Source organism: Sorex araneus, chromosome 4 (assembly GCF_027595985.1).
Source record: "Sorex araneus isolate mSorAra2 chromosome 4, mSorAra2.pri, whole genome shotgun sequence".
Classification (NCBI taxonomy): Eukaryota; Metazoa; Chordata; class Mammalia; order Eulipotyphla; family Soricidae; genus Sorex; species Sorex araneus.
Window position 1 is genome coordinate 185899179 of NC_073305.1, and position 56321 is coordinate 185955499.

The 56321-nt window shown below is 52.4% G+C and overlaps 1 protein-coding gene and 1 long non-coding RNA gene across 2 annotated transcripts; both read left to right on the forward strand.

Annotated features, from left to right (window-relative positions):
- Window positions 1–15197: 15197 nt before the first annotated feature.
- LOC129404265 (uncharacterized) lies at window positions 15198–46161 on the forward strand. The gene is made up of 3 exons (XR_008629803.1): window positions 15198–15287; window positions 39053–39429; window positions 45737–46161. It is a non-coding gene; the product is annotated as an uncharacterized LOC129404265 (long non-coding RNA).
- MAS1 (MAS1 proto-oncogene, G protein-coupled receptor) lies at window positions 23684–26102 on the forward strand. The gene has a single exon (XM_004600770.2). It carries the CDS (start codon window positions 23684–23686, stop codon window positions 24656–24658), a length of 975 nt encoding a protein of 324 aa, XP_004600827.1. The 3' UTR covers window positions 24659–26102.
- Window positions 46162–56321: the final 10160 nt, after the last annotated feature.

The following is a 56321-nucleotide window of genomic DNA, read 5'->3' on the forward strand; positions in this document are numbered from 1 at the left end:
GCTTACTGACTTACAATACGGTTTACAATCCTAGAAAACCTCAGGCTTGTTGTCACACCTCTGGGTGTGTGTGTGGTTGAACCCATTTCCACCCCACAATTCCAGAGCCACCCTCTGTCCCCCACCAAGGGCCCCTCTGACCATTCCTCCCCCTGCCCCCTCCCCCCCCCCAGAACCACCGTGGGTTTCCAGAGTCCTGGGAGCTGGCCGGGTTGGGTGGTGCCAGCTGGGTCAGTTCTGTGATTCATATTCCGCACGGGAGTGAAGCCAACGGTGATGCCATTCACTCCATTCACTTCCGGCTCGGACTAACCCCGCGGCCCGGCAGCCCCCGACGCACCGTCTGAGGTGGTGCCAACAGCCTTCCTCACGCGTCTGTAGGCCCGGGCCACTGGGCGAGGGCGTGGCGGCTGTCCCCCAGGTCTGGCATTGTGACAGAGTAACACGGGGGCGGAGACACACCTTCCCGATTGCCCCTTGTGAGGGCTGGAGTGCAGGCCCCCGGTCACGTGTCCAAGCCCCGGCCCCCGGCCCTGAGAATATGACTGTAGTCGAGGCCTCCAACGAGGCGACTCTTCAGTTGATCTATTTTGGAGGAGGGCGAGGGCCACACCCGGCGCTGCTCAGGGGGTCCTAGGTGGTCCCGGGGATCCAACGAAGACTGGCTGTGCGCATGCTCAGACTCCCTCCCACCTAGACGGAGGCGGCATGTGCGGAGGGGGCCCTAATCCTATGAAACTAGTGTCCTCGGAAGCGCCCAGGACGTGGCACCCTGCGGGGAGGCCTGCTCCGAGCACCTGAGGGCGAGTAGGGAGATTCTGTTCTTTCTCCCACCTGCCCTTGGTGGGCCGAAGGTCGTGAGACATCAGGAGAACAGCCCGGGGCTGGGAGCTGCTTGGGGGGCTACCCCCGAGTCACACGGTCCCCAGCAACACCAGGAGTGACCCACCCCCCAAGCAACTCTCTAGGAGTACCCTGCACAGCACCGGGTGTGGCACCCCCCAAACCAACGGAAGCAACAGCGAAAAGAAGCTGTCCACCTTGGTCCGAGGGTCCGGGGAGGAGAAGGACGGAGGAGGAACGGGATCAAGGAAGGGAACAGAGGCCTGGGAGGAGGCAGGGGGTCGGGCAAGGGGACCGGGGCCATCGTGCTGTAAAGAGCCGCCACGTCCAGCCACAGAGCCAGACTTCAACAACCAAACCCAAAGACGTGCCCGGCCAGGTGGCAGGGACGGGGTTTTGGGACGCCAGTGAGGGGAGCTGGGCAGGGGTGGCAGGACGGGCGCTGGGACACGGCCTGTCTGAAATCCCGCTAGGAATAGCTTTGTAAATCATGGTGCTTTCATAACATTTGAAACCAGAGGGAGGGAAAGCTACCACGACTCACAGCAAAAGCTCCTGGCGCACCGCGGGAGGCGGGGCAGGCCGGGCAGGAGGCCCTGGCCGCCTTCCCGGGAGGTCCGGGCCCCTGGCTCTCCTTGGGGAGTCTGGCCGGGGGGTGGGGATGGGCAGAGGGGACAGAGCGTGCCCGGGGGGGCTCGGCCCTGTTTGGAGATGCGGTTGGGAGGGCACATGTGCTTGAGGGACAGGGCTGAGAGGCTTTGGCCAAGACACGGGGGCGGGGGGTGGGCAGGAGGGGCAGGAGCTCGTCCGGGTGCCAGGGGCATGGGAAAACGCCTTTCTGCAGAGCCGGGGCCCAGCGCGCCAGCTCGGCTCCTCCAGGGAAAGCCGGGCAGGGCCCAGCAGTCCTGTGTCGTTCCGTCTCCCCTGCAGTTTTGGGGTGCAGCGGTGGGGGCGGGTCTGCTCAGGGTGGAAACCGAGAACTGAGCGAGGCCCCGGGGCCCTGGCAGGGGAGAGAAGACGGCTGTCTGCATGGCCTCAGCCCGGCCGGGCCCCCAGGACGACACCGAGCCTGGGGGGCATCCGAGACCCCCACAAGCACGCCCCCTGTGGTGGTCGCTCCCCACGAAGCCCCTCTCGCCCCCTCTTCTCAGGGTGGCCTCGTGCCCCCTCCCAGACCCCAGGCTTGCCCACAAGCGTGTTTGGGGGGATCTGTGGGTTCCAGATCCTGGAGCCGCTGCCCCGGCCACCAGGCCTTGGGCACCTCGGTTTCCTCACGTGGAGCCGTGGTGGACGCTGGTCAGCGGGTCAGGGACGGGGCTCGGCAGCAGAGCTCCAGCAGCACATTTGAAAGGGCCTGGGTTCGAGCCCCAGGACCACAATTAAAGTGTGTGGGCCCTTCCCCCGGCATGCGGCAAAAGCCAAGTAATGCAGCCCTCGGTCCCGGGGCAGGAGTGCCGCCAGCCCGCAGCCCCCTGACGCCGGGACAACCCCAGTTCCCAAGCCACTTTATTTATTATTATTATTATTATTATTATTTTTTGCTTTTTGGGTCACACCCGGCGATGCACAGGGGTCACTCCTGGCTCTGCACTCAGGAATTACTCCTGGCCATGCTCAGGGGACCATATGGGATGCTGGGATTTGAACCTGGGTCGGCCACGTGCAAGGCAAACGCCCTACCCGCTGTGCTATCACTCCAGCCCCCCAAGCCACTTTATCTCTGTGCCAGTGTCAGCGGTCAAGCTGGGGCCCTGCCTGTGGAGCGAGCACCTCGCTCCTTGGGGCTCTGCCCTGTGCCAACGTGAGTTGTTTTCTCTCTTCTTTTTTTTAAAACATTTTATTTTTTATTGAGATATCAAGATCTGGGGCTGGAGTGACAGCACAGCGGGGAGGGCACTTGCCTTGGTCACATCAACCTGGGTCTGATCCCCCGGCATCCCGTATGCTCCCCTGAGCACCACCAGGAGTGACCCCTGAGCATCGCCAAGTGTGGCCCCCAAATAAACAAACAAAAAGATTCCATGACTTACAAGGCGGTTCATAGTAGAGCTGTGTCAGGCACACAGTGTTCTGACACCACTCCCATCACCAACGTCCCCTTCCCTCTGCCATGACCCCGGAGTCCCTCCAATGCCCCAGCCTGCCCCTCTGACACTCATGTAACAAATTTATTTTATATTGGGGCTGGAGCGATAGCATAGCGGGTAGGGCATTTGCCTTGCACGCGGCCAACCAGGGTTCGAATCCCAGCATCCCATATGGTCCCCTGAGCACCACCAGGAGTAATTCCTGAGTGCAAAGCCAGGAGTAACCCCTGTGCATCGCCGGGTGTGACCCAAAAAAAGCAAAAAAAAAAACAACCAACCAAAAAACAAATTTATTTTATATTACTTACTCTAACAAAAACTAAAGGAAAGGAATTATTAGAAAGTAAATCAAAAGTCAAACTGGAGCCATAGCACAGCGGGTAGGGCGTTTTCCTTGCACACAGCGACCTAGGTTTTATTCCTCCGCCCCTCTCGGAGAGACCCGCAAGCTACTGAGAGTGTCCTGCCCACACGGCAGAGCCTGGCAAGCTACCGTGGCATATTCGACATGCCAAAAACAGTAATAACAAGTCTCACAATGGAAACGTTATTGGTGCCCGCTTGAGCAAATTGATGAACAATGGGACAACAGTGCTACAATGCTAAATCAAAAGTCAGTTTGTGAGGACTGATTGCTGTATGATTTTAACCTATAAAATAAATCAAGAAATCCAAGTCATGTAATACAGTATGGTAAACTACCTATTCTTACATGACTAAGTCCTCAACTCTGGCACCTAAAATATATTGCATTAAATTTTACTTTGTACTTTGATCTTATTATAGTAATTGTCATATCTTCCCTGTCATAAATAAAATATTAAAAAATTTCTGTGCTAATATATTTTAGTTTTTATAAAGTAGGCAAAACCTACAATGTAAAATTAAGTAACAGAGAAGAGAATTAAGACAATTTAAATGAAAAATATGAATAGACTTATTAAAAAAAGAGTGTTTTAGTGGGGGGGGGTGATGGAAGGAAACTTGGGGACACTGGTGCTGGGAAATGTACACTGGCGGAGGGATGGTGTGGAATATTGTGGGACTGAAATCTATCATGAACAGCTTTGTAAGGGTCTATCTCATAGTGATTCAATTAAAAAAATTCTAAAAGAGTGTTTTATCTTAAGAAAAGGAATATTTGTTTTATAACAGAAAAATATTATATAATAGATACTCCTTATATATCAGCATTAAGTAAAAGATTATAAGAAAAAATCTCTGGATGTAAAAAAACTGATCAGACATAGAATTATGTATATAAATGAGATGTTATCATATTATTGAAAATCTACAAAACTCCTTAGCAAGCTAGGAATAAACATGCCTTTCTAATCTATCAGAGGGCAGTCACAGGCACCATCCCTGAGTACCTTAATGACACACGACAGGAAGTTTCTCTTTTAACAACTCTTGCAAAACTGGTTTCAAGGCTATGAATTCCCTAAGCTGCTGCCTGATCTGGAAGCTCTCTATCACAAAATTATGAAATCACGAAATCCCATCGTTTCTCGATCGGGCTCAGTAACTTCTCTATTCGTCCTATCCCTGAGATTTTGGAAGCTCTCTCCATTCGGCCTTCTAAGTGGTGCCGCATTGGAGGCTCTTTCAGGGTCAGGGGAATGAGATCCGGCTTGTTACTGGCTTTAGCATATGGATACACCATGGGAAGCTTGCAAGGCTATCCCATGTGGGCAGGAAACTTTCAGTAGCTTGCTACTTTCTCCCAGAGGGAGAAGTAGGTTCTAAGATATCGAGTGGCCGCAAAGTGGCCACGCGCTTCTGTGAGCTTGCTTTTAAGTCTCTGGATGTTGGCCGTTGATGGAATTACACACACCTGGGTTCCTCTGCCGGTACCTTCATGCATGAGGCCTGTCTGAATGTGTGGAGAGGGGCCTTGAGCATGGCTGTGGCTAGATTCTGGTGGTCTTCGGCCGCTGGGAGCTCTGCTAGGGGCAGGGAGGGAAGCTGGAGCCCATCCCCTCCCAGGGGCCCCAGGGAAGACAGCCAGGCGTGCGGGCAAGAGACTCTCTGCTAGAAGCTCTCTATAGTTCCTTCAAATCTGCAGGATCCTCTAGCTGGACTAGTGTCACTTGCATGAGTGTCTGATCCTGCCATACTCTTCTGGCTAATAGAGTCTCGGTTGATAGACCAGCTGTACATCTTACGGACTTTCCTTTGTATGTCAGTTCCTTTTTGGGTATTTCCACTTTCAATATTATGTCTCTATCTTTGGATTTTATCAATTTGAATATAAGGTATATTGGAGTTTTCCTAGTTGAGTCTATTTTCACTGGAACCCTTTGGCCCTCTTGAATCTCCCTAACCCTCAACTCTGGGAAATTCTTTTTTTTTTTTTTTTTGCCTTTTGGGTCACACCTGGCAATACTCAGGGGTCATTCCTGGCTCTGCACTCAGGAATTACCCCTGGTGGTGCTCAGGGGGCCATATGGGATGCCGGGAATCAAACCCGGATCAGCTGTGTGCAAGGCAAACGCCCTCCCCGCTGTGCTATCGCTCCAGCCCCAACTCTGGGAAATTCTTGTCGGTGATTTCTTTAACTGTTGTTTCTCACATTTGTCTTCCTGTTCTTCGGGGACTCCAATGATTGCTGTAATTGTTTCTCTTGAGCTTCCATAGCTCTCTGTTATGCTGTTCATTTTTTCCAGACGATTTTCCCCACTTTCTGTTGTTTCCTAGTGGATTCCTTCTTCTCATCTTAGAGCTCCTTACTCTTTCACTCAGCTTCTGTTATTCTGCTGTTCAGAGTTTCTACTAACTTTTATTTGTTTATTTTATTATTTTTTGTTTTTTGGGTCATTCTTCAAGCAAATTGAAGATCAACGGGATGACAAGTGATACAAGTGATTTTGAGTCACACCCGGCGATGCTCAGGGGTTAAATTCTGGCTTCGCACTCAGGAATCACTCCTGGTGGTGCTTGGGAGACCATATGGGATGCCGGGGATTGAACCCAGGTTGGCAGCATGCAAGGCAAACGCCCTATCTGCTGTGATATGGCTTTGGCCCGCTGACTTTTTTTTTTTTATAACATCTACTGTGTTATTCATCTCTGCCATTTTAAAAAAAATATGATTGTTTATTTATTTATTTATTTATTTATTTTTGCTTTTTGGGTCACACCCGGCAATGCACAGGGGTTACTCCTGGCTCTACCCTCAAGAATTACTCCTGGCAGTGTGCAGGAGACTCCAGCCCCATCTCTGCCATTTCTAATGGTAGTTTTCCCATTTAAACTCTATACATTGTGGGGCTGGAACGATAGCACAGCGGGTAGGGCGTTTGCCTTGCACGCGGCTGACCCGGGTTTGAATCCCAGCATCCCATATGGTCCCCTGAGCACCGCCAGGAGTAATTCCTGAATGAAGAGCCAGGAGTAACCCCTGTGCATTGCTGGATGTGACCAAAAAACAAAAATAAATAAATAAATAAATAAATAAAATAAACTCTATACATTGTCTGTGCTTTGCTGACTATCTGTGCCGTCTTTTCCTTGAGTTCCTTAAACATCCTCGTCTGAGGGTTGACCAAACTGATTGCTGTTGTTTGTATCTCTGGTGATACTATTTTCACTCACTGAACTTGGTCTTCCCTGTTGGTTTTCTGCTGTGCTGGGGGTGAGTCTCTATCATTAGGGCCCCCAGTGATGCCGAGGGACTGGGCTGGGGGTCACTGTCTCTCTTCTCAGTCCATAACTGTGAGCCGTGTGTAGTTTGCCAAGTAGATCTGCTGCTTTGAGAGCTGTGGTATGGAGGCCGCTGGGAGCAAGCGGGAGGGAGGTCCTCTGCTCCCGGCCAGAGAGGACCTAGGGATGTCAGCGGGAGGCGGCCCTCAGGAGCTCCCTGGGATGCCTTTAACAACCAGACCAAGGGGATGCTAACACAGCTCCCGGCCTGGGACGTGTGGGGTGCTCCTCCCTGGGGGAAGGAGGGGGGTTGGCCATTGCCCTCCTGGCCGTGAGTCCTGTGGACAGTGTGGGGCTCGGGAGGCCCCCTGCAGCCCACCCCTCAGCACGAAAGCTTGTCTGGCCTCCATGGACCCCAGAGCGTCAGCTGACAGCACCCCAGTAACGAGCCTGCAGCCTCCTCTGCCCCGGACCAGATGAGGGCCGAGGTGCAGCTTGTTCCCCCTTGGCCCAGCTCCAGAGGTGGCCCCCAGGGAAGGAGGCAGGCTCCTCCCCACAGCAGCAGCAAGAAGCAGTGAGAAATGCCCCAACTGTTTCCCCAGGGTTCGAGCCAGCTCCCCTCCCGCGGCCCCACTCCCTCCCACCACCCCCTCCCAAGCTGCCTCCTTCATAGGCGCAGTTGTCAGCTTGTTCGATCGCCTGCGTTCAGTGCTCTTGGCTCTGGGGCTGGAAATTGAGCCCCCCCACCACCCAGGGGCCCGAGGCCCCACCACCACCTGCCCCCTGTTATGTCCCACCCACTTCGTGCTGTCCTCCTCGATTTCTTTCCCTCTCCGTCCTTGTCTTCTGTTCTTGGGCCTGGGGTGCCCGCGTCATTCCCCCTTTAATATCTCGCATTCCCCTCGCCAGTCACTCCGCAGAGCACAGAGAGTGAGAGCATCTGTGCTTGTGCTTCTGGCTTCCTTCACCCATGGACACGGTAGGCCCAGCATTCACCGTGAGGAGCTTCACCAATCACGATGCCTTAATACAAAAACAAACCAAGGGAGGAAGTGCTGAAGCGACCAGTGTGCCCACATGCCCCAGCGCCAGCACCCCGAGTTCCACCCCTGGCTCTGCCAGGCCATCGCCAGGGCACCCATGTGAAATGTGAAAGACTTTGCATTTGCCTGTGTGCAGTGGAGCATGGTGGCTCGTGGCGTGTGCAGTGGGCTGTGACCCTGTGAGGTGGGTGCTCGGGGCATGGTTCAGCGTCAGCACGTGGCAGGGGCCCCTGTGACCTGCCCGGGAGCCCAGCCCCCCTGCCTGGGAAGAACTCTTGCATGGGCCCCGTGTCCAGTCTGGGCCTGAGGGGCCACAAACTGGTCCTCCTGAGGGTGACCATTCCAGGACGCCTCTCTGGCCCCCCTGGGCGTCACTCCCAGCCCAGCTCTGAGCGCGTGGTGACCTGCTAAGCCAACGCAGCGCTGCGGGGCAGAGCGGGCAGGCCGCTCCCCGCCACACTTCCCTTGGGGCCTGGGCAGTGCCGGGAGCAGGGTGGGCCCCCGGCAGGGGGTCAGTGAGGGCTACACAGAAACATTTCCTTCCAATGCTAACAGTGTCGAGAAACAAGTGTGAATGTGGCCAGGGAGAGAAAACCACGGGCTGGCTCGTGCCTTGCATGCTGCGGACCCGGGTTCAGTCTCCGGCATCCAAGAGGGTCTTCTGAACCCCAACCCCAGCGAGCCCTGACCCATGTCCCACCACTGCCGCCGGGTGAGCTCATCTCTTAGTGCAGCTCCGGAAACTCATGATTAAATCTCGAAAGAGACGAACTAGCCGCAGACACTTCTCAGACACTCTGGTCTCCTGGCTGAGACCTCCAGGGTGACCTTGGGAAGGGGGTGGACCAAGTCCCTGCCCTGCCAAGGCCCCAGGAGCCGCCCCCCGACAGCCGCCGTCATGCCAGTGGCCGGACACCACCACCTCACGGCTGGGCCCCACAGAGCTGCCAAACTGCTGAAAATTTCAGGCGCTCCAGGTATTTTTGGATTGAAACTCTGGGCCTTCTCGAAGTGGGGGGAGGTCACCCCCACTTCGGGGGGAGCTCCGTGGACTCCTTGAAACCCTGTCAGTCACACCCGCGTTCCACAGCCACTACCACATAAGCCACTGCCTGGATACGTATTCTGGATTTTCTGGAGCATGTGGCCATGTTCGTGACCACGTGACATCTCCAAGCTCCACCACACTGACATCCCGGTAGCAGCACACCAGATAGGATGGGAGTGTAACATAGAAACCAACTAAGCTCCACGAACAAAATATTAGCACCGAAGGCTCAACTAGCAACAGCAGCTCAGCAAACCCTCAGACAGGGACCTAATGTTACCATGGTGAGATAGATCAATTTTCACAAATTTTCTTTTATTGAAGTATTTTTTTTTTTACTTTTTGGGTCACACCCGGCGATGCTCAGGGGTTACTCTTGGCTCTGCACTCAGGAATTACTCCTGGTGGTGCTCAGGGGACCATATGGGATGCTGGGGATCGAACCCGGGTCGACCGCGTGCAAGGCAAATGCTCTACCTGCTGTGCTATCGCTCCAGCCCCTGTTGAAGTAATTTTTGATAATTTCATTAGCCATTTAGTGGTAATGAGCAATATCGAATATATTATTTTGGGCCTGCTGGGGGACAATCTTGAGGGGTGATTGGGAAAATGGGGACAAGAGCAGAGAGAAGGTGACAGTGGTGGTGGGATTGGGGCTGGACTATTGAATGTCTGTAACAAGTCATCATCAACAGCTTTGTAAGCCACAAATAAAGGATAAATAAAGTGGGGGGAAAAGGAGCGATCCCTGAGCACAGAGTCAGGAGTTAGCTCCTTCCCTATAAATGTGAACACCCAACTTGCAATGTGATGGACTTGTTTCACTCTTTCTCTACCTCTCTCGTTCTGAGTCTTTTTCTGTCTCTCTCTCTTTGTCTCTGTCTCATCTCTGTCTCTCTGTTTCGCTGTCTCGCTCTCTCTGTCTCTCACTCTGTCTCTCTCTGTTTGCTCAGGGTTTACTCCTGGCTTTGTGCTCAGGGATCACTCCCACCGGAATTGGGAGACCATATGGGGTGCTGGGGATTGAACCAGGGCCAGCTGCACACGAGGCAAGTCTCTCCCCAGTGTTCTTTCTGTTGGGCTGCACTCAGTGAGTCAGCGGTCACTGCAGTGACCAGGAGCCGTGTCTGGGGGAGACACTGATGCATAAACCAGGACATGGAGCCTGTTTGCTCTCATCCTGGATGCACCCTCCCAGCTGCAGGAGCCCAGAGTGTCCGAGGCCAGATCACTCAGGGCCCTGTCCCAGTGGGTGACGGTCACCTGGATGTGACTTGTTCCCTCAGCGTCCCTCAGGTACCGATGCTCTGCCTGACTCCACAGTTACTGGCAGAAAAAGGACAATCTCACAGATACTCAATTAAAAAAAGAAAAGTCGTGTGGAGTTCATGCCCAATCCAACCAGCGTAATCAATGCTTGAATAAATAGCAGTACTCCTACCTTAAATTAAAAAAAAGCAAAGAACAAGGACCGAGACTTGAGATTTCTGTGCTCCAAGCTGGCAACCCGGGGTGTGTTTGCCACTGCAGGTACCACTGGGCCTAGGGGGGAAGGAAAGAGCCCCGCTGCACACTGGCAGCTTTTCCTCGCCAGCAACGTGTCGGCTTCTGTGTGTGAGGCAGAGAGCTCGGGCAGGCCGGCAGGTAGGGCGGGGAGGGGGCGAGCATCCAGCCGCACAGACACGGGCGGCGGCAGGGCCTGACAGTGAGCAGACCTGGGACTGCAGAGGAGAATCCAGACAGCGTGCGGAGGGGGGCACGGGGGCAGCGCAGGGCCCAGGAGCATATTTAGAGCGCCGAGGGGAACGGGCAGACGCCACGTCCCGAGGCAACGCTCCAAAAATACTTTTTCTCACAACTGGAGTTTTTCACGATGTTTGGACAAGGGCACGCTCGGAATGACAGGCTAGGTAAGGAATCTGCATCTGCAGGGCCCGCCAGGCGCGGGGCGGCGCTGGGGTCTGGACGCGCACCCCACCCCGGGGGGCCCCGGGCCTGCTCACCGCGGGGTGCTGTCCGCCAGCCGCCTCCGGCCTCGCCCCAGGCCTGTGTGTGCGTGAGCTCCGGGGCACTCCGAGAGGTCCTGGAGGACTGTCCACTCTGGCAGCTCCAGTGCGGGGGTGGGGGCTGGGTGGGGTCCGGGGGATTCAGGACGGGCTGGGGGTGGGAGCCGAGCAACCCACAGCTGGATCTGATCTGCAGCCGAGCTCGCCTGGCCTCCTTTCCCACGAGGGTTGGGGGAGGCTTTCTCACCCGGGGCGGGGGGGAGGGGGCATGCTGCAGATGCCGCCCCCACCCCCGTGTTCTCACCGTACCCCAACACACTGGCTTGTCTAATGGAGGAGAACCAACCAGGTGGGTTCCCCGGCTCTTCAAGAGCTAGTTGAGGGGCCGGAGCCATAGTTCAGCGGGGAGGGCGCTTGCCTTGCACACGGCCCACCCCGGGGTTCAATCCCCGGCATCCCATGTGGTCCCCCGAGCACCACCAGGAGTGATTCCTGAGTGCAGAGCCAGGAGGAACCCCTGAGCAATGTTGGGTGTGAACCCAAAAAGAAAAACAAAAGGCCAGTCGGGCGGCAGGGGGGGAGGGTGGACAGAGCAGGGCTCTGGGGCCACTCCTGGCTCTGAGTTCTGGGGACCGCGCAGGGCTGGGGGTCAGGGTCAGCCCGATGCAAGGCACGTGTCTTACCTGGGTGCGGTCTCTCCTGTTCCCAGTGGTGATGTTTAAGAAGTGGGCACTGGGGCCAGGGAGATGGCTCAGTGAGTGGGGTATGAGGCGCTGGCCGAGCCTCGGCTGACGAGGGCGTGATCCCTGGCACCGCAAATGGTCCCCCAACCCTGCCGGGCGGGATCTCTGAGCACAGAGGCAGGAATCAGTCCTGGGCACCACCAGGTGTGATCCCTGCCCCAAACAAATAATAATAATAATAATAATAATAATAATAATAATAATAATAATAATAATTGGCCTTCCAGGGCTGGGGCCTGGGGCTCAGCCAGCACCTGCCTTCCAGGCCAGAGGCTGTGAGTCCCATTCCGGCTCGGCCCACGTGACCCCGGCACCCCCCGGTCCTGCACCCCTGCAGACAGAGCGGTGGCAGCAAGGGGCAGACAGGACGGGGTGTGTGGAGGGACGGGGCTGGATCTGCCAGGAGAGCTCGGTTCACAGGGCCTCTTTGGGCTTCTTTTGTTCTCATCTTGGCTTAGGGGCCACTCCAGGGAGTGCTGAGGGGAACTCTGGCTCTGTGCTCAGGGGCCGCTCCTGGCAGTGCTCCCGGGACCACGGAGGGGACTGGACTCGGGTCAGGCGCGTGCCAGTCCAGGGTCCTGCCTGCTGTACTGCTGCTGAGGGCGCTAGTTCCCTGCTCCCCACACTGACGCGCGGGAGAGTGCCCTGCACCCCTGCCCGGTGGGGCAAGAGTGTCCAAACACACTGCGCCCTGTCCTGCTAGGTGGGAGGGGGGTGCCTGGGGCGGCCTGAGCTCGCTCCCCTGGGTCAGGGATGGCACCACCTGCTCAGACGCCCAGACCCTACTTTGCAAAGAAAGATGCTCGGAACTTCTGCCTCTGGGCCCCCCCCGGCGGCATCCCAGTGCCCCCCACCCCCGACACTCTATGACACGGGCTCAGGCGTTGGAGCTCCAGCTCCACCGTGTCCTCCGGCGAAATAGACGGGCGCCCCCGTCTGTCGTGGCTCCTCACTGTCGTGGCCGTGTCTCACCTTGGCTTGGCCCCCGCTGGGCTCTGAGGTCAGCCTTGCAGTCCCGGAGGGTCCAGTCGGCTGGCAGCTCAGAGCGGGGCCGCGGGAACAGGCGCTGCCCAGGAGCTGTCAGTGGTGCTGGGGGGCCCCAGGGGGTCCCAGGTGACCCCTTGTGGGCCACATCCAGGCCTGTGCCTAACCGTGGTGCTCTTTCCCGGCTTAGTTCCTTCCTGTTTCATTTTTTTTTTTTCTGTTTGGGGGCTACTACACAGTGCTAAGGGTTTACTCTTGGCTTAGAATTCACCCTAGCGGGTGCTGGGCATCAAGTCTGAGTCAGCCCCAAGCAAGCCACGTTCTCTGCCCACAGTGCTCTCTCGCCTGCCCCAAATATTTAGCGATATTTTTGTTTTTGATTTTGGGCCCCACCCGGTGGTGCTCAGAACTTCATCTGGCTCTGTACTAGGGATCATCCTGGCAGGACTCGGGACATCATGTGGGTGCTGGGGGTCAAACTGAGGCAAACCATGTGCAAGGCAGGTGCCCTACTCACTGTCCTGTCTCTCCAGTCCCCTAGTTCCTTCCTTTTTAATAGCATAGTAGTATTTCATTGTGATTTTAGCCATACCACCCCCGCGCCCAGCTTCTTTATCCAGTCCCCTGGAAAAGGGCATTTGGGCCGATGGGTCGGAGAGATAGTGAAAACCAGAAGCTTGATCCCCGGTTCCATATAAAATTCCCTGAGCACTGCCAGGAGAGAGTCCCTGAGCACAGAGCCAGGAGTAATCACTGTCAGGTGTGGCCCCCAAACCCAACCATACACAAAAAGTGGGCACCTGGGTAGAGTCCCTGATTGGCGTGGCGTGAGCCACATTCCGTGACTCGGGGAACTCTGCCACAAGTGCTCGGGGATTGCTGTGGCAGTGGTGCATCAGGGACCATTGCTGCTGATACTCGTTCTCCAGTGCTCCTCGCACTCACCTTCCCTCTCCTGGGGAGATGATTTTCACCACGACAAGCCGAGCACAGAAATGGGTCCCCGAGGCGGCTTGACCCAGGTGCGGCTTCATCCTCGTGAGCACTTTGCTGATTCTCTGTCAGACCATTTCCCTGCTGTGGGCAGCGGCTCTGTGTCCACCTGCGGGCGAGCAGAGCCGCTGAGTCACCAGACAATCAGCACCTTCCTCCCCCCCGTCCCGGGGCCCCCTCCCCGACTCCACCATCTGTTTCCTGCGGCTCTGGCGGCCCCTTCCTCCCCAGCCCCTGCTCCCCTGCAGTTCCAGAGGGGGCGGCCTGGTGTCCCCCCCACCCCCCCCCCCGCTTCTCTGCCCTCTCGAGTGCTGGGGGAGCTTGTGGGGAGGCCCGTCCGTTGTGTTGACTTAAATAATGACGTTCGCGTCCTCCCTGCCGGTGGCTATTCTGCTCGGGGACGGGGCGAAGCGTCCATAAAATCGCTGAGTCCCTAGGTTCCTGACGGCCAGCCAAGTGGCAGCGTGGACCCAGCGTCCTCCGGGGTCTGCGTCCCCCCCCCCCGGAATCCCTCCCTCCGCCTGCGTCGCCGTGTCCCCCTTCCCAGGGGGCCGGCGGGCGTGAGTCTGGTCCCTGCCCACGGAGGGCTCTCTCCCGCCTAGGCGCGGTCTCGGGGGTCCCGGCTCTCTCGCCCTGCTCCTGCTCCCAGAACCGGCACCTCCTTCAGGACCCTGAGCGTCTCCTCCGCGCCACCTCAGAGCCAGGTAACCGCCCGGCACCCGCCCACCTGCAGCTGGGCACCGGCCAGCCGCCACCCCGCCCCGTCTGCGTGGGGTCGGGAGGTGCTTCTGGAGAGGCCCCCGTGCCCCCGTCTCCCCACCTGGAGGTAGTCAGGGCTCCGCAGGGGTCCCCCGGGACGGCCCGCCCAGCCTGTGGCCTCCCACTTCTGCAAAGAGCCCCAGAACACTGCATATATGGGCGCGGGCCCGCTTTCCCACAGAACCCGACCCTGCCTTCTCGCCCACGGGGGCCGGCTCCATCCCAGGAGCCCGGCCCTGCCCTGACCTAGTCGTCAGGGAGGAAAAAACGTCTGAAAACAAGAAAAGCGGCTGTGGAGGGGGTGGGCGGCACCGGCCAGAATTCCTGAGCTCAGCTGTTCACCTTCCCAGCAGGGCCTGGGAGACGGGGCACGACGGGCTGGGGCGGGGGGGAGGGGAGACAGCCCCCCCCCCGTCGTGCAGCTGGGGCACTGGCCTTGCATGCGGCTGACCAGGGTTCAATCCCTGGCATCCTCTAGGGTTCCCCGAGCCCTGCCAGGAGTCAGTCGTGAGCACAGAGCCAGGAGTCAGCCCTGAGCACTGCCAGGTGTGGCCCCTCAGCCCCCCTCAAAAGAAAATCTACATCCAAGAGAAACAGCTTCCCCCAGGCACAGTGGGCACCCACTAAGACGCCCCCCTGGTCGTGGACCACCTTTCTGTGCCCCTGCTCCTGCCCCCGGCCTCCCCCCTGGCCCCACGGCCCCTCAGTGGCACGAGCAGTAGGAAGGGGTGGAAGGGCAGGAGCCCTGGCCGCAATGTTTACTCGCTGCAGCTCTGACCACAGGACTGAGTAAACTGAGGCAGGCAGAGGGGCCAAGCGCTGGGGCTTCTGCCCTCTCCTGTGCCAAGATCTCCGGCATGCTCGTCCTGGGCCTGTGCTGTGGATCAGGGGTGCCAGCCCCCTCGAGCCCTCCCCGGGCTCTCCCCACCACCCTCAGCGGGGAGATCCGGGGGTGGGGGCGGCTCCTGGCGCTGTCGGGAGGGAAGCCGCGCGGGACCATCTGCTGTCTCTGCAGAGACTTCCTGCGGGCAGAGCAGAGCGGCTCCGTTCCCTGGAGAAGCGGGTGTGCAGCCCCGGGGAGCCCTGCCCCTGCCCCGCCGGCCGCCCTGACCCCGAGTTTCAGGGTCCAGCTAAGAGTAAGCACTGCCCCCGCCTGGCTCCCTTGTGTGGGGGCGTGTTGATGTGTGCGGGGGGGGCCGGTTGGGGTGGGGGGGACCCCCGGGCCTCCTGGCTCCTGCCTTCAGTTTGGAAACGTGCTGGGGGGTCCCGGGGGAGGGGAGGGGTGGCGCGGTGAGGGCGCTTCTGCGTGCGCCTGCTTTTCTCCTTGACTCCGGTTCCTGTGTCTGGCGTGGACGGGGTGGACGGGCCTCGTGGGAAGCGGGGGGGCTGGGAAACCGCCGGCGGGACGTGGGGCGTGGCCCTGCGCCGGGCCCTGGAGGTGACGCTGGGGGGCGTGGGGTCTGCGGCGCCCGTCTCCCGTTGCATGCTGAGCAGTGAAGGGTGTGGGGGGCCAGGGCAGGCTGGCCCAGACCCCCGCAGAGGCCCCCCGCGTCCCCCCAAGCCGAGCCGTCGTGCCCCCCTCTGGCAGGGCAGAGGCCACCAGCCTCCAGCCTCGGTGCCAGAGCGCCCTCCTCCTAGGCACCCCACGGCCCCCCCGAGACGGTTCTAACGGCCCCGCTGTGCGGCCGCATCCCTGGTCTCCCTGTGGATGGCAGTGTCAGCAGGCCCGGCCAAGCGGGGGCCGCAGCACAGATGTCCCTGGGCAGCGTTCCCGCTCCCCGCTCCCCTGCCATGGAGACCTCAGCTCTCCGCTGGGGCCTGTTTGCCCAGGGCACACGGCAGCCGGGAATGTGCCCCGGTCCCTGGCCCCGTGCCTGCCTGGGCCCCACCATCCTCAAGGTTGCCGAGGAACGGGAAAGGGGCTCCATGCACCCCCCTCAGCTCCCCCTCCCTCCCTCCCTCCTTCCTCCATCCCTCCCTCCCTTCCCTCCCTCTCTCCTTCCTTCCCCCTCTCTCCTTCCTTCCTTCCTTCCCTCCCTCCCTCCCTCCCTCCCGCCCTCCCTCCCTCCCGCCCTCCCGCCCTTCCTTCCTTCCTTCCTTCCTTCCTTCCTTCCTTCCTTCCTTCCTTCCTTCCTTCCTTCCTTCCTTCCTTCCTTCTTCTGGCTCAGACTCTCGGCCTCACTGTGCCATTCCCAAGAGACTCATCCAGGCCAAGAGCCTTCCATCCGCAGCTTTCTCTCTCCAGTCTTCTGGAAGGAGGCCAAATGCCAGCTGATGGGCAGACCCCAAGCTGCAGGAAGCTGGCCTTCTCAGGGTCATCAGCAAAGCAAGCTGCCCGGCTGCCCACCAGTGGTCACTCTCAGACAGCTCCTGTGCTCCCCCATTCTCCAGGGGGCAGCCCTGATGGTTGGTGGGCCTGGCGGGGCACGTGGTCAGGGCAGGGGCAGCGCCCAACCAGCTGGGCGCAGGTGAGGGGCCACTTACCCAGGCAGCAGACAGGGCGGGGAGCGGCAGGCAGAGATGTGGTCCCGGCAGCGGGCCAGCAAATAAGAGAGGCCCATGGACTGCAGAGCAAGTTGGTCCCCAATGAAGGGGGGTTCGGCTATAGACTGGAACAAGCGCATCAGAGCCAGTAGCCTGACATCATCCTGCATGGGACAGGCTGGCGAGGCCACCCAGTGTCTGTCTGTCCTTCTCCCGCCAGCTGACACACCGTTCTCCAGTTCTGTCCATGTTACAGAGAACTGCAGGGCTTCATCTTCCCTGTGGCTGTCTCGTGGTCCACTGTGGGGTGCCCATCTTCCTCGTCCACTCGTCTGCCACAGACGCCAGGGCTATCTGCAGTCCTGGCCACGTGCTCAGCGCTGCTATGGTCATGGGTGTGTGTCCAGCTTCCAGATGGCTGTTTTTGCATCTTGTGGGCCGATACTCAGCAGTGCTAGTGTCTGAGGAAGCGCCTTGCTGTTTCCCTTGGGGTCCGAGCTGACAGTGTCCCCACCAGCCATGCTCGAGAGTCCCTTCCTCCCCAAACCCCCAGCAAGTGTTGCTCCTCTTGTATCTGACTCTGTCACCACTGGTGTGAGATGACATCTCACCATCATCTTAACTTGAATTTCTAATAGTCACTGACAACGAGCACTTTGTCATATGGACGGGCCACCCATCTGTCTTCTTCAGGGAGGTGTCCATTTTCTCTCCCTGTTTCTTTTTTTTTAATTGAATGACTGTGAGATACCCACCACCCCCAACTCCACCCACCCCAGCCTACTTCTATGGCAGGCATCTCTCTTCTCTCTGTGTCTCTGTCTCTATCTCTCTCCCCTCCCCATCTCTCCCCTTTGGGGCATTGTGGTTTGCAATACAGATGCTGACATTGTTATCATGTATATCCCTTTATCTACCTTCAACACTCATTTTGGTCCAGAGTGATCATTTCCAACTCTGACTGTCATATGGGGTCTTCTCTAGGTTAATTACCTTTCACTTTGCACACACTTATACCAAGCTTCCAAACATTGACCCGTCCTCCTGGCTCCTGTCTTCTCTGCCTTGAGTAGTAGTCTCATATTACAGTTTTTATATCACACAAATGAGTGCAGTTATCCTATATTTCTCCCTCTCCTGACACGTTTCGCTCAGGATTCCATGTCCATCCATATATAGGAAAATTTCATGTCTCTGTTTTTCCTAACAGCTGCATAGTATTCCATTGTGTAGATGTGCCATAGTTTCTTTACCCAGTCATCTGTTCTCAGGCACTCAGGTTGTTTTCAGATTCTGGCTACTGTGAATAGTGCTACAATGAGCATAGAAGTGTAGATGGTGTTTCTGTGGTGTATTTTTGGGTCCTCAAGGTTTATTCCCAGAAGTAGCATTCCTGGGTCAAATGGGAGCTCAATTTCTAGGTTTTTGAAGAATGTCCAAAACAAGGTTTGTTTTCTTTATTGTTCTTCACAAAGGCTGGACTAGTCAGCGTTCCCATCAGCAATGAATAAGAGTCCCGTTCTCCCCGAATCTGCACTAGCACTGGTTGTTCTTGTTCACTCGGATGTGTGTCAGACTCTGTGTGTGTCTCTCTCTCCATTTTTTTAATGGATTATTTGATTTATTGACATTCATCTTTGTGAGTTTTTGCATCTATTGGATGTTAGCCCTTTATCCGATGTATTGGCCTTTCACACCTTTCACAGCCTTCCCAAAGCCCATCTCTGGAAACTTGTAGAAAAGTTCATCTCTTATAATCAGAGGGTCTGTGCTGGTCGCTGCTGGCCAGGTAAAGACCATGATAAGATATCCCTATGGTTCTCTTTGTTTTTTGGAGGGGAGGAATCATATCTGGTGTTGCTCAGGGATTACTCCTGGCTCCGCATTCAGGAATCACTCCTGGTGGTGCTCAGGGGACCATACGGGATGCCGGGGATAGAACCTGTGTTGGCCGCGTGCAAGGCAAACGCCCTCCCCTTGTCCTTTCACTCCAGCCCCTCCATGGTTCTCCTAGAGACAGGTACGCATGAACGGGCATCAGGTATATGACCTTGACCAAGAGCTGGTGTGGGCTGGGGAGCTGGGCCAGCCCGTTCAGGCTCCAGGCTGGTCTGTGCCGCTGTTCAGTGACCGAGAAGTCTCAGGCCCATTGAGAGCGAGCTAAACGGGGTGGGGGGGGGGAGAGGAGAGGGAGGGATGAGGCTGACCCCAGTTCAATCCCTCGTACTGCATATGAACCCTTGACCTCTGTCAAGAATGATCCCTAAGCACAGAGCCAGGAGTAAGGCGTGAGTGCAGTTGGGTGTGACTCCAAAACAAAAATAAAGATGAAAAATCCCGGGAGGGTTGCAGAGTCAGGAAGTTCCCCCAGCCCCTGGCCACCTTGGTGAGCTGAGAGCACTTCAGACCTCTGACAGTGAGGGCAGACTGTGGGTAAGACCGCAGGGCTTCTGCTTCAGTCTCCCTTAAAACACCCCAACCTGGAGCCAGAGCGATAGCACAGCGGGTAGGGCGTTTGCCTTGCACGCGGCCGACCCGGGTTCGATCCCCGGCATCCCATATGGTCCCCCAAGCACCGCCAGGAGTAATTCCTGAGTGCAAAGCCAGGAGTAACCCCTGAGCAGCGCTGGGTGTGACCCAAAAAGCAAAAAAAAAAAAAAAGCGCACCCCAACCTCCAGGGAAAGGGAGCTAGTCAAACACAGGACAGTGTGTTATATTTAGGAAGAAATCTTGCAACTTGATAAAAGAAGCACTGAACATGAAAACAATTGCCGCCTCAAGGAACACACAGCAGCATTGCCCCTTGGGGAAGGAGAGCTAAGCTCATTACCAGTCAGAAAATGCACATGAAAGCCAGGCTCCTTTTTAAATTCCCCTCTAAATTTGGAAAATTTTTTTAATGGAGCGATTGTGCGGGAGGGGAAGCTTTCATGTAGTGTTAATGTCAGTGTAGCTGGTACAGTTCGGAGGAAGACAGTTGGGTAAAATCTTAAAATTGTTTGTACTCTCATCTGGCAATCTGCTTTGAGAAATACATCCCAGGGAAATAAAGATGTGCACAAAATTCACATAGAGGAAAATTCAGTACAGAGCTTTGTTTTGTTTTTAAACAATCTTGAAAATTTAGAAGCAACAGGTGCTGTTCAATGTTAGGGAATCACTAATGATAAATTGTAGACCCTCCAAATAAAGTTATTTATAGTGACAGATTAAAGGTTTAGTGGGTGAGGGGATGGGATGAGCCTCAAGAGTGGAACATGCTTCTTACGTGCAGGAGGGCAGAATTCAATCTCTGGCACTGTGGGGGGAAAGACATCCTCAATGTTAGCTGAGACACTGCAAAAAGAGTCAAAGGAGGGCTGGAGCAATAGCACAGCGGGTAGGGCGTTTGCCTTGCACGCGGCCGACCCGGGTTCGATCCCCAGCATCCCATATGGTTCCCTGAGCACCGCCAGGAATAACTCCTGAGTGCAAAGCCAGGAGTAACCCCTGTGCATCGCCAGGTGAGACCCAAAAAGAAAAAAAAAATGTCAAAGGAAATAATGCATAATGTGACACCACATTAATTCTTTTAGCAAAATGTTATTGGCTTTCCATAAACTTGCAACATTATAGAAATCTTAGTTGGTTTTTTTTTTTTTGGTGGGGGGGCTGGGGGGCTGCACCATACTCACGGTGCTTGGGGCTTATTCCTGAATTTGTTCTCTGGGATCAGTCTTGTAGGGTTCAGGGACCATATAGGTGCCAGGAATTGAACCTGGGTCAACCACCTGTAAGGCAGAAGTCATACCCACTGCACTGTCTCTCCGGTCTTAAGATAGAGTTTTGCTGTATCTTAGGTGAATGCTTTGGTGAATTGGACGAATGCTTCTCAGAAAGGTTTGCTGTGTTTTAAATCTGGTTAATTTTGAGTAGTGATTTTATGTGAGACTTTTTCCACCACTGAATTTCCTTCATCATTTTCAATGGACACATACTGTCTTACAATTTTAAGAAAGGCAACAGCGGGGCTGGAGTAATAGCACAGCGGGTAGGGCGTTTGCCTTGCACACGGCCGACCCAAGTTCGATTCCCAGCATCCCACATGGTCCCCTGAGCACCGCCAGGAGTTATTTCTGAGTGCAGAGCCAGGAGTTAACCCCTGTGCATTGCCGGGTGTGACCCCCCCAAAAAAAAAGCAAAAAAAAGAAAAAGAAAGGCAACAGGACTAGAGTGATAGTACAGCAGGTAGAGCTCTTCTTTTGCGTGCCACTGCTCTGGGTTCGGTCCTGGGCATACCGCATATGTTCCCTCGAGCCCCACCAGGAGTGACCCCAGAGCGCAGAGCTAGGAGTGTGCCCTGAGCACCGCTGAGTGGGGTCCAAATTAAAAAAAAATTAAATTAAAAAGTTTTGGGTAAGGCACTTATCTTGTGCTCAGAAGACCTGGGTTTGATCCCTGGCACCACTTAGGGTTCCCTGAGTCCCACCAGGAATGATCCCTGAGCACCAAAGGGTATGTCCCCCCACAAAAATTGCTTCTGATTTGTGAAGATGAAGCAGAAAATAAACAAGCCCACCGACGTGAGCCCTTGCCCTAGTACAGAGTGCCGAGGGCCCGTATTCCAGGGCTGGCCTTCACCTTGGTTCTTGACACAGGGTCCAGGCACTGGGGTCTGGGAGGGGAGTGAGGAGAGCTTCGGGCCCATCTCTCCAACTCCCCTCCGAAGGCTGGAAAATGACCGGGTGGGGTTGCAGGGGCTTCTGGTCGCTGTTTTTTTTTTTTTTTTTTTTTGTGTGTGTGTGTGTGTTATTGTTGTTTTGCTTTTTGGGTCACACCCGGCGATGCACAGGGGTTATTCCTGGCTCTGCACTCAGGAATTACACCTGGCGGTGCTCGGGGGACCGTATGGCATGCTGGGAATCGAACCCAGGTTGACTGCGTGCAAGGCAACCGCCCTCCCCGCTGTGCTATTGCTCCAGGCCCTCCGGTTGCTGTTGTTTCTTGTTTTTGTTTCAGAGTCACACTGGGTGATGCTCAGAGGCTGTTCTTGACTCTGTGCTCAGGAGTGATCCCTGGGGTGTGCCCAGGGGACCAAATGTGGGGCCAGGATTTGAACTGGGGTCAGCCACATGGGAGACAAACACCTCACTTCCTGTTCTGTCTTCCCAGCCCCCAGTCATTCTTTTGGAAGCGGGAGCCTGGCTCAGCTTTTACTTTGAAGTTGGGGGCCCTGGATCCCTGCTTGGTGCCCCCCACGCCTCATTGCTCCTGCGCCCACCAACATTCTCTCTAACCGGGTGCCAATGTTCTGCTGCTCTTCCGCCCCGTTAAAAAAAAATGACAGCATGGATTTAATCATCAGATTCTAATGCCATTAGCCTGGTCCCTCAGACCAGGAAATGGAGGTGCAGAAAACAGGAGCATACTCCTGGTCCCATTCAGAATCCTGGCAGATGGAGCTCCTTGGTGCTAAGTGACAAGCCCATAATGATACAGATTTCAGTCCTAGTGGGAATCAAAAAAGCTCTTAAATCCATTTTCTCTCATGGCAAAACATCTAATTTTATTAGCATGACAGCATAGTTCAGGCTCTTACCCACAATTTCTAGACTTGAATTTCTAACTCAAGTTTCCACTATTCATACTCTTTTTTTTTTTTGTAATTTCAGAGAATATATTTTGTTAAATAGATGAATTCTGCTTTCGGGCTGAGTAATTTTTAACAAACAGGACACAAACAGAGGTACGTTAGTGGGTTCCTGCAAACTATTGTAAGGACATAGTTTACAAATCTTGACCAGGCAAAAGTTTAAAAGTATTGAGTGAAAATTAAAAAAAAAATTAGATATTAAGACTTTGTGACTCACGTAGTCATCCATAGTTGGGATTCAGGGATATGATGTTCCGAGACCGATCCCACCACCAGCATCAACTGCCACCAGTGTTCCCAGGTTCCCCCCAAACCCCAGACTGCCCCCGTGGAAGCCATATTTTTAAGTTTGGTCATTGCAACTTAGACCTCATGCTTGCAGTATTGTTGACTCTGTGGTTTATATGTGGTTTATATATGTACCTGTACACATCTGCCACAGGTGTCCATGTATCAGCCTGTATGGCATCTGCAGGCCATCACTGAGCCCCAGGCACTGGGCTCACCATTCCCTCCCGCCGGACTCTTCGCACTCTCCCTGCTGTTTCTTTTCTCCTTTTTTTTCTAAATTTCATTTTATTTTTAGAAATCTGTTCACAATAATTCATTACATTTAATATTCAAACACCAATCCCACCACCATTGCACCTTCTCACCACCATATTTCCAATGTATCCACCCCAAATCCCAAATCGTGCCCCCCAAAGCTTGCTCCATCAGTGGTGTAGAGCGTGAGAGGTCGCACGGCTGAGAATGTGACTGTGGTCATTTCAGAAGTCTAAAATTTAGAATACAATTATAGAGCAGATTCACTCATGGGCAAGGCCTACGTCCCTCTGTCCTGGGAGCTTTATTTCCGAGTCTCTGGATCATGGCTGTTGGTGAGATTATATGGCGCCAGGGCAGTTTGTGGGTGTGACAGCCAAGCTACTGGTAAACTTGGGAGATGGCGGGGGGGGGGGGGGTGTGCGGGGAGAGGCCCCAGTCCTGCTTCAAGCAAGCTTGGAGATTTCAGTCCCGGGTCCTGTATACCGGGGATTTTCTGCCGGTTCCCTCAGGGGTCAGGTTCATCTGAGCCTGTGGAAAGTGGCTGTGAGCGTGGCGGCAGTTGGGTTCTGGAGGCTTTTAGCCGCTGGGGCTCTCGCTCTCTGAGTTGCTGTGCGCACGCCCTCCTGAGCCTTCTCTCCATGCTGTGGAGCCATGATGCCGTCAGTGCTTGTCGTCTGGCTTACTTCACTCCAGGGGACCATCCCAGTTCCAGCCGAGTTGCATGATTCCAGTCTTCCTTGCAGCTGCATACTATTCCCTTATACATACACACCACACCGTCATGACCCAATTTTCATAATTTTTTTATCCCCGTATTTGCAGGAAGTCCCCCCCCCCCCCGCAGAGCCCCAGGCCGAGGCTGCCTCATGGAGGACGCAAATGTGACGTCATACCCTGGAGGGGAGCCCCTCAATGCTTCCAGCGGCAGGAATGGGTCCCAGGGCGGCCTCCACTGGGAAATCCCGATTGTGCACGGAGTGATCCTCGGCGTCTCCCCATTGGGATTTGTGGAAAACGGGGTCCTCCTCTGGTTCCTCTGCTTCCGGATGAGAAGGAACCCCTTCACGGTCTACATCACGCACCTGTCCGTTGTGGACATCTCCCTGCTCTTCTGCATCTTTGTTCTGTCGGTGGACTACATTTTGGATTTTGAGCTCACTCCCAGCTATTACTACACGACCATCACCTTGTCGGTCACTTTCCTTTTTGGTTACAACTCTGGCCTCTACCTGCTGACGGCCATCAGCGTGGAGAGGTGCCTTTCGGTCCTATACCCCATCTGGTATCGGTGCCATCGCCCCAAGCACCAGTCAGCCTGCGTCTGTGCCCTCCTGTGGGCACTCTCTTGCCTCGTGACTGTCACAGAGTACGCTGTGTGCATCACCCACTCACAGAGGGGCTTCTATGGGCACTGCCAAGCCGTGCTAATCTTCATTGTCATCCTCAACTTCTTGGTCTTCATGCCACTCATGTTGGTGTCCAGCCTCATCCTGGTGGTGAAGATCCGCAGGAACACACGGGCGCCCCACAGCTCCAAGCTCTACATCATCATCATTGTCTCCATCATCGTCTTCCTCATCTTCGCCTTGCCCCCAAGGCTTCTGTACCTGCTCAACTTCCGGGACTGGTCCACATTTGGGTATTTGCACCACATGTCCCTGCTCTTCTCCACCATCAACAGCAGCGCCAACCCTTTCATCTACTTCTTCGTGGGTAGCAGCAAGAAGAGGCGGTTCAAGGAGTCCTTGAAGGTGGTCCTGACCCGGGCTTTCAAGGACGAGACCCAGCCCCAGCGCCAGGTAGACAGAGGCCATGTGGCCATGATTGAGACCATCGTCTGAGCCTGAGGAAGGGAGCCAGGGGCTTGGATCAGGGACCCCAAGCACGCCAGACTGGTGCTGAGAGGAGCAGGGAGGTGCTCCTCACCCCAGGACCAGATACCTCATCCCACACGCATGTGACCTGAATCCCGCCATGGGCTTGTTGGTGTGCTGTGTGCCCAGACAGTGCTGCATGCCCGGACCCCTGGCTGGTTTCTGGACCAATCACAAAACCCTTCCTGTGCCTCACTGACTCTCCCAGCTTGCTTTCCCATGGACGAGCACACCGCCTCCTACAGAAAGGCTTCCGGATGTGTCCCAGGAGTGTGAGAAGGTGTGATGCAGTGCCAAGAACGAAGGTTTGGGATCACCTCCAGGACCACACGTGTGGAATTTCACATCCTCACTTTGACGGTGGCTGTGAGATACCCCCCACCCGTGTGTCCGGAGTGGACACAGAAGCCCTTGGCATGTGTCAATGCTGAATAAATGTCTCTTGCCACTCCCTGACGTGAAACATGAGCTACCTGGTTCTGGTTTGAAGCATTTCCCGGTGCGGGTACATGCATGGCTCCCGTGGGTCCTCTGTCTTGAAGGTTGGTTGGTGGTGACGAGGCAGAGGCATGGAAAGATCCCTGAAGAGTGACTCCTGCAGCTCCTCCCCCCCCACACACACCAGTCTCAGAGTGCTCTGTGGTAGTTAAATCCATTTGGGACCCCTTTTGCTTGGTAGAGAATTAGGAGTGGTCCCCAGGCTGCAGTCCTGCTGAGGAACTGCTCCTTGGAAATGCCGTTCCTTCGCATTCTGGGGTCAGGACGTGTTATTCTATCCTACAAATCTCTCTTCTCTGGATTCCAGGGGATTTTTCTGGAGTTTCTGAGACCAGGAGTGAAATGTTCATACCTGAAGATTCTTGTTAGATTTTCAGGATAAATTCTCACATATGGCTTCTGAGTACAGCACAAATAAACTCTACTTGCTAATAAGCTTAAAATAAAAAAAGCCCAGAACGTTCCTAATACTGGGTTGATTAGCACTTGCAAGCTCTGTGTATCTCTGTCGGAAACCAGGAACATAAGTCGATGTGAAGGTGTGGAATAAATATTTCAGGATTGTATTAATGCGAACGCCATGGTCATGCTGACTTCCTGATGTGTGCTTTTGATCTGAGCGTGCCCTTTAGACCTGGGCAGAAAGCTCCAAACAGTCCGAAACCCCATTAAACAAGAATGGAACAAGAAAAGATCATTAAAAGCCCTGCAGGCTCATTAGCTCCTTGGAGCCGCTTGGCAGTCTATGGGGAAAGCAGACAGTGAGCAGCCCTGGCACTCCCGCGGGCGGGGCTCAGCGGCCGGGCACCCCACCGCTCTGCAGAGGGAATGGCAGGGCGTCTGGGAACTTCGGAGGATTTCACCCCTCCCTAACCTCCCCCTTTATTCCTCTCCTCTCCTCTCCTCTCCTCTCCTCTCCTCTCCTCTCCTCTCCTCTCCTCTCCTCTCCTCTCCTCTCCTCTCCTCTCCTCTCCTCTCCTCTCCTCTCCTCTCCTCTCCTCTCCTCTCCTCTCCTCTCCTCTCCTCTCCTCTCCTCTCCTCTCCTCTCCTCTCCTCTCCTCTCCTCTCCTCTCCTCTCCTCTCCTCTCCTCTCCTTTTCTCTTCTTTTCTTTTCTTTTCTTTTCTTTTCTTTTCTTTTCTTTTCTTTTCTTTTCTTTTCTCTTTTCTTCTTTTCTTTTCTTTTCTTTTCTTTTCTTTTCCTTCCTTTCCTTTCCTTTCCTTTCCTTTCCTTTCCTTTCCTTTCCTTTCCTTTCCTTTTCTGTTTCCCCCCCGCATCTGCCCCCTTTAGGTTTTGGGCCACACCCAGCAGTACCGGGGAACTACTCCTGGCGGTGCTTGGGAGACCATATGTGATGCTGGGAATTGAACCCCGGTCAGACACATGCCAGGCAAACGCCCTCCCGCTGTCCTATTGCCCTGGTTCCTTCATTTCTGTAAACCAGCAACCAGGGCATGTTGCAGCTGAGTTTTGGTTTGGGAGGGCGGACACACACCCGGGAGAGGGTCACCGGCTTGTCACAGCAGCCGCAGGATCACTGGATGCCAGGAACTTTGACTTTGGTGTTTTGATATATTTTTCTGGAAGAACTTCATATGGCTGGAGCGATAGCACAGCGGGTAGGGCGTTTGCCTTGCACGCGGCCAACCCAGGTTCGATTCCCAGCATCCCATATGGTCCCCTGAGCACTGTCAGGGGTAATTCCTGAGTGCAGAGCCAGGAGTAAGCCCTGTGCCTCGCCAGGTATGACCCAAAAAGAAAAAAAAAAGAACTTCATTATTTTCCAAAATAGTCATCTCCCTGTCTATTCTCAGGATTTATATTTCATATGACACTTCAATTTTTCATTCATTGATTTTAATTACATTTTCCAAAACTGTGGATCAGAAGCCAGCTACGAAGGCACCCGGCCCCGCCCAGCCCAGTATTCGTGCTCTTTTCTCTCTGGTGAGTGGTGCTCACTGGGAAGTGTGCTCTTGTGGGCGCTCGTGTGTATTATGTCGTGTTGTTGGCACTGTATTAGGCTGACTGGATTGCATTGTGTTGTGCTCTATTGTTTTGTGTTGAATTGCCTCTTATAGCATCATGTTGTGTCACATGATGTTATGTTGTGTGGCATTGTGCTACATCATGCTGACTCTAAAGAAAAGCATTTATCTATCTGGAGGGAGAGGACACTTGCCTTACCCGTGGCCGATCCTGATTCGATTCTCCCCCGGAGGATCACCAGGAATGATCCCTGCGCATGAAGTCAGGAGTAACGGCTGAACTAGGTGTGACAGCCCCCAGTTGTTTTTTTTTTTGTTGTTGTTGTTGTCTTTTAAGATCAACAGTCATCAACGACCTAGAGAACGGAAGTCCTCGAGGTCCAGGGACATGGCTTAAAGGATCCGAGCACTTTGCACGGAAGAGTGCTGAGTTTGCTCCCCAGCGCCACCTGGTCTCCTGGGACCACCTCAAGCACTGAGTCAGGAGTGGTCCCCAAGCACTTCCTTCCCCAAGAAGGAAGATACAAATAAGATCGAAAAACAGGGTCCAGGGGCTGGAGCAATAGCACAATGGGTAGGGCGTTTGCCTTGCAAGCGGCCGACCCAGGTTCGATTCCCAGCATCCCATATGGTCCCCCGAGCACTGCCAGGAGTAATTCCTGAGTGCAGAGCCAGGAGGAACCCCTGTGCATCGCCGGGTGTGACCCAAAAAAGAAAAAAAGAAAAAAAAAAAGAAAAACAGGGTCCAAAGAGATAGCACAGCAGGTAGGGTGCTTGTCTTGCATGTGGCTGACCCTGGTTTAATCCCCATCACCAATGCGGTCCCCTGACCTGCCAGGAGTGACCGATGAGCACTGCTTAGGGCAGCCCCACCCCTGCTCCCACCCCACACACGCAAAGAGAAAGTTCTGGACGTGTCAGAAGGCCACGTCTAGTGTGGCCTGCTACTGCTGACGCCACCTCACTCCACCGTGGCCTCCTCCGAGGCTACGCCGTCACCCCACAGCGATCACATTCTTACTGATCCCCCCAAAATACCGAGGCAGAGTGCAACGGGAAACGCCAGCTCACCCAGCTGCCCTGTCCTTCCTGAGAGACACTTGGGCTCCCTGCCCCAGAGCTCCTCTGCTCGTTGGGTGTTGAGTGCTCTAAACGGGCCAATATGCTGTGCTCCCTGCCTTGGGGAGTCCCCCACCCCTGAGCAGGTACCCCCAGGGCCATCCCCAGCTCAGAACAGCGCTGGCTCCAGGTTGTGCCTGTTGTCCTTCCTGTGACCCCTTTCTTGCCCTGGAACGCTTTCCTGGTTTCTCATAGAAACAACAAAATAGAGAACCATAAAAGAGAAGGGAAAGTAGTGTTCAGCATCTGGGTAATTTGCCTCAGAAAATTTGCCCAAAAGTGGCCGGGCAGATAGTACATGAAGGGCGCTTGCCCTGCACACGGCTGACCTGGGTTCTATCTCCAGATGGTCTTCTGAGCAGTGCCAGGAGTGACCCCAGAACCAGGAGTAACCCCTGAACGCCACTGGGTGTGCCCCAAAAAAGAAAAAGAAAAATCAAGACATTTCTCCATTCCATTCACATTAGGCCCACACCCAACTCACACATTCCAAGACCGTTGGAACCCTGGGGCCCCATGACAGCAGACCCCATCCTGACCTGCTGTCTGAATGCTTTTTGGATTCCATGATTTCCCATGAGCAAGGGAGGGGATACATTTCTGTATGACTTCTGGAGCCCAGGACAGCTGTGAGCTTGATTGTGCATGAAGATGCCTTTGGCTTAAACAGAAGGCGGAGAGTAGAGGGGGTGTAGGGAATGTCCTGATAGCCAGCCCTCCGTGGCAATGTTCTGGAAGGTACATCCAAGCTGGGGAGTTGTCAGGCATCTCTTTCCTGGTTGTGTGGCCCCACCAGGCCTTACCAGGTCTCGACCCAGCCTTAGAAGCAGACGCCAGTGGCACCTCTAGCTAATAAGTGAGCATGCCAACAGGAGTTCATGATGGAATCAGAATGCAAACGCTGACCGTGTGACCTCGGAACGGCTCTGCTTCGTCTCACGCAAATATTATTCCTTCTCCAATTCGCCCGAGATTGCTTTGGCTGTGTCTCCTGAGAAGGGAGCGGGGGGGGGGGGGGGGACTGACACATCAGGTAGATGACACAAGGATTTATGGGGCAGGAGAGACTAAGAGGTTCCTCCAAGTCCAATATTTTTAGTGGAGATAAGGGGTGCGGGGAGGAGCTCTTAAGAAAACCTAGTCCCAGGGTGGCGGGAGGGATACTGGGAATATTGGTGGTGGAAAATGTGCACTGGTGGAGGGATGGGTGCTCAATCATTGTATGACTGAAACTTAATCATGAAAGTTTGTAATTGTATCTCACAGTGATTCAATAAAAAAAAAAAAGAAAAGAAAAAAGAAAACACAGCTTCATGTTCTGGCTCCTAATTACCTCCCCACCCCCGCCTTCCTCCTCCAGCCCAGCTGCTGCTGATTGGACTGTTACGGTTCAACTCTTTGGAGGGGGCGGAATGGGGTCCCCCCAGGCCTTCCTTTTGGGGGGTCCAGTGCAAGGCTCTCCTTGAAACTGCGCTGCCACTACAGGGCAGTGAACTTAGCCTGTGCGCATGAAGACTCTTCCCAGAGGGAGAATCTGGAATCTTCCACCCCCAAGGCCCTCTCCGCTCGGTGGCTATTCGTCCTGTGGCTGACGAAGGTGGAGTCCAGGCTCTGCATCTCACAGGAAGTCAAGACACAAATGTTCTCGGCAGAGCCTGGCAGGTTGGCGGGTACAGAGTAGAAGCATGACTGGGCTGGAGACAGGGAGGGCTGACTCTCAGGCGTCTTGAGAGGAGTGGAAGGGAAACCCGGGAGACGAGGCACACAGCGAGATCCTGGGGCACTGCGTGGGCAAGAGTAGAGTGGGTTCGAGAGTGAACTGTACACGAATTAAAGACCACACGGGAATTATAGTGACCTACGTGATTGAACTAAAGACGCTTCCACATAAAAGATGAGGAACAGCTCAGGGCTTTGCCCTTTGCCCTTTCCTGCCCCCATCTGTGCTTCCTCCGAGACAACCGTGCATAGGGTTCCCTCTGCCCTTGCTTGTCTCTACCGCTGCCTCCATCACATTCTCGCCATTCATGAGAATTCATTTAGATCATACCTTGCCATGCTTGTCTGCTACGCCACATATTCTGTCAGTTTCTGTCTTTTTTTTTTTTAGGGGGCTACACTCGGCAGTACTCGGGGGGCTTACTCCTGGCTCTGTACTCAGGAATTACTCCTGGTGGCGCTTGGAGGACCATACGGGATACTGGGGATCGAACCTGGGTTGGCCGAGTGCAAAGCAAGCCCTACCTGCTGGATTATCTATCCCTCTTTCTTCCTTCCTTCCTTTTCTTGTTTTTGGGCTCTACATGGAGGTGCTCAGAGCTTACTCTCAGCTCTGCACTGAGGGATCACTCCCGGCAGTGCTCAGGGGACTGTTTGTGAACCAGAGATGAAACCCAGGGGGTTGGCTGTGTGTAAGGCAAGTGCCCTGCTCACTGAACTATCTGGCCTCTGCAATGTGACTTTCCATTTAGCACCGTGGTGAGGGCTGCACCAGGTTAAGTTACGGCAGTCAAATCAGCGAGTGGGGGGTGACCACCTGCTCTGCAGCCTGAGTTTCTGATCATTGCCTCCTTTCTTTTTTTTTATTTAAAACTTTATTTTATTTTTTATAAAGTTGTTCGCAATATTTGATTGCATTTAATATTTAAACACCAATCCCCCACCACATTTCCACCTTCCCGCCACATTTCCATCCTGAACCCCAAACCCTGCCCCCCAAGCGGAACTGAAATAATAATTTATTTTGTATTGCTTGTTATGAATAATCCACTAAAAATGAGACAAAAGGAGGTTTCTTAGAGGAAAGTGTGTGAAAATTGTTGAATTTCACCCAGGAGCTATTAAGCCCTTCTATAAGAGATTAGAAACATGTTAAAGTTTGAACCTTGTATGCCTATATCTATGACTGCATAAATATATTTCCCCCTCAGACTGGTTGTCTTCTACTTTAAACCTCATCAAATGTGGCGCGCTACTCTTCCTATGTTGGTGGTGTAAAGTATGAGATGTAACATGGCTGACTACGTGGCTGCACCGTCCAGCAGTAGATTTTTTTTTTAAATTTATTTATTTTTAATTAGAGAATCACCGTGAGGGTACAGTTACAGATTTATACACTTTTGTGCTTATACTTCCCTCATACAAAGTTCGGGAACCCATCCCTTCACCAGTGCCCATTCTCCACCACCCGTAAACCCAGTGTCCCTCCCACCCTCCCCAATCCCATCTCCCCCCGACCCCACCCTGCCACTGTGGCAAGGCATTCCCTTCTGTTCTCTCTCTCTAATTAGCTGTTGTGGTTTGCAATAAAGGTGTTGAGTGGCCGCTGGTCCAGCAGTAGACTGACTCAGGCTCATCCGAGCATGTGAAGAGCAGCCTTGAGCCTGGCAGTGGCTGAGTTCTGGAGGTTTTGGGGCTGCCAGGCAGGGCTGGCTCTGTAGCAGCGAGGCGGGGGTGCGGGGAGGGAAGCTGGGTTGCCCCGAATGAAACATCCTTGGGCGGGTCCAGTGGCATGGCCATGGCGTTTGTTGGCTCCTTTCCCTGGGGGCCTCGTCACTGCAGAGCTGCCTGCCCAGGCCTCCTGGACCCTGAAGCTGGAAGGAGGATCTCTCGATCTCATTCTACAAATGATAGTCACGGTAACGTAAAAAATGATTTTTTGCTTTTAAAAAATTTTTATTTTTATAAAGTTGTTCACAATAATTTATTACACTCAATAGTCCAACAACAATCCCACCACGATTACACCTTCCCACCACGATTATTTCAAATTTTCCCAACCACCACCCGAGCCTGCCCCAATAGCAGGCCCTATATAATTTATTTTGTATTGCTTGTTATGAATAATATGCTAAAACTGATCAAAAAAGGTTTCCTTAGAAGAAAGTGTGTGAAAACTGTTGTATCTCACCCTGGAGTCATTAAGCCCTTGTATAAGAGATTACTAACATGTTGTTAAAGGTTGAGTCTTTAAATTTTTTAAATTTAATTGGATTTTTATAAAGTTGTTAGTCATGGTTTTCTGAACTGGATTCCCACCCAGAATACTTGAGTTGGCTCACCCCATCTGCACTCGCAGAGGCTGCTGGGCTACGGCGTGTGTCAGCACAGGTGTGTGTGTGCGAGTGTCTGGAATAATCTGTTTCTTTACATTGGTCATGGGTTAGGTAGACCGGAATAGGCTGAAGAGTTTCCTTTCCTCCTACAAACTTTTGCCCACTCAGATCCCCAGAAGGTGCATCTTTTTTTTTTTCTTTTTGGGTCACACCCAATGATGCACAGGGGTCACTCCTGGCTCTGCACTCAGGAATTACCCCTGGCGGTGCTCAGGGGATCATATGGGATGCTGGGAATCAAACCCAGGTCAGCTGCATGCAAGGCAAACACCTTACCCACTGTGCTATCACCCCAGCCCCCTTTTTTGTTTGTTTGTTTGTATTTTGGTGCTAGGGACATACTTCTGGCTTTACGCATTTTGGTCTCATGGGTGTGGAGCTAGAGATGGAATTTGGCCTCCCACCTCCTCTGCCCAACCCATCAGGTCGAGAAGTATGCATACCAGCCTGTTGGTTAAGCCATCCCTCCAGCCCTGGAAAAGGTGTCTTATTTTTTGGTGGGGGGGCCACACCTGGTGGAACTCAAGGGCGACTCCCAACTCTGTTTGGGACTCAGTACTATTGGTCTCAGGGGACCATGCAATGCTGGGAACTGAACTGAGTTGACTGTTGCCAGGCAAATGCCTTCACTCTGGTGCTCTCCCAGGCCTGGACAGGGTCCCTGAAGCTCTAAGAATTAAATTATGAACGAGGTTAAACTGAGTGAGGATCAGACAGTCCACATGGAGACAGACTCACTGAAGGGAAGGGCCCTGGGGAGACAGAGCAAGACCCTGAGGTGCACCCACAAGCTCCGGCAGCAGCAGGAGACAGGCAGGGAGCGTGGACCTGACGGCTTCTTGGGCAACTAAGAAGCTCTTTGGGGAGAGGGACTGGAGTGGTAGTACAGAGGGCAGGGCACTTGCCTTACATGCAGCCGACTGGGGTTTAATCCCCAGCATCCCATCTGGTCCCCCAAGCCCCACCAGGAGTGATTTCTGAGTACCGAGCCAGGGATAAGCCCTGAGAACCTTGGGATGTGGTTCAAATACAAGGAAAAAAGGGAAAGAAAGAGAAAATGTATAGAGAAAATCTCCAGGGGGCTGGAGTGATAACACTGTGGGCAGGGTGCTATAGATGGCAACCAGGTTTGATCCCTGGTACACCATATGATCCCAGTGATCCCTGAGCACAGAGCCAGGAGAAGGAAGGAAGGAAGGAAGGAAGGAAGGAAGGAAGGAAGGAAGGAAGGAAGGAAGGAAGGAAGGAAGGAAGGAAGGAAGGAAGGAAGGAAGGAAGGAAGGAAGGAAAAAGGGAGGGAGGGAGGGAGGGAGGGAGGAAGGGAGGAAGGAAGGGAGGGAGGGAGGGAGGGAGGAAGGGAGGAAGGAAGGAAGGAAGGGAGGAAGGAAGGAAAGAAGGGAGGAAGGAAGGAAGAAAGGAAGGAAGGAAGGATGGAAGGAAGGAAGGAAGGAAGGAAGGAAGGAAGGAAGGAAGGAAGGAAGGAAGGAAGGAAGGAAGGAAGGAAGGAAGGAAGGAAAATAAGAAGGAAGGACACTTTCTGGCAAGGCAAGTCTTAATTTGCATTAATTACTTGAATTTCTTTAATTATTTCTAGGCTTATAAAGTTTTTATGTCTCTCAGGGGTCCCTTTTCCTGCACTGACGGGACAGCTTGTAGTGATCCCTCCTTTCACCCACCTCCCTTTGCACTTCTTCTCTTCTCCGCTCCCAGCTGGGTTTCCTGGGCAGACCTGTGAGGAAAGCCCTGGGAAGCAGTTCTCGCCGTCATGTGCCACTGTGGACTCCCGACTGGTGTCTCTGGAGAACGATGTTAAAGCCTTGGTATTGCAAATTTGTCTTGGTGAATTGCTCGTTCACTCTCTCTCACTCTCTCTTTTTTGGGGGTCAACACGCAGCTGTGCTCAGGGCTTAATCCTGGCTCTGTGGTCAGAGATCACTCCTGGCTGGGATTGGGATATCATATACAGTTCTGGGATATTACCAGGCTGTGCTGTGTGCAAAGTAGCTCTTTAACCCCTGCACAATCTCTCTGACCCCACATTTTAGAGTATCGTAGGGTCATGTGAAAATCTTGTTGAGATTATGTTTGGAATTGTATATAATAAACAGATCGGTTTTGGGTTGAGTTATGTCTGTATTATGGGGGAAATGTTTACACATACATGGGATATCTTTCCATTGAATAACTTTCAGCAGATATCTTACGATTTACTGAGTTAGCTGTCTTTTTAGATACCCAATAATTTTTGTCGTGGTTGTATATGATGGGTGTTTTGTTTAATCTTTTTTGTACTTTTCCTTCCTAACTGTTGCTTGTAAGAAGAAATGCAAGGTTTTCACTCTGGAACCTCTGCTTTTGGTGTGCCTCCAATTTTGGGTAAACTTTGTAATTTTAAGTTCTGAGCATCATTATGGGAAAAACGTCTGGGACCCCTTTGCGAGCCTGGATTATCTTCATATTCTTTATGGGATGCTTCCAATGTCAAAAAATTAAATACCCAGGATTATAAAGAAAGGGATTTGAGAAAATTCCTTTTCATTCCTCGTCCCTTTCTCTGTCACTGTAAGGTCACAGTGAGCATGAGCCCCACGGGTTCGGTCGCTGCACTTCACCCTAGGCTGTCGTGGTGCTCGCCAAGGGTCTCAGACTTGGGTTCTGGGGCTTGTGCAGCTGCACACTGGGGTCACACTCATTCAATTGTGGTGCTCACATGCTCCAAGACTCTGGAGTTCACTGCGGTGCTGTCGCGTGCACCGTGGCAGTGTGGTGGTGTTCCTTAGCAGCACGCAGGAGCTTGAATTTCTGAGGCATAGCAGGAGCCCTAGACCCATGCTCTGCATGTGTGAGTGGCCCCAGGAACCGAACTCCCAGCTTCATGCTTGCAAGGCAGGGGCTTTGGGCTCCGAGGCTCCCGCTGGTCTCCTGGGTCTTCTAGAGTGAATGTCGCTCTCTGGGTATTCCTTAGAAGCCCCAGATTCCCAGCTAAGACGGTGTCCAAGTTGTGGAGCTGCTTTTCTTTTTATTTGGGAGAAAGCCTCCCAAGGGGTGCTCAGGGGCGCAGGGACCTGCTCCTGGCAATTCTTGGCTAACCAATCGGTGGCTCAGGCAAGGATATGGAGTTGGGGCTAAGGACTACCCAGGTCACTCTCATCATGCAGCCTCCAGAGAGCTGCACCTAGTGATGCTCAGGTCCCACATGGTGCTGGGGACTGTACACCCTAAACTCTCTCCTGTCCAGAAGGTGTTATCTTTCCCAGACGGCATCCACCACAAAAGTTGGTGGATCAGAGAGAGTGGCACTTGATCACCCAGCTAGCCTGTGGCTGGGCTGAGTTGAGACTGTGGGGCTGTTCTGGAAAGTTCTATCTCTGGTCTGCACCCCTGCTGGGCACTGTCCCTCCCAGAAGTTCCAGACAGGGTCTTCCAGTCATCTCAAAGTTCCAATAAAGAGGAAGTCCCAACCATGCAGAGTCTCAGAGAGGATGAATTTGGCAGAAGCAAAAACATTTCTGCAGATAATAGCCTGAGACAGATTGTAGATATCAAGACATTTAATCACGGGGTTCTGACATTTAAGAAGTTGGGGGATTGGAGTTGTCTTGGCTTTCTCAGCTAGTCAGAGCTTAATAAGCCAAATAAATTATGCTGTAGTCTCCTGTTGAAAACGCTGTAAAGAGCACTTTACAAGTTCTGTCTGTCGTCTTTTTATGAGGAACATTCACTCTCCTGTTTCTCTGAAGGAAAGAGGATCTCAAAATATGTTTCATTACCAAATAACAAGACACACAAAAGAGCAGAGGTCAGTTGCCTTCTGTCCTTTCTTTCAGGGTTCAAAAAGAAAAAGAGTCATATAAGATCATTTCAATACTCACTTCTAACCTTTGAGCTAATTTACATGTATGTCAACAACAGAAAGGATTCGATAAAAGCCATGCCTTCCATCCAATCAAGATCTAAGTTTTTAAAAAACTGACTATTTAAACTTAGGAATATTGGGGCTAGAGCGATAGCATAGCAGGTAGGGTGTTTGCCTTGCACGCGCCCAACCCAGGTTCAAATCCCAGCATCCCGTATGGTCCCCTGAGTACCGCCAAGGGTAATTCCTGAGTGCAGAGCCAGGAGTAACCCCTGTGCATCGCCAGGTGTGACCCAAAAAGCAAAATAAATAAATAAATAAATAAATAATAAAAATAAACTTAGGAATATTGAATGTTTGGCTAGGAAGAAACTTTTTCAAAAGCAGTTCTGGATTCATGACAAAGTGAAAGGGAGGAGCGGGAGAGAGAGCACAGGGAATGCTGCACGTGCCTGGCTTGTGGCCAACCCCAGTTCGGTCCCCAGCACCATCAGGAAAGATCCCTGAGTGCCACCCGAAGTCACATCCCCCAAATAAGGCAATCTCTAGGGCCCTGCCCCCCCATGCCCCCTCACACTGCCCTGCTCCCCATTAATACACACGGGTTCCCAGAAATGAGCTGGTGTTGGCATCAGCAGTCAGGACTCAGATCCCTGTTTACCCTAAAAATGTACCCTCTCTCCGTCCTACCCTGCCCCCACTCCAGTCCTGACAGCTGCTCCCTGTTGTCACTGTCCTCTATCCTGCCTGCTGGGAATGTCACTGAGCTGGCTTCCTTTGCTTAGTCTTGTGACCGTCCGGGTCCTCGGCACCTGCTCCCAGCATGGCAGCTTTTAGCGCTGACTAGTGTCCCTTTGTCAGTATGGGTTACCTTCAGGGGGCCCTCCACATCCCTTCCTCCGTGGCCATTCTGAACAAGCATCTGTTGTAAACACCCGGGGCAGTTTCACGTGCCCTCAGTGTCAGCTCCTTTGAAAAAAAGCAAGGACAGGGGCAGGGGCTCATCCTGAGGCTTGGGTCTTTGAGAAAATGCCTGGCTGGGGTTGGGGTGGGGGCGCAAGGGACTGCAGCACAGGCTTGGCCTGTGGGCACCCCAGGTGAGCCCTTCGACCCCACATGGTCCCTTGAGCACTGTCAGGAATGGCCCTCAAACATTATTTTGTTTGTTTTGGGGCCATATCTGATGACCTTCAGGAGCTACTCCTGGCTCTGCACTTGGTTATTACTAATGGTGATGCTTTAGGGACCTTATAGGAAGTCAGAAACCAAACCCCAGTTGGCCACATGCAAAGCAAGTGCCCTCCCTGCTGTACTATCTCTCAAGCCCCTCAAAAATTGTTTTAAACAAGAAAGTAATTGCCAGACCGTCTCCCAAAACGGCTTACTGTTTTTTTTCACTCCCACTAGCAATGTGCAAAAGACATCTAGTGCTGCATTTTGGCCTTTTGAAGGGTATGAGTGGGAGCTCATTGTTCCCGGAATGCGCATTTCCCTGGTGCTGTGTGGTGGGGGGCACTGTTCATTCTGCTTACTTGCTATCATGTTTCTTCTGCGGAAAGGGTCTTCGATCCTTTAACAAACCAGATGTGGAGGGGCCGGAGCAGCGTGCCTGAGTTTGATCCCTCGAACCTCATACGGTCCCCCAAGCCCTGGCAGGAGTGATCCACGAGTGCAGAGCCAGGAGTAAGCCCTGTGCACCCCCAGGTGGGGCCCCAAAACAAAACCAAACAAAACCGACTGTGGGCTGGAGAAATAGTACAGGGGCACTTATCTTACATGTGACTTGAGCTTGATTTGAACCCCAGCACCACATGTGGACCCCTGAGTATTACCAGGGGTCACTCCTGAGCACAGAGCCAGGAAGAGGCCCTGAGCACTGACAGGTTTGTCCCAACCCGCTCCCCCTCCCCCCTCCCCCCACCAATAAGATTGCTTTCTTGCTGTCGCTTGCTTTAAGAGTTGTCTACAGGGGCTGGAGTGATAGCACAGCGGGTAGGGCGTTTGCCTTGCACGCGGTGCACGCGGCCGACCCGGGTTCAAATCCCAGCATCCCATATGGTCCCCTGAGCACCGCCAGGAGTCATTCCTGAGTGCAGAGCCAGGAGTAACCCCTGTGCATCGCCTGGTGTGACCCAAAAAGAAAAAAAAAAAAAAAAAAAAAAGAGTTGTCTACATGCTTGGGACTATAGTTCTTTTATCAGATATGTCTTCTACAGTTTTTTTCTCTCAGTCTATGGTTTTCTTGACATCTTGTTCTCTTGACATCGTCTTTCACAGAGCAGAAATTTTTCGTTTTAATAAAGTACAACTTTGGGGCTGGAGCGATAGTACAGCAGGTAGGGTGTTTGCCTTGCACACGGCCAACCCAGGTTCGATTCCCAGGATCCCATATGGTCCCCTGAGTACCACCAGGAGTAATTCCTAAGTGCAGAGTCAGGAGTAACCCCTGTGCATCGCCAGGTGTGATCCAAAAAGCAAAAAAAAAAAAAAAGTACAGCTTTTGGATTCTTTGGGGGCACCCTTAGCAGCACTTAGGGGACTCAGGGCCACTCTTGGCAGTGCAGACCCAATGATGCAGTGTTGCTAGGACCAGTGGACCACATCTGGTGGTGCAAGGTAGGTCAGAAGAGCTGGCTGGCTGGGGTCGGGGGTCACGCAGTGCCAAGGATTCAGTACAGCCTTACACATGTCTGGCATGTACTCTACCCCTTGTGTTATCTTTCTGGTGCAGCCAAGATTTTTTTTTAATGAATCATACAAAAAAACACTTTTTATTTTTGTTTTCAGATATTTTACTATTTGGAGGCAATGTTCTTAAGAGCACAAGGAGTGTTATCAATGATGGATCATATGTTAGACCACAAAATTGAAGAAAAATGAAATCCTATCAAGTCTCTTTACCCACAATGATGGTATCTGACACTAGAAATCAGCTATCAGCAGAAAACCGGAAGATTCACACACACATGGAGATTGAACACCATGCTCGTGACCGTGGACCAGAGAAAAAATCAGAAGAGAATTAAAAAAAAAATAATTTAGGACAAACGAAATAGAAACACAAAGTATTAAAAGATATTTTTGATGCTGCAAAAGACTTTCCAAGAGGCACACTTACAGTGAATTAAAATCAACACCAAGGAGCTGGAGCAACAGCACAGCAGGTAGGGAATTTGCCTTGCACGCGGCCAATCTGGGTTCAATCCCAGGCATCTCCTATTGCCCCCCAAGCACCACCAGGAGTGATTTCTGAGTGCAGAGCCAGGAATAACCCCTGAGTATCACCAGGTGTAAAACTAAAAGCCAATCAATAAAATAAAATAAACACCAAGGAAAAAGAAAGATCTAAACAACCAAGGAATATAAAATGAACAAGCTAAGCTCCAAGATGACCAAAGGAAAGAATGAAGATCAGAGCAGAGGAGGTAGAATGATAGTATAGCGGGGAGGGCCTTTGCCTTGCATGTGGTCAACCTGGGTTCGATCCCCAATACCCCATATGGTTCCCTGAGCCCCTCCAGGAGTAAACCTTGAACACCACCAGTCAGGCCCCAAAATAAAACAGCACAGAAAATATCAGAGAATAAATAAATAAAATAGAGACTAATAAGACCATGAAAGCAAGAGAACTGAGGGCTGGCTGGGGGCAGGGGAAACTGCTGAGAGAGCTGGAGGGCAAGCCTGGCATGCATGGGCCAGACTGGGTCCCCAGCACTGCAGAGCCCCAGCCACTCCCCGAGACACCTCTGGTGGTCTGTAGTGCTGCTAAAGAGACCCCCAAGTAAAAATAAACAGCAGAGGCCAGAGAGATAGGACAAGAGTTAAGGCACATGCTTTTCCAGGTCAGACCCTGATTTTATTCCAGCACCAACTATGGTCCCATCAGCACTGCCAGGTGTGGTCCCAAACCCAACACAGACAAACAACAGAAAACAAAAACAAAAACCACCAACTCTAAGAGCTGGCTTTTGAAAAGGTAAGCAAAGAATACAAATCTTTAGCTAGGTTAACCAAGAAAAAGATTCAAATAAAATTATAAACGAAGCAGGAAGACTTACGACTGATGGTCCCCGAAATACTAAGGAACATAGGAAACTACTGTAAATAATTATATGCCAACAAATTGAATACACCAGGAGAAATAGAAAAATTTTTAGAACTATATTAGCTACCAAGACAGAATCATATAGATAAAACCAATCTGAACAAACCAACCACTTATAAATTGAGCTTGAGTCAGTAGCCAAAAGCCTTCCAACAAAGAAAAGTCCAGGATTAGATGTGGTTTTGTTTTATCTTTTGTTAGGGACCATACACAGCTGTGTTCAGGACTTATTCCTAGCTGTGTGCTCAGGGATTACCTGGGGAACCAAATGTGGTGCTGGGGATTGAACCTGGGGTGGCTGCATGCAAGGACTCACTCTTCAGCTTCTGGGGCTAAATGTTTTCACTGGTCAACCCTATCACACATTTAAAGAAGAATGAGTACCAATCTTCAAACTCTTGCAAAAAATAACAGAGGGAGCACTGACAAAAAGTAGAAAAGAATACCACAATAAACAAAAATTAAGACTAACATCCTTGATGAAAACAGATGTAAAAATGTCACAGTAGCAAATCCAATTCAACGGTACTGCATAAAAGGATCATATACCATGGTCAAACAAGGCTTATTCCAGGGATATAAAGATAGTTCTGCAACTGCTTATCAATGTTAAGATCCTAATCAATAGTAAAATAAAAGGTAAAAGCATATGATCACAGGGCCATAAAGATAGTACAGCATGTAGGGCACTTGCCTTGCACACAACTTATCTGGGTGTAATTCCCGGAACCACATAAGGTTCCCTTAGCCCTGCCAAAAATGCTCCTTGAGCACAGAGCCAGGAGTAAGCCCCGAGCACCAAGTATGAGCCATCCCCTCAATTTCTTTAAAAATAACAACATATGATCATCTCAATAGATGCAGAAAAAGCACTGGTCAAAAATAGAAAATTCACAATATATTGGTGACAGAAGGAACATAACTTAGCCCAATATAGGTGTGCTATGACCAACTCACAGCCAATACCGTGCTCAGTGGCAGAGAGCTGAAAACTTACCCTGTAATATCAGTAACAAAGCAAGGATGCTCACTCTTGTCACTTATATTTAATATAATTCTCAAAGTCTTAGCCAGAGAAATTATCTTGAGACAAGAGAAATAAATAAAAGACATTTGAATCGAAGGAGAGAAAGTAAAAATCTCTATTTCAGATGATATAATATTATATGTAGAAAACCCCCCAAAATTCACTCTTTTGATATTTTACTTTAATAATTTTTTTACTTTAATAATTTTTTTTTTTGCTTTTTGGGTCACACCCGGGGATGCACAGGGGTTACTCCTGGCTCTGCACTCAGGAATTACCTCTGGTGCTGGTCAGTGTACTATATGGGATGCTGGGAATCGAACCCAGGTTGGCCACGTGCAAGGCATATGCCCTACAGCTCCTCTTTTGATATTTTAAAAAAGATTTTATTAAAATCAGAAATATCAAGTGGTGATTGGGGCTTACTCCTGGCTTTGCGCTCAGGGATCACTCCTGGTTGTGCTTGGGAGACCATATCAGTTGCCAGGATCAAACCCAGATCCTCTGCATGCAAGGCAAGCACCCAACCTGCTGCACTTTTTTTGCCACAGAACTTTATATTCCTATCAAACAAGAAACAAATATGCTCTCCACATCATGTTATTTGAATTGCCTGCGGTCAGCAAGGAGAAAAATAATCCTATTTTTCTCTTTCATGTTTCTTCATGGAATGGTTTTAGGATGATCATTATAATTATCAATCTTAGTTACTTAAATCAGATCAAATAATATCTTCTACTTGCCATGTGCTATTCTAATGTTCCAACTTAGGGATTTATACCACAATTAAAAGTTAGCAGAATAGGGTGGTGAGTGGGACACTGGGAACAATCACGTCACTGTCATTCCATTGTTCATCCATTTGCTCGAGCAGGCACCAGTAACGTCTCTCAATGTGAGACTTATTGTTACTGTTTTTGGCATACCCAATATGCCACGGGTAGCTTGCCAGGCTCTGCCATGCAGGCGAGATACTCTCGGTAGCTTGCCGGGCTCTCCGAGAGGGGTGGAGGAATCGAACCCGGGTCGGCTGCATGAAAGGTGAACACCCTACCGCTGTGCTATCACTCCAGCCCACTGGGAACAATGGTGGTGGAAAATATGCACTGGTGGAGGGATGGGTGCTCAAGCATTGTTTGACTGAAACGCAATCATGCAAGTTCGTAACTGTAGCTCATGGTGATCCAATAAAACTTCTTTAAAAATATAAAAGTTAGCAGAATAGGATTATTCCATAGGCTAAGTGCCCCAATAAATCACACTTAAAATACAAAGGTAGGGCCAGAGCGGCAGGTACAGCAGATAGGTCATTTATTTACCTTGCACAGAGCCTACCCGGGTTCAATCCTCGGCATCCCATATAGTTCCCTGAGCACTGCCAGGAGTAATTTCTTAGCACAGAAACAGGAGTAACCCCTGAACTTTGTTGGATGTGATCCAAAAAGCAGGGAAAAAAAGGTAAAGAAAACATTTTTTTTTAATGAAATCTTATTTTCCATAAACTTCCTTAGCATTCTGCATTCAGGAAAAAAAATCTAGAAATTCTTTTACATGCAAGCTCTTATATAAGAATTGAGTCTTATGGTTAAGGTCAGCTTTGTTCTTACGCTGAAATTCAAAGAGGGCAGATTTGTAGTACACGGGATCACGATAGTTCTCAAAGGAATATAAGTTCAAACTTTGCAAACAAGCTTATAAAATGGAGGGAGACTTCATTTTCTTTCCTGCTTTGCGTCCACAACACATTCCAGAATTCCTTGTGTTAAGGATAAGACATACAAGGAACTTGGGATCAGATCTGATGCAGAGAGAAGCTGATTTGAGGCAAAAGCTCCTTTTGAAGAGAATATGGTTTGGAGCAGGAAGTGTTCCAGAAAGTTCGTCCATGAGAGGGAATCGCTTTCAAGGCAGAGCAAGGACATGATGGAACCACGAGGTGGCAGTGTTGTACAACAAGCCTTATTGGTGCTGCCTGACTGGGCTATTGTGAGGTTTCGCCCGTGCAGGAGACCCTCTAGGGCCATCCCCCCACCCCCACGAGCTGAAATGGAAGAGGGCACAGCGAGAGGAAATGGGGTGGGGGAGGGGCCTTCCAGCTCTAGGGTGAGGAGACAGGGTCCGAGAGTTCTCAAGGGCAGAAGCAGTTTGGGGTGGGTAGGGAATTGCATCTGTCGGGGGTGACTGGGTCCCGGGGCATGTGGATTCTGGGGTATTCTGGATGTTTGGGGACGGGTGTTTATGGAGCCGAGTATGTGTGAATCGGTGAGGCAGACTGCCCAGTGTGGGTGAGACTCAGACTTGACACAAAATCTTAGGAAGCTAAGGGTGGTCTGAGTCTAGTCGCTCAGTCAGCACGGTGCCATCTTCCCTCTCATGTAAGGAAAGTGGGGACAGAAATCCCACACTTTGTGTGTGTGTGTGTGTGTGTGTGTGTGTGTGTGTGTGTGTGTGTGTGTGTGTGGTGCTAGGGATCAAATCAAAGGCTTCACACACTCAAGGCAAATGCTCAGCCGCACTTAATTTTCAACGATTTCTTTCACAGGCTCCCATTTGCTCTTTTGTTGTTCTTGATTTTGGGAGAAAGACAAAGTCCCAAGCATGCAGAAACCAGTCAGAAAAGTTTTAAAAGGGCTGCCAACTCTAAGCATTTCTCTTCTAAATCACAAGTTTGAGTCCACCGTTGATTTTTTAAGAAAAACTTTTAGCTTTACTATTTAACTCTGATTTTAAAGCTTTTTGCTAAACAAATATTACTAATAGGTTAAAGGAGACGAGAAATCAGATCACCCAGAAACATTAACCAGCCCTGTTCCAGAGGTGACAGTCCCAGACTCCAGATAAACAGCGTTACCTCTGACCCCATGAGGAGGGGGGTCTTATGGATCTTCTCAGGGTCTAGTTCTTCCCTGTCAGATTGGGATGGGCTGTGTGAGTGTGTGTGTGTGTGTGTGTGTGTGTGTGTGTATGTGTGTGTCTGTTGTCAGAAATCCAACCCCAGAGCCTCATAACACGGGCCCAGTCCAAAAATTATCTTTTAGATTCTCACCTCCTATTTTCTTTTTCCTTTCTGATATCAGAAACCCGATTTTCTTTTGGAAACCATCTTCAGTGCGTGACAAACTTGCATAGGGAATAGGAGTGTGAAAGGATGATAAATTATACTTCATCAAAATGTAAAACTTCTCTTCAAAAAATTCTAAGGGCAGGGCTTGGAGCAATAGTACAGTGGGGAGGGCGTTTGCTTTGCATGCGGCTGACCCGGGCTCCATCTCCCAGGATCCCATATGGTCCCCCAAGCCCGACCAGGATAATTCCTGAGTGCAGAGTCAGGAGTAAGCCCTGAGCACAGCCGTGTGTGGCCCAAAAACAACAACAAGAACAGGATTCTAAGGGCTGTGGAAATAGCTTAAAGGGCTGGAGTCTTAGTTTAAACCCCGGCATTACTGATATAGGAGTGTGTTTGTGTGTGTGAGAGAGAGAGGGAGGGAGGGAGGGAGAGGGAGAGAGACAGAGACAGAGAGGGGGCCACAGAGAGAGGAAATCTTTGCAAAGCATAGAAAGCATGAAAGTATGGAAATGACTTGTATCTAGCTTAAACAGCTCCCAAAACTTAGCAATAAGCAAACAGTGCAATTGAAAAATAGGTAACTATTTGAACAGTTACTTCACCAAAGAAGATAAGAGGATGTAAATAAGGAAATACAAATTAAACCCCAACGAGACAGAGGCTGAAGAGATAGTACAAGAGAAAGGCGCTTCTTTTGATTCCCAGAACTGCATATGGGTCTCCTGAGCACTATGCAAGTAAAGCCTGAGAAGAGCCAGGAATGGCCCTTGAACACCACCAGGTGTGGACCCCCTCCCACCACCGCAAAAAAAAAAAAAAAAGACCCAATGAGACAACAATGCTACAAACCTGTCAAATTGCTAAAATTAGAAAACCTAATCACTCACCATCCCAAGTGTTGGTAAGGAAGGTGAAAAACTAGAACTCTTAGTTTCGGTGGAAATGTGAAACGGTGTAAACCCTGTAAAACAGTATCTTGAAAAGTTAGACATAGGGTAGGGGGAAGTGGATGCTCTGGCGGAGGGTGCGGTGCTGGAAAGTTTTATGCATGAAACCCTGCCATTGACAGTTTTGTAAACTATGGTTCTTAATAAACAAAAGTAGTAGGAAAGAATAAACATACTATAAACTAAAGACAAGTCAGACATAAAGCCAGTGGCGTGGCTCTGCGGTAGAACACATGTCTAATATGTGTGAGAGCCGGGGTTCAGTCTTTGGCAACACACATATGTGACTTCTCCCTGCCCTATGATGCTTCCCTTTCACTCCTAGATGTTCTCCTAGGAGCAAAGAAGGTCTGCACACAATGACAGACAAAGAAACATCCATTGCAGACAGCCCGACTATTTGCCAACAGGCAAGAGAAACATGGTGGTGCCAAGGATGGCAACAAAAAAGGAAGGCACCACCGACACACGCCCAACATGCATGAGGCTCAGGACAATCGCTCCCTGCTGCAGCTCCCAGACCCAAAACAGCGCCTGCCTCATGATCACATGTATGTTAGTCAGAACGTAGCCACTAATCTGCAGTGATGGGTGTATCTGATGGACGGCAGATCAGCCCTAACTTGGGTGGGGGATAGAGGAAAATGGGAGCCTGCGGGAGGGGGTTACAAGGACACCGTAGGAGGGAGATTTTGACCATCTCCCTGGTGCCTCATGGTCACACATGGCGTGCACATATCAAAACTTATCAAGTCCCGCAGTTCCAAATGTTTATTGCATGTCAATATGCACTTTATGGCATGCCGATAATACCTCAATAAAGATATATGCTTAAAAAAATTGAATTCCTCTGCTGAGTCACTGCCAAGAGCTTTTCAGCAAAGCTCCCTTTATCAAAATCAGAGATAAGGTGGTGCCAAAAAGCTGCGAGCCAAGAGGAGGGAGCCTGGGCCCCAGCGTCTGGGAGGGATGGCCCTGAGGGACGGGGTGTGGGGCGAGAGAGGGGGCCCCCCGCCCCCGGCTGTCTTGCTCAAGAACCTTCAGCTCACCCCTGCTCTCCTCCCCATGCACAGCAGCCCGGGGCTTCCGGGTCCAAGACCGCCTGGACATGGACTCCCAGAGCACGTGGCGGTGGCCCTTGACCTCCGGCACTGGGCGGTGCAGGGGGGTGGGGGGTGGGGGAGAGGGGACAGGGATATCCACGTCTGGGCGACACAGGCACCCTGCCGCCTCCACCTCCTCCTCCTCCTCCTCCTCCTCCTCCTCCTCCTCCTCCTCCTCCTCGCGGGGAGCAGCCGGCCCCGGGGGCTCAATTCCGCCTCTGCCTTGGGCCCCCGCTTCCACCGGGCCGGAAAAGCTGCCCCTCTGCTCGGAGACATGTTTACCCTGCGGAGGATTTATAGGGGGCCCTGGTGGGAGCGGGGGCTCGGCTCGCACGGGCCTCTGTGTGTGTGTGTGTGGTGTCTGAGTGTGTGTGTGGTGTATGTGTGTGAGTGTGTGTGAGTGTAAGTGAATGTGTGTGTGTGTGTGTGGTGTGTGTGTGTGTGGTGTATGTGTGTGAGAGTGTGTGTGAGTGTGAGTATGTGAGTGAATGTGTGTGTATGTGTGTGTGTGTGAGTGTGTGTGTGGTGTATGTGTGAGTGTGTGTGAGTGTGAGTATGTGAGTGAATGTGTGTGTATGTGTGTGTGTGTGAGTGTGTGTGTGGTGTATGTGTGTGAGAGTGTGTGTGAGTGTGAGTATGTGAGTGAATGTGTGTGTATGTGTGTGTGTGAGTGTGTGTGTGGTGTATGTGTGTGAGAGTGTGTGAGTGTGTCTGAATGTGTGTGTGAGTGAATGTGTGTGTATGCGTGTGTGAGTGTGTGTGAGAGTGTGTCTGTGTGTGTGTGTGTGCGCGCGGCACGAGATGAACGACCCCTTTGTGTCTCGGTGGCTGTCCCGCAGCCTGGGTGCCCCTGTCCTCGGCCCACCCGGGAGGAGACCCCCTTCCCGGGGCGGGGGCGGGGGGGGCGCATCGGGCCTGAGGTGGGAGCGACCCGGGAAGGCGCCGCCGCAGGCGCCCCTCCTGGCTCCCCGGGAACTCGGGGCGCGGGCCTGGGTTCCGGGGCCCGGTTGGGGGCCCCGACGCCGCGCTCGGGCCGGGCTGGGGTGTGAGCAGACACGCCTGGGCAGGCGCCCGGGGCCCGGGGCTTCGCGGGTGGCTGAGGCGCGCGGCTCGCGGGGCCCAGGGGGGCGGGGAGCGCGGGCTCTGAGGAGAGGAGGCGCCCGGCCGCGCCGCGTGGCGCCGAGCTCGTGCCCTGGACGCACAGGCACAGGTTTCGCTCCGTGAGAGAGAAACGGGGCTTCGCCGGCGGCCCCTAAGATGGCGGCCTCGTGAGGGTCCCACCGACTTCCGCTTCCGGGTCAAACTGTGACCCGTCCCTGGACTGGGCACGCAGCTACCAAGAGAGCGGTCGGCTGGGGGCGGCCGGATGCCTCACCGCTTTCCACTTCCGGGTCGGGCTGTGACTCCGGAGGGTCTCAGAAGCTTCAATTTCTGTTTCTCGGTGCGTCCCGCCCTGGTGTCTGGCTGATGCAGCCGAGCAGGGGAGCTGCCGCCGAGCCCCGCCCCCGCCAGCCCCTGTCCCACACCGGTGCCGCTCAGCTCATCACGTGCCAGCATCTCCAGCTGGCCCCGGGGCCCCGAATGTCCACTGTCCACCTCCAAATGGTGGGGCTCCATGCCAGAAAGCACCGGGCTGTGACCTGTTGTCTGGAACCTTCTTTCCAGCCACACAAGCCTCACCTCTCCGGATCATCGGAGGGCCAGGCGGGGCGGGACCCCCCATCACAACCTGGTCACCCGAGGCGCCCCTTCCCAGCACCCCTGCCCTCGTCCCAGAGTCTCTTCTGCATTGCGGAGGAAGGTGACGGTAACCAGGACACTGGACCTCCCCTGTGCGCATTCTCCAAAGTCTAGTGCTGCCTTCTGCCTGGTGGACAGAGCTCCACTGGATGACACCGCCAACCGTTGGGGGCCCCAAGACAATGCAAGACACCCCGGGGCGCCCTTTAGCAACATCATTAAGGGCTAGCCTCCGCTGGTCCTCAAAGGGCAGAGGGAAAGTTGCAGGAATCCCCACTGGTGATGAGGCTGAACTGGTTGCCAGAAACGTCTACCCCAGAAGACCAGGCCATGGGTGTCAGAACCCGTTGTCATCTGGGGTCAGGAGAGAACTATGATCTAAGGTGTCAGGGCCTTTGTGAAGGCCAGAGCTCAGCAAAAAGAGACCCCATGATAGAAGCTCTTTCTTAGGGTAGGCGGGATACCTAATATGTCCTGAACTAGCTTTGCTACCAGGTTAACAACGTTTTGGAGGCAAATCCAAGCTGGGAACTACTTCCAAGAGCAGTGCCATCCTGCCACCTCGTGGCAGTACCACTGTGTGGGAATTGTGCCATAGGGGCTAGCCTCCAGGATGGCACTGCTCTATGTCTGATAGCCCTCACTGCACACATACAGCTACCTGGCAGGCCAAGCACATCATGGAGTGCCACCATTACACTGGGTGACATGGAAAACTTTCATATGACAAGCACTGGAAGATTAACCTCCCCCCTCCATAGGGGCAGGGAAGCTCTTGACACTTAGTTGATGAGGCTTCACTACAAACTAAAGACCCAAACAATGAGCACACATCCCAGGCTGCAAGCTTGCTCAACAAATCAAAGGCATTCACAGACAACGCAGTCCCTCAGAAGGCAAATGTTCAAAGGAAGAAATGACAGAAACAAAGGGAATCTCTGTTGTATTCTTTCTTTGTTTCCAGGGGCTTGTCAGTCCACCCTTTCTGGATGTCCTTGGTGTAGACTGGAATGGGCAGGAAGGTGGAGAGAAGAGAGAACAAAGTGATAGTAAAGAAGGTATGTTTGCCTTGTATGCAGCCAACCTGAATTTGATCCCTGCAATGCATATGGTTCCTGGAGTGATCCTGAGTGCAGAGCCAGAGATAAGTCCTGAGAACTGCCAGGTGTGACCCAAAAAAGGAGGAGGGGGAGGAAAAGAAGAAGAGAAAAGGAAGAAAGGAAAAAAAACAAGATCATCAGCTCTGTTTGCTCAGACATTGTCAGCCCAACACGCAGTCTACAGGTCTACTTAAACAAATTCTCCACATACATCAAAGATGCTGCTACCATTTGGGTGCATGGTTCTACCTAGAAACTCATAAGACAGGCAGGGGAGGGGGTGCTGGGAAGGAGAGCTTCCAGTGCCCAATCTTAGAGAGAAACGGTCTCTTGCAAAGTGGTCTCTGTTGCTCCTCTGGAGCCTAACGGCCTCCAAATCCCAGCCCCTGCTTTTTTTTTCTAATATGGAAAAATACTCAACCACACTAGAAAGTATTGGCGTCTGTATTTCTCCCCCTGGCATTCGTGTGCCCTGCCCACTCGCCTCTCTTGACCACAGCTTGGGTTGCTCTCGGAGCTGGTCCCCCTGGGCTCTTTCTAGGCAGCCCGCTCACCCTCCACTCTTCCGAGTTAGTCATTCCTAGTGGGAAGCTCCTGGTGCGCTTTCTGGAGGCCTTAATTATGTTGCCTGGTTAATTTTTCTTTCCATGTGCTCAGCAGATACTTGGCAGGTGCCCATTGCACGCAGGTGCGGCCCTAGGACATAATGTCCCATCTCGGAGGGCCCCCCACCCCAGGCAGACCCCCGGATGGAGCTGGGAGTCTACTGGGAGCTGCTTAGACCATCCAGGCTTTTGAGGTGTGAAAGGCTCTGAAGCAAAAAAGAAAAGGCGGGCTGAGATGGGGAGTGCAGCGCTGAGCGGACAGCCACCAGGGTCAGTTGCAGCTGGCCTCCCCCCATTCCAGGCTGCCCGGCTTCCTCTGCCGGTGTGGGAAAGTGTTCCTGGCAGAAGAATCTGGAACACATCAGCCTTGTCAGGAAAGAACTTGGCGAGTGTGCACTCGCAGAGGAGACCGTGAGGGAATGGGAGGTGGAAACGGAGGAGGAAGGACGGGTTCCAGAGCTTGGATTAATTTACAAGTGCAAAGGGAAACTATTATAATATGTTAGTGGGAGATGGCCACGACCCCAGAAAAGACATCCCTCTCTGCCGCCGCCAGCTCGGGTGTGCAGAAACGTGACTGTACAATGGCCTCCACTTTCCCCGGCGGCCTTCTGCGTCCTCCTCAAGAAGGGAACATCGGGCCCTCGCTTGCTCACGGCAGGCTCCTTTGGGAGACCTTGCAGTGAGCAGGGCATCTTCTCCCACCCTTTCTGCCTTCTCTGTTCTCCCAGGGGCAGGGGGCTTGAGGGGCTGTTCCACCCTAGCCTGCTCTGGACACGTGCTTTGTCGTTTCCCATCCACTGGCAAGGAATCATACCACCTTCGCTGAGCTGGCTGGGCTGGTCTGTGTCCCAAACAAGAGAGCCCCGTTGGGCTGTTTCCTTGCTTTCCTGACAGCTGGAAGATTCTCTCTAGCCTTCCATCTTCGCACCTTGGTCTTGCTCCGTAGTCCCTCAGCCGCCCTCTGGGACAGAAGTTCTCTTTGGCACCGTAGCCTCCTGGCTACCGCAGAGCCCTGCTTTCTCCACTTGATGGGACTGTCACTTGCGTGTGTGTTTGATGCTTGTTTGGGGCCACACCAAGTAAGGCTTGGGTCACTCCTGGTGGTGCTCAGGACTCCGGGTGGGCAGGAGAGTGAACTCAGCATTCTTTTGTGCAGAGCATGTGCTCCAATATTTGAACCACCGACCCAGCAGGCGGGACCTTTCAGCCCCAGGTTCTGTGCTCCCCCCGGGACAGGATTTGGGGCCCTTCGCAGCGGGGGGAAGCGCCACAGCTAAATCATAAAAGAGTGTGACCTTCTCCTTCTCACTCATAGGTTGAGTTTAGTCCTGGGGGATGAGGGGCGTGCTTCTGCAGGCAGAGTACCCTCTCTGGGATGCTACCCAGAGTCTCGAGATGAGGGTAAAACCCAGTCCATCGGTTGAACACCAAACTTCCACCCAAGACCTAATTGACACATGCGCGGGGTGCACTGGCTTAGGCCGGGTGGAAAAGAATCTAGGAGGGCGGTACCCGAAGGCAGGTTTTTGTAGACAGAAAGAGGGTGCGACAAGGTGGTTCCGATTGGTTCCGCCGGGGAAGGCAGGAGAAGGGCCTTATGCAGATGACCCCGCCGCAGACCGCTGATTGGCTAGCTGCGGCAGGCGATTGGCGAGTGACTGACTGATCGGAAACTGCAGGTCGATCGGTTTCAATTCCCTCTTCGGGCAGGGGCCGGAACCATCTCGGTTAGCTTTGGGGTCCTTGGCGCGCACGCTCGGTTGGGGTGCGGTGGTTCAGGGGGCAGAGCTGGTCTACGGGGACGTAGTTGTTCATTCCCGACTGGCCCCTGCCCTTGAGCACCTCCGTTCTAGGGGCCCCGAAGGGTCCCGACGGCCCAAGGAGGCGGGCGCGCGCCTTCCAGTCGTGCGTGGTGGCGGCCCCGGCTGGTCTAGCCACCGAGTTGGACTTAGAGCCCTTCCTCTGTCCCCCGCTTCCTCTCCTCAGCTAGCAGCGGAGGGAGCCCACCCTCCCTCGCCCCTCGGCTCCCCCGGCTTCCGCACTTTTTATCCGGGATGCCCGAGCTCTGAGCATTTGCATCTGAATCTTGCAGTCTGGCCCCGAGGCCAAGTATTTGCAAACTTTGCTCTGAAGTGGAAGATCAGGCCCAGGGTAGAGAGGGGCCCCCAGTTAGCAGAGAAGGACTTTCAGGTGGGGGTGGGGTATGCCCTCCTCGGCAAAGGCTTTGAAATCTGATTCTAGAACCTTCTAAACATCCTCCAACCTTGAAGCGGCTGCGGAGGAGGGAGAAAGGCCGGTCCGGAGGTGACCGGGTCCGGCGAGTGCGGGAGCACACAGCGCCAGTGGTTTCTTTTGTGTGTGCAGAGCCCCGCTAAGCCGCAAATGCCTCTAAATCAGAGACCCGATTTCCTCTTTCCCCGAGACAACTTTTGCTTATATGCGACATTTCTAAAATTCTATTTCGGTCCCCCCCCCCAACCTTTGTTCAAACATTCCGGATCATCTTGATTATATTCTGGTTCTTCCAAGGACTGACCATTCCATATAAATTTTGATTAATGGTAACAGCTAGCCAGAGGAAGCAGATGTCTTTTGTAAGATACTCAGGATCTGCTCTGGCCCCTGACTCCCCCCTCTCCTGGGGGAATACCGCCAGGAAGCGCCCTGCTTCTAAGTGATTAGACGGTTAACAAAGCCTGTGCAATTAAAGGGAACTGTGCATTTTGCTGTTCACTCCCCAACGTGTCTGATTTCTGTCTTGAACCTGAAGCTGGCAAGTTCCAGAGTTCGGGAAACATTAGAGTCCCATTAGCCTGGCCAGAGCCCCCGCAAGCTGTCTCCCTCCTCCTCTACCAACAGGGAAAGATTGGCTGGCGGGAAGCCAAGGCCAGTGGGAGGACCCCCACACCCCACCTCCCCCGCAACTGGCGCTTGTGTGCCTCCCGCTGAGATTTCCTGTCTCTTTGGTGGCAGATCTGGCCCTGCTGTGTGAACAATCGCGCCATCTGCATCGAGTCTGCGGGACAGGAAAAGGTAAAGCAATAATCCACAGCGAAGGAGGCCAGCCCGACCTGCCTTCCCGCACTCTGCAGCAAACTCTCAGGGAAACACAAAAAAAACGCCGGCTCGGAAGTGCTCGGTGAAACTGTTTCACAAACGCGGGCCTAGGGCTGCTTCAAAGCAAAGCCCAGAGTTCAAGGTGAAACATCAAATGCAGAACAAAGAGGCCCGTTAGAAACAGCGGGGTGTCAGGGACCGCCTTCGGGACCAGCAGCCTGAACCGGGAATTTTTCCGACCTAAAAGGAAGATTGGTTGTGGCCCGGGAGTGGCAGGCGGCCCCCGGGGGTGGGGGGTGGGGGGTGAGACAGCCGGGTGGGCTGGTTTCTCAAGCGTAATTGTAGTCAAGGGCACGGGCAGGACGGGTTTAAACAGACCCACCAGAACAAGTACTGTGAAGTCCCAGGCGGCTTGCCTTGCTCACACGGCTTTCTAAACTCGTGAAGACGGGTGGGGACAGCAGGAATGTCCAGGCAAAGCTGCTCTCCCGTGTCCCTGCAGCTGCGGGTCTTCAGATTTTTGTTCTCAGAATTCCTTTGCATTCCTGTCGGTTATTGTGAATCCCCAAACTTTTTCTTTTTAGTGTGGCTATATCTATGGACATTTCCCAAACTCAACATTAAAACTGAAAAATTACAAGTTAGGTTATTTAAGATCCTGGACAGCGAGTAAGTAGGTAAAGATGTGATTCAGGAGTCAGGAATGTAGTTTGTCGGCAGGAACACCCGCCTGACGCGGTGAGGCCCCAGGCCCGATCCCGCACACCGCGAAGAAACGAATAAAGAAGACGTGGTTTATACACACGATGGGATCCCAACTCAGTCGTACACAAAAGATGGAATCCTGCCCTTGGTAGCCACAGGATGCTCCCAGAGGGTGTCGTGCTGAGTGAAATCAGTCAGACGGAGAAAGACAGTCACTGGGATTTCACTCATATGTGGTGCATCGAGAACCCAAGCAAGTGAACAACTAAATGGAACAAAAATAAATGCTTACACTCTGAGATCCAATTGGTGGCTAGCAGAAGGATAGGGAGAAAGGGAACACAATGAGGTGTCGGGGGCGGGAGGGGGAAGTCATCTGCTGAGGATGAAACTGGACTTTTCCATGGTGAGTTTCCTGCACTCTGACCATGAACTATGTACAATACACTCTTCTACGCCCCGAGACTGTGTAGAAAGGGTGCAGACAGTGCCTGAAAAATTCACAAGTGGGCCAGGGGCCTGTGGACGTGGCGCAGCAGGAAAGGACGTGCCTTGCATCATGGGATCTGGGACCAGTTGTCAGTACTGCAAAAATTCTAAATAAATAAAACAAATCTGGGCCGGGGGTGTGGCTCAGCAATAGAGTACTTGCTCTGCATGTATGAGGCCCTGGGTTCAATCCCCCTCACTGCCAAAAAAATTCAAAAACGTTTCCAAATCTGGAGGAAAAAAAAAAACAACTGGAAAGGTTTAAAAAATAGGAATTTCTGGTGGCGGGTGTGGTGCAGTGACACAATTCATGTTCCTAAAACATTAACATAAACACTATTGTAAATCATGGTATCTAACTAGAAAAAAATAGAAAGAAAGACAAATAAAGAAAAACAAAACCCAAGATCTCCAAGACCCCCCCCCCCCCCCCCCGTCCCCCGCCTTAGCAGTTGGAAGAGAATCCGCCAGCCACATCAGCAAGGCGGAAACTGTGGTATACATGTGGACAAGGGCAAAGGACCCAGGACACGTTAGGATTTTCATAAAATGGCTTTGACTGGGGTCTTTGGTGGTAGAGCATCTAGGTCCTGGGTTCAATCCTGGGTACTAGAAAAAAAAAGAGAGAGGAAGGAGAGGAGAAATAAAGAAAAAGAAAGAAAAAAAGAAAGAAAGAAAGAAAGAAAGAAAGAGAGAGAGAAAGAAAGAAAGAAAGAAAGAAAGAGAGAGAGAGAAAGAAAGAAAGAAAGAAAGAAAGAAAGAAAGAAAGAAAGAAAGAAAGAAAGAAAGAAAGAAAGAAAGAAAGAAAGAAAGAAAAAAAGAAAAAGAAAGAAAGAAAGAAAGAAAGAAAGGAAGGAAGGAAGGAAGAGAGAAAAAGAAAGAAAAAGGAAAAAGAAAGGAAGGAAGGAAGGAAGAAGGAAAAAGAAAAAAAGAAGGAAGGAAGTCAAGAAAAGAAGGGAGGGAAGAAACATGGAGAAAAGAGGAAAGAAAAATGAGAGGAGGAAAAATAAGGGAAGAAGGAAGGAAGGGAGAGAAGGAAAAAAGTAAAAAGAAAGGTTGGAGACAAAATAAGAAAAGAAAGAAAAGAAAAAGAGAAGAGAAAGAAAAAAGGAAGGAAGGAAGGAAGGAAGGAAGGAAGGAAGGAAGGAAGGAAGGAAGGAAGGAAGGAAGGAAGGGAGGGAGGGAGGGAGGAAGAAAGGAAGGGAAGAAGAGAGGAAGGAAGGGAGGGAGGACGAAGGGAGGGAAGGAAGGAGAGAGGGAGGGAGAGAGGGAAGGAGAAAACAAGGAGACAAGAAAGGAAGGAAGGAAGGAAGGAAGGAAGGAAGGAAGGAAGGAAGGAAGGAAGGAAGATTAGTTATTTGGGGCCAGGGAGAAGACTCAATCCAGGGAGGTGAACTGAGCACATGCTTTTTATGCAGGAATCGTGGGCTTGATCCCAGTACTGCACGGTCCCCCAAGCACAGCCGGGAGTGACACTTCAGCACAGGAGTCGTCTCTGTTTTGACCTCACAGTTTAGAACTGTCAGTGGCACTGGATCTGCCCAGAGAGGGGGCCACTCAGTGAGGGCTGCATACGGTAAGATCCACATGGCATGTTCCCACCTCAGGAAGGTCACCCGGGAGCTGCCTCTACCCACCCATTTCAGCAGAGTTCTGATACTGCCGCCAAGTGAGATGCCGAGACTGCTCCGCCTCACAGTCCCCAGTGAGATGCCAAGGTTGCTCCTCCTCATCCTGAACCCCTTTTTTGGATGAACACAAAAGAGGGGGCTTGGGCATGAATATCTCGAAGCTGTCACCATGCTTGCCCCATGAGGTCCAGAACCTGTGGAAGCTCCTGGTGCAGGGACTGCTGTGCCCAGCTGAGATGGGCCCCAGCTGCTCCAGAAAACTTCCTCGTGGCTCCCATTTCCCAGATTGGAAAATTCTAGCTGAGGGAGAGCGTGGGAAGCATCCAGATGGCCCGGCTACCATGCCTGAGAGCAGGCTTTCATGCCCGGGCTCCCTTCCTGAAAGGCGAGGGGCCCAGCCACCGAGCCCCTGCGCCCCCACACCCCTCCTTCATTCCACGGCCCATTGACGTGGCACGTCCACCTCTCCGTGGGCGC

Bases quoted from the DNA above. Each gene is read 5' to 3' on its own strand.
- MAS1 (XM_004600770.2), top strand. From the start codon at position 23,684: ATGGAGGACGCAAATGTGACGTCATACCCTGGAGGGGAGCCCCTCAAT.